The 60,948-nt window shown below is 39.0% G+C and overlaps 3 protein-coding genes across 3 annotated transcripts; all 3 read right to left on the reverse strand.

Annotated features, from left to right (window-relative positions):
* Positions 1 to 768: 768 nt before the first annotated feature.
* Positions 769 to 5,310, reverse strand: cplx4a (complexin 4a; the record flags this gene model as incomplete). The annotated part of the gene is made up of 3 exons (XM_083893868.1): positions 769 to 996; positions 2,897 to 2,984; positions 5,147 to 5,310. The coding sequence occupies 3 exons, from the start codon at positions 5,308 to 5,310 to the stop codon at positions 769 to 771; spliced, it is 480 nt and encodes a 159-aa protein (XP_083749994.1).
* Positions 5,311 to 7,547: 2,237 nt separating this feature from the next.
* Positions 7,548 to 20,535, reverse strand: lman1 (lectin, mannose-binding, 1; the record flags this gene model as incomplete). The annotated part of the gene is made up of 13 exons (XM_083888245.1): positions 7,548 to 7,636; positions 7,723 to 7,847; positions 7,937 to 8,096; positions 11,242 to 11,318; positions 12,776 to 12,963; positions 13,153 to 13,285; positions 13,468 to 13,526; positions 14,592 to 14,715; positions 14,816 to 14,915; positions 15,282 to 15,343; positions 16,068 to 16,175; positions 18,314 to 18,468; positions 20,316 to 20,535. 13 exons carry the CDS (start codon positions 20,533 to 20,535, stop codon positions 7,600 to 7,602), a joined length of 1,548 nt encoding a protein of 515 aa, XP_083744371.1. The 3' UTR covers positions 7,548 to 7,599.
* An 8,339-nt stretch (positions 20,536 to 28,874) lies between these two features.
* ccbe1 (collagen and calcium binding EGF domains 1) lies at positions 28,875 to 60,553 on the reverse strand (the record flags this gene model as incomplete). Its single annotated transcript, XM_083902875.1, has 11 exons — positions 28,875 to 29,141; positions 29,724 to 29,759; positions 32,367 to 32,402; positions 33,765 to 33,904; positions 34,197 to 34,305; positions 35,722 to 35,831; positions 36,709 to 36,846; positions 38,048 to 38,182; positions 38,382 to 38,434; positions 60,246 to 60,326; positions 60,450 to 60,553. The coding sequence occupies 11 exons, from the start codon at positions 60,551 to 60,553 to the stop codon at positions 28,875 to 28,877; spliced, it is 1,209 nt and encodes a 402-aa protein (XP_083759001.1).
* Positions 60,554 to 60,948: the final 395 nt, after the last annotated feature.

Here is a 60,948-nt window from a genome sequence, read left to right on the forward strand (position 1 = left end):
ATGTGTGTGCAGAACTGACAAACCATTACTCTATAGCCTTAGTATACAAGTATGTGGAAATACACAGTTAAGTGTAGAAATATAGCATATTAGTCGTAAGTTCAGTTTGCATCTTTATTTGAACAATACATTTTTTTTGTTTACCATCACATATTTTTTTTTTTTATCCGTGTCTATGTACACTGGAATAAATTGTTTGAGTATTCTGAGATTATGACTTGTGCAAATCTGCAAAATGTGTGTCAAGCTCACTGCGCTGCGGTTGTGAAGAAAGTAACAGTAAATGAATGAATGAATAAATGCCAAGGCTTCTGCTTTGTAGTATAATGCTAACATGAAAAATATCTAAATATCATAATTAATTCAAACACCACATGCAAAACAAAAAAAAAGAAAAAGAACAACGATCTAGAATTCACAACAACCAAAAGGACAGTAGTAATACTCAGAAAGAAGCGTTGAATGATTGTTATTCATCTGACTGACGAGGACGTCTCATTTCACAACAAGCAAAGAGTAAATCAAATTCACTGTGACCAGTATGAAAGAGATGATGAACAGGGACAATTATTTACATATTATTTATCTAGGAAAAGACATGGGAGTGGACGGTATTATTATTATTATTATTATTTTTAATACATTTAAATTAATGAAATGTTATCCTTTTATTGCAAACATGTGGAACATTTCCCATCTTAATTCAGGAACATCATTTGTGTTTTTAGTTTCACTGTGTTCTCATTCCTTCACGCCCTCCGCCCTCATTCACATGACCGAGCACTTCTCTTCCGCTTTGCTCTTCAGCTCTGTGACGGTGGCCGAGGCCTTCTCCTTCAGCTGGTCCATGTCCATGTTCTGCAAGTTTTGAATCTGGCCCAAGATGGAGTCCTTGCCCTCCTCCTCGGTGGCGTCCTCGTCCACCATCTTGAGCAGCTCCTCGGGAACGTCCACGTCGTCGCCGGCGATCTCGATCATGTTCTCATCCTGCTCGCTCTGCAGAAAACAACACCAGCCAGAGACAACGAGACAACAGAGGATGTTACACCAGATCGAAAAACCAATTTATGATCATTTTTCGCCATCACAAAATAGAAATATGTCAGCGACGAGAGACAGGAGGCCAATCTATTTCCTGTCTATATTTAAAAAAAAACAAAAAAAACCTACATGTTTACAAGACTGAGTTGTTACTTGCTGCAGTAAACAACCTAAAGGCTGATGTAAAGCATTTTTACAGGATTAAGTCTCTGTCTGTTTGCTAAAACATTTGATCGGACAAACACTGCAAATCTACCAAATCTAACCCTGGTTTATCGTATCTAAACCTAAAAACATATTGATTTTACAATAAAGCAAAAATAAAGTACATTTGGCCAATTGTGGGCTAACACCTCTCCGTTGTCCTTTTAAACTTTCTCCTTCATACCACATCCACTCACTTTAGAATCGAGAATAGTCTTGCAATAGGACTGCACTGTGTCTGCGATTGCTTAAAATGAAAACATCAGTCTTTCGGATTATCACAGAGCTGCTGTAGCCTTTCATGTCTCAATCCAAAAGAAACCCTTAAGATATGTACTTTAAATCACCAGACAGCACTGGCTCCCTGTTTTTTTGCTCAATACTGTGCCCTTTTGCTATAAAATTCACTATATACATATATAAAAATATAAAATAATAATAATGTATAATATAAAAAAATAATAATAATAATATAAAAATGTAAAAGTAAATTTATATTATATGTGTTTTTCGCCACTCCCCATCTGACAACAACTTTGTGCATCCCCAACCCCGCAATGATTCAAAGTAAATTCATCGACAGAGAACAGAATGTCCTTCGGTGCCTCATTGTTCTCTTTGTGGACGGTGGAAATCCATTTAAATACACATTTCATCTCTAATCATGCGATACGAACATCACTTATGGAAAATAATTAGATTTATACGTATAGCTTCTTGCCATTGTTTTCACCGTGAATGTGTTTTTACGCGAAAAAAGACAAACCGTGAAAAGAAAGGGGGCCCATTGTTTAAAACAGAGAATGGAGAAAAGTGTCAGTGTTAGAAATGCCGGCAGCAGCCAAGGTCACGACTCCATTCATAGCTCAATAGAAACAGATTGTGCCATAGTTTAATACAAGTAAGGCTGCACCAGCCAATTAATTAACAGCATTAGGGGACTTTTTTTTTTTTTAAAACGACTAACGTCAAATCCAAACATACCTTTTTGGCTCCCTCCATTACAACTTTTTGTTTTTTTCTTCAGGAGTCCGTTTTAAATCACACACATGCCCAGTTTAGCTGTCCTCCTTCTGTAAAGCTAGTTCACACTGCCCGTTTCTGCCTAATGAGCCCGGGACACCTGCTTAGCTGCATTTGGCTTGGTTAAGGCTCAAGGCGCAATATGGGACACATGTAAGGCCAACGTCTGCAGGACGCTGGTCGGGTGTCATTGTCGCTAATCTACTGGCACGGCCTCCTGTGCGGTAGCTGCCAAGTGCTCTCGTAAGATAAAAGTCAACGTCAACAACACCGCGAAGGAGCTATTTGTTGTTCACCTTTAGCTCAGTCCCAACTGTCACCACAGGACAAAACCGTTTAGTTAATGAGAGTGAACTAATTACGTTTACCAACCCATAGCATCATAAGGAAATTAAAAAAAACAAAAAAACACAAAATAACTCAGAATATGTGGGCATTTAGACAACAATGTAAAGTTGCAATAATTGTTTAGACCACACTATAATGCAGTTGTATTGAGCACATTTAAGTGTTTGTCAAAGAAGTAAAACACTTGCACATAAAATTAGTTTAGATTTTGAACAAAACTGCACATTAACACCTCATCAAACTAAATGATAGTGTTTTACATGAGTAGTTTGTGGTTTACCTTTGGCAGTCGGTATTTTTCTCTGAGACACACCCTGAGTGTTGCCCTCTCGGCCTTCTTGTGTAAAAAATCTGCATCTCTCTCCATCCTGGAATAGACACATATATATTAGTACATTAAACATTCACAAAAGCTTCCCATGTTCTTCAAAGCAAAAACCTTTTCTCTGTTGGTCTCTTTTTCGAGAATACTTTTGGTTCAAGAGCAACACAATTAAATCTTAATTTCTGAATTACTGTTTTGATCAAATGAAAAAAAACATGTGTTCCAGTCTCTGTTACTTTAAATCTTTTTCTTCTTTTTTTGGAGAGGTTACAATATTAAATTCCATTCTCTTGGATCTCATTAATCACATAATAATAGAAACAAAATAAAAAAGGTCCCCAGTCACTTTATATGACCACAATCCCATCTTTAATTGAACACAAAGCTGTCATTGAGAATGAGAGCCAGCACTCTGTGATGTTTCCACTTTAAAGCTGTAGTTGGTAACTTTTATATATATATAGGTGCAAATGTCCGTCCAAATTTAAACCATTGTCAAGTGAGTTCCTCCAATGCCGATGACGCCTCCATGTGACTCAGTATATGGCTGTTGTGACGTGATGGTGATGCATTTTACATCGCAACTGGTGCAGGGAAGGTGGAAAAACACAACAGCTGTGCTACTAAAGTAAGGATAAGGAATAATCCCCCATCAGTCTCTGATATACGAGTGAGGAAATGAGAAGTGAGACACAAATGTTGAAAGAGAACAGTTGGACACTAATTAAACTTTTTCCACTATACAGATCTACCGGGCACGTTTCCCCTGACTATAGTACGTCCTCGACGTGGGCGGGGTCGTCATAGCACAGCTGCACGAAACTAATGTGACGTTGTTTTATATGCGACACAAACTAGTGACGAGCAAAGCAAATCAGACCCGACAGTCACTGAACTACTGTAAAATACGGCTGAACTGGTTGTGATTCAGCTCACGGTCGGCAGCTTTCAAAAGTGTTGTTACACCAGACTCCTCTGTTGAATATTGAGATTTTACAGATGTCCTTGCTAAATGTTGACCTAACAACTGGTTTGGTGGCATTGTACCATTGTACCAAAGGCCATTGTACACTCTTAGAAATAAGAGAAAAGTGTTCTTCTACAAGGGCTGAGGTGCTTCTGAAAACCCCTTTCCCGAAGAAAGGGTTTTTCAAGGGTTCTTGGTAACGCGAATGGTTCCAGTAAGAACCATATTGATCCAGAGAACCCTTTAAAACCCCTTTTCTGAATAAAGGATTTTAAAAGGGTTCTCCAAAAGGTTCGAAACCTTTACAAGCCGAAGAACCATATATGGTTCAATTTAGCACTTTTATTTCCAAGCATGTAGGTGCATTTTGTGAGACCTGCATTTTATTTACTTTGAATTAAATATGGTATTATAAGGCCAGAATGAGTTGGACAGACTTTGTGGACAGTGTCTAACCATCCAGCCACAAACTTCTGATAAAATGATACTAAGTCCTTTCATTTTCCATCAAAGACATGAAGGATTATCAGTGTATATGTGAATTCACCACAGGAAACCAGCCATCGAGGTGAATGCTGCCATTTTGAAACAATAAATTAATTCCCCAACATGAGAGCAAGGGGGCTGGATTAATGTTATGTAATACAGACGGACGAATTTGATGCTTTAAAAACATGTCACAAAAGTCAAAAGTACAGTGCAGATTTGTCAAATGTACACATTTTCTTCAAAAGGTAATTGATGCCTGTTGATGTGCTTCACTGGAAAGAATTGGAACAAACTAACTGTAGCATTGGAGGACAACAACATGAAGGTTAATATTACACACATGTGCCTTAAACCTGTAACTTATTTAGTGTTTCAGTCCAATTGCTGCAGTATCCATGCTGGGGTCCATCTACGCAATTAACAAAGACTATCTGTAGAAACGGATGACAGATTATGAGAGATTATTGATATAGGTGCAACATGATCTCTAGCCTGAGTGTAGAAAAGACTGAAGAGTCCAGTGTGTACAGCATTATGAACTTCAGCAACACTTGCATGCATCAAAATCGTATTGTCTGCACATTGGTATTTACATAAAGTCAGGTTAGGATGGGAATGCTATCGTTGTTAAATGTGGTTGCAGAAACGGGACATTAAACAGCAGATGGCAGATTGTCATGTTCAGATTATAGGTTCTTTACCATGGACCAATAGCATGATGTGGTAGAAGTGTCTTTGTCGCCACTTACTTCTCCTCCACCAACTGTTTTTGGTACTCCTCATACTCCTCGCGGGTCATCCCTGCAGCTTTGGCCGGATCTGACGGGGTGGCCTCCTCTTCTTTGTCACCTCCACCGCCGAAACCCATCCCTGACAGAGGGTTCCCGATCATGCTCTTGATCATGAAAGCCATCTTTAAAGTATTTGACTGTTTACTCTAGCTTTCTAGATGAAAATGAATGTTGCTGCCCTCTGCTTTGGCTGTCAAAATCCAGTGGTAGCTCAGTTAACCTGCTGCTTGTCTATGGAGCCAAGGACACACTGATGACATGACATGCACCCGCACACGCACACCCACAGCCATAATCTGGATTTAATCCTCCCTGCTCCTCTATACTAAGAGGCAGATGGCCCTGTTTTCTCTCTATTCTTACATCATGCAGATCTTTGTAGATGTTTTTGTCTTGACTGATTTTTTCACTTTGTGGATTGTTTGACTGAGGCAGGAGCAACATTCATCATCTAAACTAGTTTTAAGGATGGGGATCTTCCGTTTGCGTCTTGCATGCTCTCTTCACCCACTGCTGCTAAATCATATTAGTGAATTGTGGGCCGGCCCATGTGCAGATTACACTGCTGAGACCAAGCAGAGTAGAGGAAGAGAGAGGGAGAGAGAGAAGCGGGATTACAGTTTTGTTGATCCGCACTGGGGCCTTCCCTTCATGCCGTGCTATTGTTCCACGGGCAGGCGATTAACGGTGGAGTGAGAGATGGCGAGGAGACAGCTCAGGCATCACCATTTTCACCATTTTAGCTCCAATCTCGGAGAAACACTTTCTGATTCCCTCACTAGTTTTTAAGCCATCCGACATTAGAGAAATGATCCCTTGCAAATGTGTTGTAAAACTGCTCAATGTAAGTTAGTCACTATTTAATACCACTGTGTTCTCAAAATCAACAGGTTTAGGGAAAACATTTGTTTTGCCTCTTAGCTATTCAAGCATTCAAGCATTAATCTAGGAAAGCTCCTCTATTACACACTATAGCACTTTCCATCCATCCATCATCTATACCACTCATCCTGCGAGTGTTGCTGGGACCAATCCCAGCAGACCGTGGGCCAGAGGGCACAACCTGGACAGGTCGACAGACCACAGAGCCAACACACAGGGACAAACCACCATTAATGCTCAAATTCACGCTTATCCACGAGTCTCCTTGATCTGTGTTAGTGGAAGGCTGAAAACTGCATAATCCCTGACAGGATGTTGGGTTTCCTTTAGCTGGAAACGCAGATATTACTGTATTTTATGATACAGACCATTATCATTAATAGAATTCTTATTTCCAAACGCACTGACTAAAGAATATCACTTAACTCATTGGCTGCCAGCCATTTTCAGCACAGAACTGCCAAGTGCTTTACATAATTTTGACAGATTTTCCCACAAAACAGTGTTTTATGACTATGTACACACCAAAATACCAAAAAGAAAGAGTAGACTCTCTTCTTTCATCAGACGCCATTGGCAGTGAACGGTTGTATTTGAATTGATGTCTACAGACGTCATTTGGCAGCCAAGGAGTTAATATTTGATTAATAATGTCAGTTGCTTCATCATTTTTGGAGCCGAAACATTTTTTGGGGGCAAAAACACTGAAAGACTTTTCTCAAACTGGTAAACGTTGTGCTTAGTAACAGACAAGTGGGAAAAGCAAACATGATAAATATCAGCAAATACACATTGAGCAGAAAGAACTATACATGTACATATATAAATATATATACATATATATATATACAAATATACACATATGTACATATACATATATACATATGTATATATATATATATATATATATAAAGGCACAATTTGAAATATTGTTGCTAAAAGGTGGAAACAAGTGGAATTTGCAAAGTGGGTGCATTTGTACAGGGTGAAATTAATTTGACAAAGCAAGAAGCTTTCTTTTTCTTTTTCATTTTCAGTTTATGTAAATTGTTCAGGTAGAGGATATGTCAGATTCTGAACCAAAGCAGATAAACGTAAAAGCTGACACCTAACAACAGTTCAGCCTTATTTCATACAAAAATTGCACATTTCAAAGCACAGGTTATTTGTTTTTTGTTTTGTTTTCAGTTCAGGTTCATGAAAATGAGACTGTGGCAGATTTCAGCTTTGTCAAAAACAAAATGCAAGGTTCAAACCAACCAAAAAAATACTGTAAGGAACTTATGACATCATGTTGGTAATCCAGAATGGTAATTCACACACTAGCATTCATACACATAGAGTTTATGATCAAATTAAAATCTGCAATTAAAACACTTTATCAACACAACAAAAAAAAACAATTTTTTTTCAAAGCATAATAACTTACAATCTGAAAATATCCCCCCCCTCCCGCCCAAAAAAAAAAAAAAAAAAGACCAAAATGGAAAATCTCATTTACACACTTTCATTTCAGGAAATATGTTTCATCAAAAGAACTTCTTTGCTGCGGCTTCCTGCTGACTTCTACAAGATAAAAGAAAGAAAGACCATCAGATGATTAGACCACAGAGGATGCATACTGTACACAGAGCCAAAGAAAAATGTCTTACTTGTACATGATGTAGCAGAAGAACAGGACTGACTGGACGACGATAAAGATTACAAAATGAACAGTGGATAAGCAGGCGGGCGCTGGGGGCAACTCGGGGCACTTCACAGCCTTTTCAGCAGGATTCTGCAAGAGAAACAATGGTTTTTCCATTTATATTCATACTCTGTTTGTTCAATGACGCGATTTCAGTCCGGTGCCACACTCGTCCGCACCTGAACACCGCGCTGTACCAGGTGCTCCACGTCCTTTTTGACCAAGTGCAGATGTTCCTTGATGTCGTTAAAGTGCTGAATGGTCTCATAGGTTCCGATGCCAGCGTTTCCCTGGTGCTGGGCAGAGCCGATCTGTTTCAGCGACTCATGAAAGCTGTTCCTGCAAAGACGCAGAGAAGAAGACACAATGAGTAATACCAGATACTGCCAGTCCATGGCATAACTGTTGTTATAAATGTTTTTAGGGACTTATATTTTGAATTTGAATGCATGTTATAGACTTATGGTCAAACTTTTGGTTCTGACGTTCTCTCATGTCTGTCTGCTGTCTATGATTGTCAAGACAATTTTCTGTGCAAACAGACAATAAAGTATTATCTTGTGACAATTATTGTACCATCAATACTGATATTAAAACTGATCACTGCCTCAACTGGAACAAATCCATCGTCCCACAATTCCAAATAAAAAAAGCGCTGTATCGTTTATTTACCGTAATACAGACTGGCCCGACATTAATCTTTTAATCCCTACTCACAAGAGGCTATATATTGTCAAAGTTTGAACAAAAAAAAAATAGAAAATTACCATCTGATAAAAGAGGTCATGATTGCTAAATTAATCCCTTATAAAAAAATAATAAAAAAGACGTTCTTACAACAGATTACAAGCACAGTAGGTTAACAAACAGACCACAAATCTGGCTCTCTTAATGATGTAAGACACAAACTGAAATTAGTGGCTAAAAAAAATGTATAACTAAAAAATAATTAAAAATCATACATAGAGTGTATGGACTAAAAAACAGTTAGGATTTTTCTTAACTAGGCAAGAAGAAACACCAGCCTAATATTGATGCACTTTAAAAAGTTGGTAAATTGTGTTTTTCTACAAGCCAAATGCCTAAGTGTTTGGATTTTAGACTAGTTTGTTCCTGAAAATCCATTGACAAACAAGAACACAATGCAAAAATGTCACAAATGAATGGAACATCTAGTTTGCTTACTTTTAAAATGAAAAGGAAAAATGGTAGATGTTTATATGCTTTATAAGCTTTCTTGGCTTTAAATTAAATCCTAAGATTTAAAAAAAAAAAAAAAAAGTATTTTGAGCTTAAAGGAGAAGAACTGACAGATGATGTGGTTTAAAAGTTGCTGTCCATACTTGCAAAAGAAATATAAAATATAGAACACAGTCTTGCGTTTATTGTTGTTAGGACAAATCCCGTTTATTCCTTTGTTCGATGTCACTGACGATGTCTGGGTCTGCTTTACGTGTCAGATCCCCTTATTGATTAAAGGTTTGTGTAAATCTTCACTTTCATCACTATATGAGGTTAAAATACAGAAGATAATGAAGATGTCCAAGCCTCGGTCAAGGCTGATTATGCACGGGGAAGGAGCAATAAGTCTCCTTTATCGTCTTAAACAAATCTAAGACGATTACAAATAATAAAAAAGTGACTTGACAATTGATGGGAATTCCAGCAGCGAAAGTCGGGAAAACCAATTGGAGGGAAACCCGTGTTTTGCCTGCTTATGACAGATGTTTTTAAAGATTACAAATCTGATAAAATGGTGCTACAATGTGGCCTTTTCTTCCTTGGCTACAGTCTAAAAGGAGATGACATAAAAACAAAATCTAATTTGTTCATATAAAAAAAAAAAATCTCCCTTGAGAAAGTAAGTGAGCATTTATTAAAGCTTACATCTAATCTTCATTTACGACAACTGACCCATTTATGCGTCTCGGTCTCGGATGAGGTCCGATCACAAACTTGGCGTTTAAAGACACGGGTCGGGATGAACGCTTAATCTACACGGTAATACAGCTCAGTTGCTCATATTAGCACATGAGAGGAAGCAGCTGCCGCCATTTCCCATGGTCTAACAGTCGATCAGTTTACCCTCATGGACCAATTTATCTTTAAATTGCCACTCTGATTATGTGCCTTTTCTGCCATCCATATGATATAATTTATATAAAATCTGAGTGAAATGAACATTGAAAACCACTGAGAGAACATGGGAGTTATGGGTCAGCGACATAATAAGAAAATCATGTATGCAAAATCATTTTGAGGATGAATGTCCTGTTGGATTTAGGACATATAAACAGCTTGGCTCTTTTATGATACACAAGACTAAGAGATTAATGTTACATAAAATATCTTAAGATTCTGATTAATATTTTTTTTTATGCAGATGGTGCATTAAAATTAAGACACAATGCAGTGGCAGCACCAGGAGACTTAATGAATAAATGAACACTCTTATAGTTGATTTTTGAAAGGGTGTAAAACTGAAATTACTTGCTTGGACACTTTCTAACGTATTTATTAGGAAAACGGAGGAAAACAGCAATGCATTAAATCTACAAGACAGGTTTTAAATCTCTTGCGTGCTCACTATGACTAAGCCCACAAGCACCTTAAGGCAAGCAGTACAAAAGCACAAATATGTTATTGACAAAATCAAAGCTCTAAACATCAAAACATTACATTGTGTATACCTAATCAGGCTAACTCACGGTAAGTACCAAATCAAACAGTCACACCATCGCTTAAGCTGTATTATCTTGGTATTAAAGTCTGTGCGGCCTGTTATCCTCCACTGATAAAGAGACACTTTTTTTACAGTAAGAGTGAGAGACGATTACAGCAGGGCATTACTACACCTATAACTGTAACTACTGTACAATCACGGGATTATTTTTATTGCAAAATTATATATTTAAATGAACTTTTGTGTACTATGGGGCAACCAATATTTTCTCGATTGTCAGAAAACATTTAAAAAAAACGACGAGTGTTTGTCAAACCTGGAAATGATGATGTTGTCAAATGTCTTGTTTTGTCCACAAACTAAATTGATTCTGTTTTAATGATTTCTTTGTTATGTGGAGCAAAGAAAGTAAGAAAATATTCCCATTTAAGAAGCTAAAACAATCTTGTTTTAATAATGAAAAAAACCTTCAAACGGATTAATCGATTATCAAAGTACTTGACGGTTAATTTGGTAATCGATTATTCGATTAACTGTTTCATGCGGAACAAACACTGCTAAACACTAGCAAAGACAAATGCACAGAAAGGTCAGGGCAGAGTCAATGAGAAGCCTTTACCACAGCTGAATTATGAGACTAGCAGACACCTGCAGCTCATCCTGAGATTAGATATGTTTTGAGGGACTTTTTTTTTCTCTGGTATTCTCGGGTATCACGTATACGTCTCTCTCTAACGTGGATGCAAAAACAACAGTTCCCTTTTCAAAAGTCATCAGCCAAGTGACGCTGTCCCGACTTACCTCAATTCATTTAGGTTTTTGAGCACCTCCTGCTGTGTGGCTAACACAGAGCCCAACTGTGGACTGGCAGAATCCACCTACAAGACAAACACAGCACACTTCAGTGTTGACATTTGATAAAGCCGTCATAAAATGGTTGAACGTTTTTGATAACCTGCCATAAACACAATTTATTGGCAGGAAAACAGAGAAAGTAAAAGGGTCAGGTGTGTAAAACTTAAATACACAAACCATAAGTTTGCTTGTATAAGTGTTTATTTGCTTTGAAATAAAAACCACGTGGGTTTTCATAGCCTTAGAATAAGCTTTTTATAGGTTGTGGGTGAGCAGCTGCCATCTTGCGTTGCGATGTTTCTACAACTCTTTGTGGTCCACAAATCAAATCCGACAGGCATCCCATATTTGTTGTCCGATGCTGACCCAAATCTGACATGCATTCCGTACTCAGCTGGTGGTTGTTGCCTTTATTTGTGGCGATGGGAAAGTAGGAAGAAGGAGAGAGAGGAGACAAGTGTGGTGTAAATATGTGTGTGTGTTGTAAGGCTGAACGATTTTGAATAAATATCTAATTGCGATTATTGTGACAGAAATTGCGGTATCTGAGGGAATGGTGTTTTTATTTCTTATTTACTCATTTCCATTCAAAAAACGTATTTTAAAAGATTATTGTCTGATATTTGTGCAGATCTGTAAGAAACAAACATGTTCTCTTCAGTCTGTAGCGTACGATGTGTATAGATCAAGACAATAATGAATCTAAAATGATATTTTGACACATTTTGGCTTTAACAAAGTGAGGCCGTGTTGCGATTTCGATATAATTCCGATTAATCACTCAGCCCTAGGGTGTTGGTGAGCTGTTGGCATTAGGTGTGTGTGTTAGTACAGTCAGTGACCGTGTCGCTCAGTCACAAAGGCAAACGACGATACTAATCCTTGAATGATCCAGGGCGAAAGCAATTACTCGATCCACGAACACGCACGCACGCACAGACAAACAAAAGCCACACACACTTATGAGTTATCGCCAGCACTTAGGAGTATAAAAGAACAACACTCTCTCCATTAACAACAACCTGTTGTTCTTAAATAAACTTGTTGAACTGTAACCACTGTTAACCTTGAGTTGTTGTGGAGGGAAAAGAGAACATCCACCATGAATGGCTTCACTGTCCTGTTGTAAATAATAAAAACCCTCAGTTCTAAACAGAAATACTAGGTCAGACACTTATCAGATTCTACTTATTATTGCTTACTTTTACTTGCATCTATTAATTAAATATTTACACCATATTTTTAATAACCCTTTCAATTCACCCTATTTTACCTGATGTTACCTGATGTTGAACTTGTTATTGCCACGCCAACAGATGTATCCATGATCTTTGTAAAACATAATTTTTTCAGTGCTGTCACACTACTACCAGGTCAACACTTCTAGATGATTTATTATTTGGATCACTTCATTTTTGTCAAAAGTCATATGATCGAGTAAATACAAGAAGAAAGAAAACATCAGCAAAGTCGTGCCCACCTGTCCTGACTCAGCATTCGCTCCCTTTTTGGCAACCTCATCAGTGATGACAGAGACGTATCTGCGCTGCTCGTCCAGGATCATTGCAAGCTGCCGGTGGAGCTGCTTGATCTCCAGGTGGATCCGGTTCTGGCCTTCAAACACCTGACGGATCTCCCGATCGTTCACACTCTCATACAAATCCTCGACTGAAGAGGAGAAGAAAAGCCAAAGATTTGAAATAAAATAAGGCAATTCAAATGTAATGTTTGCACATGTTGTGGTCTCATAAGCCGTTTTCAGACATTATTCAGGACATTTCCCACAGAAAGATTACAGCTTGAGAGAGTAAATTTGTTCAGTGTAATTTACGTAATTGTTGGGTACAGAAATCTTACTTGGCTCTCCTTGGATATCTGGGTGCTCTTTCTGAAACTCCTCTTTCTTTTTGTCGAGCTCTTGCTGGAAGTTCTGGAATTCCTCCTGGTACTTGTCCTTCTCTTCTTTAGGAATCTCAGATTCTGGTGGGGGCTTCAATGGGAAAGACAAAAGGGGAAAACTCTGAAAAACACTCTGAACCCTGTGGGGCCCGTGCTTGGGCTATATTGTGCATACACATCTGTGTATGTGCCCACTGAGTCACACTGCTACAGAGAAGTAAATGACATGCAGGACAGAGAGGGTACAGGCAGCTCGAGGAAAAGTGTAGTTACCGGTTGCTGGCCTGGCTCTGTGAGTCTGAATAATAAGAAGGACAACACGTCGTGGTCATCTGATGGAGGAAAGAAAGTCTAAATTAGAAAATGACACAGAAAACAAACATATACTGATATTCACAGTAACATTTAAAAAAAATAACAGCATGGAGTTGAAGTGTTAAGGGATTTAAACAATGTTAAAACAACGTGGTAAAACCACAGTAATAAACTGGTAAAACTAGGGTTATTTTTCGACTGTGGGGTCATAATCTCAACAGGACAGAGAGTGAAAGTAACAACGACAACATCTCCAAGAAATTACAGGTAACTTCAAGTAAATACAATTCAAATTCGTTTTCAAATGAAACTTTACACTAAATAACACAACTGGGACCATCAATAGTTTCTAGGGAATAACTACAACTCAATATGTGGAGGCCAGATTATTTTAACTGTATACGGGGTATATGTAGTAATCCTGAAGTTAATTTCAGTACATTTTTAAGACTTATTAAGACCTCATTTAACTTACAAAAGAGTTTTAGTTTGCAATCAAATCTATAGAGCATAATTTCAGGGCGATTTCGGATATTATTTCGCAACAGGAGAAGCACCTTCACTGTCGCAAGATGCGTAAGGTAACGTGTACCCGCGCGGCCCCGAGCCGATCTGGGAGGGTAATTGTTTAGTTTTTAACAAACGTGGGAAGGAAAATGAATACATTCATGCATACTTTTTGCAGTCAAACTATATGGACACAATTTAATACCTCATGAAATCGCAATTAAGACTTTTTAATCCTTTCTAAGGCCCTTAATTTTCCCAAAATTGATTAATCAACTTTTACTTTTTAAGCCCCGCGGATACCCGGGTATAACTTAATGTTTCAGCTTCAATTCAAATTCAATTGTATTCGTATGGCGTCAAATCATAAGATACATTATCTCAAGGCACTGTACATAGACAACATCATGGAGAGCAGAGAAACCCAACAATTCACACAATGAGCAAACACTAGGCATCAGTCAAGAGAAACATCAAATAAGAATTATGAGCAACTCTGACTTAAATGTGGCGTTGAATTAAGATACGTTGTGTTTCTGGACTTAAAAAAAAAAACATTTTGGATAAAGCTGTACCTGCTAAACCACCAGTGGCAGCTGAAATCCCAAAGAAGCCATCGGTGGGAATGATCATGGTGTCCACTTTTGTGCAGAACTCATAATCCTCCTTGTCTGGAGTGAAACCGTTGTTGATCATCACCTGAGGGGGTTGAAAGAGCAGCACTGCAGTTAATAAGAATACTACCAACTGTGCCCATCATCACTTTTACTTCTACTACTACTGTGTTTGTGTAACCTACCGTCAGCGTCTTCTTGTAGTACTTTATTTTGGCTCTGACGGGATACGGTTTGTTGCGGAAGTCTCGCAAACACGTGCCGAGGGCTTGTGTGGCGCCGTCACTGGATCGAAACAACATTTTCAAAGGAAAGCATGACTTAACATTTATAGGCCAAGGCTCCACACTGAACGAACACGTGTGTGGAGAGAATCACAGCATCATACATTAGTGAGAGTGTTTATTATATTAGCGAATTAAATTGATGCCAAAGTATGTTTTTATAAACATTTATTAAAGAAAACAAACTCCGAGAGAAACTGGAATCGAAAAAGTGATTTAAAGCTTTCACTGGGCCACAGGAGATTAGGAAAGACGGAGGATTATTTACTTTCCAAGCAAATATAATCATATTTCCTAATCTTCTTTAAGTTGTTTAAATGTGCGTTGGCGATGACATCAGAGCTCATCATAAGAAATGTTTACTTACTTTTGATGGTCGTAAACAAGTTTGCCATTGTTGCCCACAGCAACTATAGCGGGGTTATTTTTCTGGAATGGAGATAACAAAAACAGGGAAATGCGTTAAATCCTGTACAAAATATTAATCCCATACCTGAGCATAAGTAGTATTATTCAAATAGTTTTGAATGAAAAATAGAAAGGAAGGTTCGCCCTACAAACATGCTTGTTTTAGAGCTGAAACAATCCATCAATTCTTAATCGATTACTAAATGAATCGTCAACTATTTTAATAATCGATTAATCCGTTTGAAGAACAAGATTTCTGATTGTTTTAGGTTCTTAAATGTGAATATTTTCTTTGTTTCTTTGATCCACATAACAAAGAAATCAATAAAACTGAATTTTTTGTTTGTGGACAAAACAAGACATTCGAGAACATCATCAAACACTGATCAACGTTTTTTAACATTTTCTGACATTTTATGGACCAAACGAATAATCGGGAAAACAATGGACAGATTAATCGCTTACAAAGATAATCGTTAGTTGCAGCTCTAGTTTGTTTATTTAATTCCAGAAGTTGATATCAGGCAAGCAGCTGTCATTTTTGTGTGAATATCCAACTCTGCACTAGATTGGTGCAGAGTTGGACTGGATGCTTGCTCCACCAAACAACAATAACAAAAAAAAGGTTACAGCCTCGTGTCTCCGTGGTTGACTCTCTCTATGAGAGAATCCCTGCTAAATCTGTCATAATACACACAATACAGTCATTTATCATTAAAGTTTGAAGTGTGAAGTCGTTACCGACCTTTCCGTCATTGTCAAAAGAATCAAAGAAAATTCCAACTCCGTTCCATTGGTCCGCAGCTCCGTACACTGGACCGTCAAGGCCTTGTTCAGACGTGAACCACACAGCCTGTCAGGCGAAAAACAAGGTGGTACAAATATTTAATATTTACTTGGTAAACTTAATGAAACATGTGTGCTCAAGGTGGTGGCAAACAGTGTGAAGTAGCAGGAGCAGAGAGTGAGAGAATCAACAATACAGAAATAGCAAGGACAACAAGTTAGACAAGTGGCAGAGTAGAGAACTTCTGTTTCGCTTCTGTACTTGACACACCTTGATAAAACCTACATGGAAGAATGTGAACGACTTGTACAGTGTACTACATGTCCTAAATCACCTGTTATCATCAGCATTTCATGAATTCTGATCATTGCAGTTCAGCTTAAATAGTTCTAACAACTCTCGTAATATGACTGCATAGTAAGGCTGAACGATTTTGAATAAATATCTGATTATTTTGACAGGAATTGTGATATGATTCGCGATATCTGAGGGAATGGTGATTTTTTTTAACTCATTTTCATTTGAAAAACATACTTATAACTATATAACTTATAACTATTACTTATAAGGATTATTGTCAGATATATGTGCAGATCAGAAAGAAAAAAACATGTTGTCATCCGTCTTTAAAAAATATCGTGCCTCCTGCAAAATTGTAATAGGCTGTATTGCGATTACGACATCATTTTGATTATTTGTTCAGCCCTACTGCATTAGACATACACATTCAGGCTATGCAAACAGTTTGTAACACCCAGTAGTCTTGATAAAGCATGTTCAGTAGCTCACTCAATATACACAAACGCTAATCATATCCTGAATATCCACTAATATTTAATAATTTGCCAATACATGCCATGAAAATGTTATGATTTTGTCACCGGCAAAAACTTCTCGTCAGAGTTTATTGGTGTCAGATTGGAGTATTGCTCATTTGTAAGTTGCATGAAAAGCTCAACGCTATTCTGTTGTTTTTTTTCCCCAGTGTGGTGGTTTCCCCTTGGGTGCATGACACACCTCTTCAAACAGGATGTTACCAAAAAACATTTTTGCCTGAAGTAATTGGGTGAGAGGTTGTGAATTTAAAGTCGATTGCGGAGTAGATTGTTCGTGTCAGAGAAATATGAATGAATGAATGATGTGTTTATTTCGGGTATTACTGTTAAATCAACCTCAGCACACATCATCAGTTAAATTCATACACATGACCGAAAGCGGGAGAAGCAAAAGCTTATCTAGTCCCGCCCCCATTACCCCAGAATAAATTTTTTTCATTTTAATTTTTTTTTTTCCTTTTCTTTTAACTTTTGACAGTTTTGACATAACAAGCAGCAGTAGCATCAGGGCTGCAGTTCATCTCAGTGTTCCGTAGTGTCTCAGTTAACAGAACTCAGCTTTATACGTCTAACATGTTGACATAAGCATATTTCAATGTCAGCTAGTGCTATCCTTCTCCATTTTATCTCAACATAGTGTCTACCGATTTCTGACTGGGTCATCCTGTAACGATAAATAATCATGTTTACATACTTTTTTTTTGAATGCACTCTGTGTTGCAGAATTACTGATCTCCTCTTCTAAGTTATTCCACTGTTTGACACCCGTGACCGACATGGTCAAGGATTTTAATGCAGTTCGTACCTTTCTCTGCCAGAAAAACCATGTTTCCTCTCAGATTGTGTCCCTGCTCTCTAGTTGGGAGAAGTATTTGAAGGTTGTGAGGGAGGCTTTTGTTGGCCGCTCTGTACATTATCTGTGCTAGTGTATTAAATCATAAAGTTTGAGTATTCTTGATTTGATAAATAATTGATTTGTATGCTCTCTGTAATTGGCATAATGTATAATTCTCAGAGCCCTTTTCTGGAGTATTAGCAGTGGGTGTGTGTTGCCTTTATAAGTGTGTCCCCAGACTTCCGCACAATATTGAAGATGTGTCACTTAAAAGATCCAATATGCAACATTTACTTTCACACAATGACAAGAAACAAATATTACCTATTTAAACGCAGTATAACAGACTGCTTAAGTCTTGAGTAGAGTGAACTCACACTCCCACTTCTCATATCATAACTGTACACTTTTGTCTGTTAGGATAGGCACTTGTGGAAGGCTATGGCTAACATCTATTACCAACCAAACATAAGCTATGGACTTTTTTTTTCTTTCCCTAAAAATTGAAATCCAGCAGTGTTATCCCTCCTTACCAAACCGTCTGCTCCCATTCTGCCTCTTCCGGATACTCTGAAGGTCACCTCAGCCTCCCAGTGTTCAAAGTTGACTCTGTTCTTCGTCCACACAGATCCCCTCTGGCTCCTGAGAGACGGTGTAATGCGCACCTGGTCTGCACTCGGGATAGCATCTAGAGATGGAGAGGAGACGTTAGTTTTCCACATAATTAATGTCACATGAAAACGCCACTGCATTCATACCTTCAACAGTCTATATGTTTTTGTTTTAGGAAAAGACTAATACATTAAACAACCTCAGGTTCGCTCCTTCTATTGCAGCTCACTGCTGTTTTTTTTATGTCAGCATTATCAGTGCGTTGTGTTTAACCACTCATCTTCTAATGCTGCTTTATCCTCCTGACGAGGGTCGCTGGTGCCAATCCCAGTTGACATAGGGTGAAAGGCGTCCACCATCCACTCTCACACTCACACCTACGGTCAATTTTGAGTGTCCAATTTGCCTAATCCCCAAATCTGCATGTTTTTGGACTGTGTTTATTATGTCCGTTATGTTTTTGGTCACGTTTGTCTGTTTATGAGCAACAGAGGTCAAACATTAGGGGACACATTTTCATCATGTTTCCTTTCCTGAGGGTGGGTGAGTTGTGAAAGTAAAAAAAAAAAAATGATGACACAAGGGAACTGTGATGAAAGTGAGCAGCCTTGGCTGAGGTTTGCACTCTCTAGATCAGGGGTCACCAACCTTTTTGAGATGAGAGCTACCTTAAGGGTAAAAAATAATATGGAGGGCTACCACGTTAACATTTCTTTGTTTGTTTACCATTTAAATGATTAATATTATGCATTCAACTGCATACACATTCATTCCAGTGCTTACTCCTAACGATTACCAGTTTTTATAAACAATATCAAAGATATTTTACTGAGCGATCATACGGATACATGCAAGTGAGGTGAAGTGAAGTGAGCCCGCGGGCAGGGTATTGGCTGCCTGCGGGCTACCAGGTGCCCGCGGGCACCACGTTGGTGACCCCTGCTCTAGATGGACAATAATGAATTATCTGGTCACATTTATGTATTATAAAGAATACATAAATAGAAATGATTCATCAATAACATGATCATTGATTGATTGTTAGTGTCACCATTTAATACGTCCACCTTTCTCCGTTTTACACCCTCATATAGTTTGAATAGGTTTTGTATCTTGGGTGGTTAGGCTCTGTGTTCTGACTGTTATTGCGTTACTCGACAAATAAACAAATTAACATGAAGCATTTCCTGCTTTTCAGTTTCAGATTTGCTGCTCTTGTTTGTCTTGTGTGACAGTTGAACTGGGACAAAACACACATTTCCACATTGTAGCCCAGGGGGGTTTCTACATGCAACTGAATAGATTGAGTTACATACCCTGTCAACACAGGTGTTCAAGTATTTACTGTTTATTAAGAATCTACATGCAAATTATGAGGTTGGCTTTCATCTTCTTCTTCTTTTTTTATTTAATTATATTAGAAATTGGGATCTGTAGATGACTTTATCTTGAAAACAGACAGTCCAAATTATGGTTGAATTGGTGTAAACGTCATGAATTACTCTTTGACCTAATCTAATCTCACGATTGAATGCTCCTGTCAGCAGCTGGACAACCCAATTGTGTGATGCAAGACTCCAGGGCCCATCTTTGAAAGGGGGAAAGTTCAATAGCCCCACTTGCATGCGTTTGATCACATTTGCCACAGTCACAACCTTAAATACAGATATTTTAGGTGATCATGCCCGTTTCTGAGTCACCACGACTCAGGCTAACTTGCTAAGACCTATTCATTCCACGTTGCATTTGTTTTGAATGAACCTCGTCATTACAAGGCGGAAACGCGACACTTGCACACACACTGCACACATGACACACACGTAGCTGTCTAGCATTCACACCGGGTTGTTGCGGTTAAAAACAATGTAAGTGTGGGAGAGCAGCGGCTCTGTGATGTTGGCCGCTGGCTGGACACAAACTTACTTCCAGTGTGGATCCAGAAGGGGATGGAACCGTCCGGCTGCGAAAGATGAGGTCCTTTGAAGCTGTATTTGTACTCGAAACGGCGGTGAGGAGTCTCTTCTGACGACGAGACACCTGTGGTGATATCGGCGACACTGCGGTGAAATATTAACGCTGTGACAAAAGTTAAAAACAACGAAGGAGCACCGGCAACCGATGGCAGCGCTACGGACACCGCCATGTTTGGTATGACTGCTGACGTAGCACTCAGTTCAGTCCACGACGAGCATGACGGGATGACTGTAGGTCCAACAGGGCGTTCTCTCATTGGACCGTTTCCTTTTTTCCTTTTTTCCTTTTTCTATTTTTTTTGGTCTCCCTCTCTCGCCGTCCCCCCCTCCCCTCCCACCGCTCGCTCCTTTCGTCAAGTCGTCATGAGTGGCCGCTAGCATTTGTCATGTTAGCCGTACAGCTACACACGAACAGGGGCGTAACTTAAAGGGTAAAAGAGTGATTGTGGCACCCAGGGCTCCACCACATACTATTTGCACTACAGCCACCACTAGAGGGGACTGTAACGCCAACTCAAATTAATATTATTTTTAGTGGGAGTAAGTCACACATAATTGTATATATTATATTATATTATATTATATTATATTATGCAAGTCTCTCAATTCATTCTTGCAAGAATCAAGCAAGTCATATATGGAGGACCATGAATTACTAAATATATTCGGAAATTAATAAATAATAATAGAACATTAAAGCCATTCAAAAAAAGTTGAGAAATGGATCTATTCAATGTATTTCGTCATTATTTTATTTATTACTGTCGTAATTAATTAATTCATTCATTCATTCTCCTGTTAGGGTCCATGTGCTAAAGGTGTGGAGGACCCTATTGAAACTAAATGAGTTATTATTTTATCAATTATTTTATTTATTCATGCATTTATGTATTATTATTCAAGCAAGTCACAAGTAAGTTGTATGCATATAGAAGATGATTTCCTCGATATTCCACATTTATCATATAATTTAACAGATTTTATCTGTAAAAGAAACACTGTATTACACATACAATGTAAGCTTAATGGTCCCATACAACTCAATTGTTTATTTAAAAAAAAAATAATAATAAAAAAAAAACATCAACATCAAACATCATTTAACATCAACAATATCAAAATAAATAAGACTACAGAGCCTAAAATGTAAAGAATGCTGACATTAGGGCCACATTGTAGCATGGGAATGCATTTTAATATTAGGCTAAAAAACTGCACTTTTTGCGCACAGCTAGGAACCAAATGACTTCCTGTCTCCCATTCCTTTAAAGGATTTGAAGTGTGGAATCAAATTTCATGTAGTGGTGTCGCTCAGTTGCCAGGTTTACCCAAGGCCACTAAAGCCAAGACATTTCAACTCATTTTACTCAAGTCGAGTCTTTTACCATCGTTGGTCAAGCAAGTCTCAAGTCCTCAGATTTGCCTTTAGTCAGACTCGAGGAGTCAAGTCTCCCATCTCTGGTATATTCAACAGTAAGTTATCACTGAGTGCAATTATGAAATTTCACATGTGGGAACATGACCTGTTAAAAGTGATGATGTGATAATTCCACTGCCTGTTACTACACAGTAAACCATTCAGTATGTAACATTAACAATACAAGAGTCATCCTGAAGGTTTGTTTGTTACTTTGACCTTTTGGATTCAACACGCTTGATTTAAATTTAATATTTACAATTTTAGACAAATTGAAAGGTCTCTCACCAATAGAGTCGGCATGCTGTTGATACACTCTAAGATCTTTTTTTGCTTTTGAGCTATTTTACCAGCTGGTCATTGGCAGGAGTGGTGACCCTCAGACCAATTGAATCAACATCTTTATCATGCCCTTCTGCAAAACCTCATTTGGTCAAAATGTCTTTTAATTTCATGGTAGCACTTTATGGAACAGATTACCACTTCCTGTCAGGGAAAGCTCCAGCTTTGCCACCTTCAAGGGCCAAGTGAGGGAGGGCCTCATATGATCTCCAACCTGTGAACATGTTTGATACTAATGAGTAAGGTGCAACAGGGGACTGCAACCTTATCTGACATATTTACTTATACTGTATGTCCAATAATATGTACTGTCCCTATTTTCGAAATGAATTAACCTAAATGAAATCAGTCATTGTAATGGTTGGCAACCTACATCTGATCACATGTGAAGAATCATTAAGGGAGATTAATCATCTTTGTCCTACACTCTTAGAAATAAGGGTTCCAAACGTTGTTCTTCTACACGGGCTGAGGTTCTACCTGGAACCATTTGCTTCCCAAAGAAAGGGTTTTCCAAGGGTTCTTGGTGACACTAATGGTTCCAGTAAGAACCATTTTGATCCAGAGGACTCTTTAAAACCCCTTTCCTGAACAATGGGTTTTAATGGGGTTCTTGGTAACACCAAGGGTTCCAGGTGGAAGCTTTATAAAAAGGTTCTACCTGGAACCAAAAAGGGTTCTTCTATGAGGACAAGCCGAAGAACCGTATATTATGGTTCTACTTAGCACTTTTATTTCTAAGAGTGTATGTACTCGAATAAATTAATAACTATGAATACTGATACTATTTTCAGTGGGATAAATAAGAGCAAAAATACACACATACAGTATAATACCTATGCATACTGTGTAACCTATTGCCAATTAACCCCATTATCTGAAATGCTAATTAGCTGCACAAACAATGAAGGACAGAGCAAACAAGTCAAGTAGGCCAAAATCCACATGGAGATCAGTCCTATGGCTAACTCCTGAAGACTCCTTTCAGTTGTTGCTCTGGATCAGCTTGTGAGCCTGCATGAGGTCATTAAAAGGTGAGTTGATAAAGCCATGCTAACTGCAGAAGCTTTCACTGCTGTCTGAAAGCCTCAGCGGGTGAGGGGAAATGACTCAATGATGCGCCACTCACTTTCTATAAACTTTCACCAGCTTCATCCCGGTGCTTCTGGAGCTGCAGCATCACTTTCTGTGAGCACCTGCCATTACTGGTTTAGGAACCAACCCCAGGACAAAACAGCCTATTGTGGTGACAGTAATCTGGGGATTTCTACTATTCTGCCAAATGACCAAGGATTCCTCCCCACTGGTTTAGTGTAATGAGGTTTTATATTGCCTTCTGTCTTGGGCATTATGTTGTATTTTGACCAGATTTTCAATTGCCCACTATATAATAGTAATCCAAACAATTCCCCCCACCAAGTATATAGTACTAGAAAGCCACTCAATGCAAATGAACTAGGTTTGGTTTTTTCTTCTCCCACTAACATCCTCAAGCAACATTAAGGATCCATCCAAAGCTGCCATGTTTGAACTTGTACCTTCAGGCACATGTTTGAAGGCCAAACATGTGCAGCTCACACTGAAAGCACACAGTCAATAAACCGAAATGTGTGCATTTCGTCTGTGTGATGCTATTTATCTTTGTATTATTTAAACATTCCTTTACTAAGCTCCGTTTTAACCATTGCACTGTGACAATAAGGCCATGTTGAATCTTCAGTAAGTATAGTTCCATCAGAGGTGCTTTAAAAAGATTACTCTTAAAGGTGCACTATGTAATAAATCTAAAACTGGCCGTAAAAATCCTCCTATGTCACAGAGACTCAGGAATAATGTTCATATAACAAACTGAACTCACCAACAACAACAGTACAGACAAAATATTTGAATTAAAAACAATATTTTGCAGACTGCAAATCATGTTTATGTTTTGAAATCATGTTTTGGCATGTGGCGCCACCTACCGCCGTCTACCAATCATTGCAGTCAGTAGAGTCTCAGCTGCCGCGCAACCACAGGTTGCCACATTCTTACATATGGCACCTTTAACTGTACCTTTGGTAAAATTAGGATGATTCATCAGCACACCAATATAGTAAATAATGATAGGCTATCATGATAGAAAGATTGGGCACACAAGTAAAAAATATCTACAATATATGACATTACAAATTAAATTAACTTACTCTTGGCATTGCATGTGAAACTCAATAAATTCAACACATTTCCAGTGGATGGAGGCAGCAGAGAAATTAGAGGCCTCTGTCCTTTGTCTGGGGAGGTCCCATTAGAAAGTTAAACCACATTTTGTGTTAGGAAACAGAGGATTTGAATAACAATAGTGATGCTAATGAGTCCATTTATAGGTGGACAATAGGATCCTGTAGGATGTTAATGGGTCATTGAGACTGTGAGTAGTTTATCATGAGCCAGCACAAATATTTGGCCAGTAAGTGTCAGGAAGGAAGTGACAAAAAATTGACACTGATGAATTTTTAAACTTAAATAATAGTGCAGCTTAAACTATTTGACCAATATATATATATATATATCGGTGCAGTTCAGTTGATTCTCTAATGAACCTCACATTTGAACATTTTCGACCACACCTGTTTGAGGTGAGTCAAGGTCTTGAGGCTCTAAACCGACTCGATGAGCTAAAACAAATAACTTTTGTGCTGGATGCATGTGGCTACACGCACCCAGCTGTTTGTTACTTTGCCTGTAAAGATGTTTGTATTAGCTGTGTCACATTAAGCGGAAAAGCGAGAGTAGCCTGTCGCCTCCTGGTGTGATACCGCAGCTTAGTTAAATGAAGCCTGTAACCTCATGGTGTTTGACAGCACAAAGCAAACCATTACCACGTGAAGAAAATGTCCGCTGAGACGACAGCAGGCTAAGGAAACGTCCTGTGGTTGGACCTGGTTTGCTTTTTAAGTTTTCCACCATGATGCAAATCTCTAACAGAGACTAAGACTAAACTGCACTGTTTTTTTTTTCGTTTTTTTTTTTAAATAAGGCTGCGATGTGCAGCCAATTAGTGAAACACACTTCCCATTAATTATAATTAAAACCAGATTTAAGACTACTTAAATCTACTGCATTATTAGTGGGCTCAAATCTGCACACATCAACCCTCAATGATGCATACAGACGAAACCTTTATTCCAGATTGCTTCAACACAGTCCAGTGTGGTCCAGGGTAGAGAGGGCACTTTTTTGTCCACTAAGGACTGTGCCACATTCATCTGAGGAGCAGCCTTTTCTCATTATTAATAGACACACTAAACTGTGGGCCCCCAAACAATACACAACAGATTTCTTTATGCGCACAAGTGCTCAGCGTTTCAGCAACCACTGTGAGTCCTTAACCACTCCCTCTTCTTTTCAGATACCTGCACATAAGTGAAAGATGGTTGGGAAACAAAAGATATCCTCAACTTTCCTTTTCTCCCATTCTGTGAAACGGGCCCATACTAAATCTTTTATTTGTGCAGAGCCTCTCATTAACTCCACTCATGCTGCCTCCCCCAGCTTGCCATTGCTTAAGTGCTGGGTGTTGTAAAAAAGCTACCAATTAGTCCCTCATCAGCTCCAATTAGAGGAGACAAAGCCTGTGTAAAGATAACGCGATGAGAAGGAGAGGTGGAAGGGTGAGGGCCGCCTCTCCGTGTGTGTGTGCGTGTGTGTGTGCCTGCACACAGATGTGTTAGACTGCCTGCATGTTCTTGTGTTTGTGTGCATGTGTGGAGCCCAGGTACAACATAGTGTGTAATCATTGAAGAACTTTGCCATTCAGTTTGACCCACTGCTGCACAGATCCATTCATTCTGAAGGCTCCTCAGCAGAACCCTTTCTCAGAGCCAAGTGTTGTTGTGCTGGGAAGACAGGCCCCCCAGGAGTCCCAGAAAGAGAGCTATTCAATCCTCTTTACCTGTTTGCAGCATATAAAGCACTTAGGGCCAGGCCAATCTCTCATTATTGTCTCCTTCACTCTCAGGACTTCCTTAAACTTAAGAGTAAGCCCTTTAAGAGAGGGAAATAGGGGATGCATGTTAAGGGGGTGCCTTTTACCTCATTAGAATTGAATTTGTACCGTCTTGCAATTACGATGGTGGGCAACAATGTATTTTCTTTGCAAACCATGATCTTCAGTGAATGGGGATTTTTTGGGGCAGTTAATTTGGTGCCCACACTAACGCATTAATGAATGAATTGGGTTACACTAATTTTCTCTATGCTGCCTCTGCCTGTTTGTTTCCATCTGTGTCCAACAGTTCCCAGCAGCCAATACTAACTAATAAATTACCTCATTAAGGCTTTAATCAGAGCACAGTAACTCACTCGTTCATTTGCTATGTAACATTTTCTTTGGAAGGGGGCAGGGTGTGCGGCAGTTCCCATTTAGTGTTGCATTCTTTTGTAGGTAGTTCTAAATAATGAGGGGGACGAGCAGGGAGATATAATTAGGGAGGAGGAGTACTTCAGCAAATATCTGAAATCTTTTAAGTTTGGCCCTCCTAGTGATTAATTACTTCCAGAGGGGATTTTGAGAAAAAAAAAAATATGGTGCCAAGTTTTTCATCGCTCTATCAACATGTAATGAGCTTGCTCTAAAAATGTGCACAGGATTTTAATTTAGCTCCCTCAGTAGTTAAATTGAGGACACGCAACTTGTAAACAATGATGGAGTGTTACTGAAGGACCTCAATTGTTGTTTTTGTTTTCATTAACCTAAATGATGATGGTCGAGACGGTGGTAATTAAATTAGTAGTTATTTTGATAACCCGGTTAGTTTCATAACAGACATTGTTTTGTTGTTCGTCATTGTCATTTAATGTGTAAAATAAAAAAAGGTTAATGGTTAGAAACCAAAATGGAAAATGTGACATTGTTACGAGAGTGAAAACTTGAGTAGACTTGATGTCCACAAAAGTTTAATCATGGTTTTGTTTTTATTATTTGAACTATTACAGCTCCATTAGTTTATTGAACATTGCTGTCCAGTATATAGCTGAGAAATGACACCTAGTGGACATAGGTGGGTACTACTCAGTGACTTACTACTTTCCGCACACACTAAAGTTTGCCCTTAGTGAGGACCCTCATTGACAAAATGCATGCATTCCCTCACCGCTTATTTTAACCTTAACCTTAACCATCACACAGAGGTGGATAGTAATAAGTTACATTTACAAGTTGAAGCATTTGTGATCTTTGACCCATTTTGACTGATACATTATGCATTTCCATATTTTATTTTGTCAGCACTTTAATTTTTGTAGGTTTGCCTTCAATTAAAAACAATTAATGTGAGTTTTGTGTCTCTTAACTTTAACTCTGTAACTTTAACTCTGAGTACATTTTAAACAAATTACTTTTTTTACTTTAACTTAAGTACATCACACTCAGTGTGTACAGGTAAAGTTTTGCCTGTAAATTTTCACCACCGCACCAATTCAGTTTTGGAAACATGACCTAGTTAATTGTAGAAAAGAAAAGACCGTACTTTCACCTTGTCTTGGTCATGCAACCAAAATGGAAATGTGAGAGAAATACAAGCTATGAAAGCAGAGGAAAATGGAGACAAAAAGAAGATAAACATTTTAAATCTAATGAAAAGACTGAGGTCAAACAACATTTTCCCAGCTAGAACTTTTGAGACAGCAAAGTGTTGTAGGGAAGAGAAACATTTCAGTATTCAGTAGATGACAGTGCTTTGTATTTTTTTTTTGGCTTTGAGAAGACTGCCCTCTGGTGGAGAACACAGTCAAACCCAGACAACTATAGTGTTACCTACCAAGGCAAATAGAGTTATCCTCTTATCTTCATTTGTCATTCCCCTTCAGACTATGAGATTCAAAATTATTAGCCGCGTAATCAGATAGTTGACACTGCACTTGATTGTTTGAGTCATTTTTCTGGTTAAATGAAGGGAAGCTGCACATATAGGGCCACCATTTGACATTGTAACCACTACTCCACCGTGTGGCCCATATTAAATGACATGCAAACTGTAATGACTTTTGGACAGCCACGACTTCAAATTAAATTCCCTTTGATTTCATAGCACATAGCAGTTTTAATGCTCCAGTTCAACATTTAATCTTTCAATTGACTTCATTCTATTCAAATTAATTAAGTAATGTATATGTTTGTGGCTCACTTGGTTTGTGTGAAACATAATGATACAGATCTATATACATACAGTATAAAGCAATGAGGAGCAAGTGTTCACATGAGGGACATGTTTAATGTGCTGTGAAGCAACCATACGTTTCTCATGGACAGGTAAAATTCCAGCTGCAGACGGCTTTGAACTGGCCTCGACATCCTTGCACATATCAGGGGTCCCAGCTATTGGTGTTTCAGCAACACACAGGTGTGTGTAGGGTTTCTGCTGCAGCACCTTTAGCATGGCTGGAAACGGGGCCATCCTCATGGGAGATGACACCATCAGATTCCAGTGAAAAGGATGCTACGCTATGACCCTCAGAAAATCCATTTACCCTACAGAACAATAAATCTTCAAAAACAATGGGTTTGCAGCACATTCAGAGCCACAGCTGTTTTAGGCCACGGTGACTTTGGTGCTTGGGCGCTAAAACAAACAAAAAACATCATCCTGTATATCATACAAAAATAAACATCTATGATAAAAAAGAAAACATACAGGGCAATTAAATAAAAATACAAGCCATAGTATTTACATCTGAATACAGTATTTAAATCCACCCTCTTTAAATATTTCAGTCAATGTCAGTTCTTTCTCGTGCTTGTTTCCTGGTCTTGGTCCTCTTGGAGCCTCCGCTTGGTCGAGGTGGAGCCTCTTCGTCGCCCTCACCAGACCCTGTATCTAAACTCTCCTGGTTGTCCCGCCAGCTGTCAGGAACTGCAGCAAAGTCGTCCACCGGGGAGGGCACTGGTCGGCCGTAGACCTTGCTCTGCAGGTCAGCGATGTCATGACGGATGTCTGCCATCAGCAGGAGCAGGAAGTCAAAAGAGCCTGGTGGGCCCTAGCAGTGAAGTAAAAGAGATTTTAAATCGTAATATTAATAAAGTTTTTAATTAAAAAAGAAAAAAAAAAAAGACATAACATATTACACAGTGGTGTGTTTTCTACTCAGGCTTTAGTTCAACTTTTGTTCTAGAAAGTATTAAAATGTGAAGATTCCCAGGGGGCAATTGTTCACGTCAAGGCAAAAGTTACACACTAATGCACTGTTTTCTAATAATTTTATTGTCACCATTGTAATTTTAAAGTGCTAAATTGAAGTCACGCAGGCGTGAACAAATGAAAAAAATCTGCCTTTCTTTCACATCTGGAGTCCGATAACGTAATAGGACATTAACGCATGTACAGTATCTGTCTGGCTGTCACAGCTGGGTTCCAAACCTGGGACACTGGTGTCAAAGAGCAACTGGTTACCTGCTGAGCTAACATGTGACTGATTTTCTGTCCCAGTCTGTCCCTGGCTCAAATAATGCCTGATAAAACTGAAGCTGCGGGCTGTACGAAATCTGTCCGAGGGCCGTGATTGGCCCGTGGGTTGGTTGGACTTTGGACATGGCCTGGTTTAGATAGAGTAAAGTCTTACCGGTGGTCCGACAGGCCCAGGAGCTCCTCTCTCGCCCTTGGGGATTCAAACAAAAATAGTTTAGGTGAAGGACATTATGAAAAAAAACAAGAAAGGAATTGATCATTATTCTAATTTAAGAGACAGAAGCAGGAAGAGAAAGCTGAGATCTGACTGAGAGTAACTACAAATGCCTCAATTAAAAAGAATTCAATAAAAAATATTTTTTGTGACTTCGCCAAGAGAGGAAATCTATGCATTTCAAAAAATAATTCCTTTCTGTGTCCTGTAAAAAAAAAAACTGAGACTGAGACGAGTGTTGCTTGACTGAAGAGCCATGGCTGCCTGTTGACTCACGGTAGCAAGTACACACACATTGACCCGACTACTGAGGTTATTAGTCTGCCTCAGGGTCACACTGGGGCTGTGGGTGTTTTGGCAGATGGTTTGGATTTGTTACTTGGAGAGACAGATTACCATCCTCCTCCAATCTATCCACACAAACATCCCAGTTGAGCTGAAAGAATATACACAGGTGCTGCGACAAGAAGGCAGACAAAGCATCTGAACTGTTCCATACACGATACAGAAGCTAAGCAAACAGGAAGCCTGCTAGATTTAGAAAACTATTGACAATTCTTGACGACAAGAAACACAATCTCTAATCAAAAATATAGACAACTATCAAAAAAAAATTAAACACTTATCAATTAATATGTTATCAAAACTGAAACAAGTAAACTGCCACAACTCAACTTGCCATGGACTGCAAATCATACGCTCCAAGCATGGTTGTACACTCTTAGAAATAAACGTGCTAAGTAGAACCATAAAAGGTTCTTCAGCTTGTCCTCATAGGAGAACCCTTTTTGGCTCCAGGTAGAACCTTTTTATAAAGGTTCCACCTGGAACCTTTTTGGAGGGTTCCACCAAGAACCCTTTTAAAACCCTTTATTCAGGAAATAGGTTTTAAAGGGTTCTCTGGATCAAAATGGTTCTTACTGAAACCATTAGTGTTACCAAGAACCCTTGAAAAACCCTTTCTTCAGGATATTGTTTTTCAGAAGCAAATGGTTCCAGGTAGAACCTCAGCCCTTGTAGAAGGACCCTTTTGGAACCCTTATTTCTAAGAATGTATATTTTCCATCTGCACTACGTCAGTTAGCCACTTTGAGTCTAAACTTACCCTTCTTATCGGTAACAAAGTACAAATGCTTTGTTACTGTACTTTAGTACAACATTTATGTATCTGTACTTTGTTATATATAATTCTTGCAACTTTTACTTTTACTCCACTACAATTCCTCCAACTATCTTTGATACTCGTTACTACCAAATAAAACCAGACGAAGAAGAGTTGGTAATGGTCTCCATTATATAGAGCTTTTCTCGTCTTGATTAACACGAGGGATTTGGATAATTAAAATTTTATATCAGAACAATACTTTTGATACTTAAGTACAGCAAATAAAGTTTTACAGTCATATACTGTAAGACTTTTACTTAAAGGTGCCATATGTAAGAATGTGGCCAAAAATGGTTACTACATTCAAATTCAAAATACCGAGGTCTTTTAGGTTTCGTTTTTTGACGTAACTGGCAACCCGTGGTTGCTCGGCAGCTGAGACTCTACTGACTGCAATGATTGGTAGACTGCAGTAGGTGGCGATTTCAAAACATAAACATGATTTGCAGTCTGCAAAATATTTTTTTTAATGCAAATATTTTGTCTGTACTGTTGTTGTTTGTGAGTTCAGTTTGTTATATGAACATTATTCCTAAGTCTCTATGACATATGAGGAGGATTTTATGGCCAGCTTTAGATTTATTACATAATGCACCTTTAAGTAATGTTATAAAAAAAGTGTAAAGTAATTTTCTGGTTGTACTTTTACTCAAGAATCCCTTTTAGGTACTTTATACAAGACCTCTTCTTATCACCATGAGAAGTGACCTCCCCATTCAAACCACAGTGGGGTAACATCAAACTGAGCTGCAGTCCAAGGCCCACTGCAAGTATCTGGAGATCACATCATCTGCTCACCGTGAAGATACCATTGAATTTGTCTCATATCAACAGCTCTCTGATTTGTGACTCCTATGAATAACACAAACATGGGAAAAACGCCAACACAAATCTCAATCTTACCACGATTGTGCATTGTGCCTCCATTATCGGAGGCTCATCTCTGACAGCCTTGTTTTTTTTTTTTACTTTTCCTTAGACCTCCCAGGAAAGAAACATAGCATTTGAAAAGTTTGCTAACTAATTCAAAATCATAGGCATAACACAGAGGTAACACAGTCTTCACATTGACACTGAATTAGGTCAATTTTGATCACAACCAAACAATGACCCGTCACTCAACTGGCAACCCTTAACTCTTGTGTCAGATACCTGCAATATTTATCTACACATATATTCATTCAAAATGCTCTGCTCTTGTATTTATATATTTATAACTACCATCTCTCTCCTCTTGTAGCAATGTAGGTAAGTGATCCTCTCATTTTCAGGAACTTTCTGTCTATGCAGCAGCATCAAACTGAGGATTTGCGAGCATCCTATAATCTGTCCTGCGCTTTTTTTTACCCTTTAAAATCTGAAGAAGGCAAGAAACTTTAAAAGAAAACAGGTATGACAATATTAGGATTTGAGCTCACCTTTAGGCTGTCCTTTCCTGGTGCTCCTGGAGCGCCCTGTGAAATAATAACATGTTGTATGTGTGTTTGGTACCGTGATGACACATGCAACTTGTTCACAGAGGGGGAAAAAATGGATTCATGTTCAATTCAGTACAATTTTAATGGGAGAGATTTGCTTTAAATTATTTTAAAAACACCACTGAGATCCTCACTGCAGAAGAGATCATACAAGTTTAAGTCTGTGCCCGCCTGCAGGCCATTTCTGAGTTGACGTCAGCTTGACGCTTAAGACCGTTTTGATCTCTTCCGTGGACTAATCACAACTTCAGAAGAGTGATGCCATTGCGTAAGAGGGAAGGGCAGTTTTCTGATCGATGTGAAGGCTTCATCTCAAAGCCTGCCAAACCGCAAAACAGTGCTTACAAACTAATGTGGGTTTTGTGTGAAGAGAGGACAACTCCCTCTAAATCACCAGTATACACTTATTAAATGTATTAACGGGTCATGAAAGAAAGGAAGAAAGAGCTGGGAATTAAAATACAAATGTTGCTTGTGGAAAGGAATATATCACTTTTCCTGTTGTTTCACCTCATACAGACTGCAGGAGTTGTTCGCCTGATTTATCAGGGTTACAACACTGATTTATCACGCCAACAACACCTGTATTTATGCAATAAATGTAGAATTCATTGCAAAAATACAAGCGTTAAAAAAAACCCGGAAAAGTATGACTTCCTGGCCACCTCCTGCATTATTTTGATTTGTGAGTGAGTGTTCACGCTCGCAGGCAAGACAAAAATGCACTGAGCCAAAGAAAACAACCACAGCTGTAAATGGATTCAGTCCTCTGTTGTTTTTGCCATTACTATGTGTCATCCCCTTTTCACCTGGAAAAAAAACGAGTGCATTTTTAAGCATGTGTGCGTGTGTTTTTTTTTTTTCCCAGTGTGTCAAATGAAACACAAGAAATTTGTCCAGTTCACACAAATACTCTCCTGGGCCCTGTCTCACAATGCAGGATTACTAAATTATCGGAATTACTCTGGCAAGGAAAAACCCAGAACCCCATAAAATCTCCAACTGACATCTAAAGAGCTTTTCCAGGTTTAACTGCATTCTGGATTAGAGGAAATTCCAGATTAATTAGGTGATTCTGCCTTATAACACAAATCAGAGCTGTGGACCAACAGAAGACGAGGTGGGCAAAAGTGTGGTTTACAGCGTCCTACAATGACTCAGGTCATGAGCAGGTCACAGTCAGGATACAAGCACATTTACACTTGCTTGCTAGTAAGTATTTGCTTATTCAGACACCTGTGGCATCAAATATAATAAAAATGGCAAATTAAATGCAATATTTTCTGAGTAAAGTGTTCTCTTAAACTGTCAAGGAAAAACGTCAACATATAAACCTACCACAGGTCCTCGAGGGCCACGTTTGATGTGGTACAGGTCTGGCGTGAGTCCAGGGGGCCCCATTAAGCCCCTAGGACCAGGAGGGCCAGGTGGCCCCGATGGACCTTTAAGTCCCGGAGGGCCTTCTGGTCCTGGATCTCCTAAAATAACCCAGACAGATAGGAGTATGCAGTGTGCAGTGGTAAATGCATTTTTTATGGCAGTGTTGTTTATATTAAGTTATAATTTATTCTGTGAAAAATGATCTACAGGATTGATGGTGCACACATTCATATATCCCAAAATGGAAAAAATCCTAATGAATGTGTTGACCTACTATTGGTATTGAATTAAATGCATTAATACAACAAAGCTACGATGAAAACAGTAAATACTATCAGCTAAACATCAACAACCAAGCAGAGTGGGACACTGTTGTTGTGCAAGTCTTACCTAGAGGGCCAGGGAGTCCTGGAGGACCTGGTAAAAACATGGCGGGCGATAGAATTTTCTCATTGGTCATCTGCTCAGGGACGTCCGCACTATTTGACAGCATGGCCATCTTAAGAAAGCATGCAGAAACGTCAGCATTAGCAAATGTTATATGACCGACTTCATGACATATATTTTGTCTCATCAAAGGAAGGTTTTATTTAGAAACAATATTAATTATCCAAATCCCTCATGTGTTCTTCATTCTTCAAATGGCTGTCAAACAGAACGGGAAAATTACACACCGAAGGGCCCAGTTTCACGGGAAAATATGTTGAAATATGTTCTGTGGCGAAGATGAAAGGTGATCTTCCATCTGCAACATTGATACAAGCTGTAACCCGGACAGATGGAGGGCCATGGTGACCCCTTTACATTATTCAGCATGACCAGGAGAACCCATGCTCTATATGCTACATGGCAACCTTAGGGAAAATGTATCTTTGATCTCCATCTAACATCATGTGGATCTGGCAGTTCCACAGGGAAACAGGCTAAAGGCCTTGCCTCTATACCGCACACACACATGCACACACACACACACATTCCAAATTCAGACAATAAACTTGCCGGGGTATGAAAAATAAGTCATTTACAGTAATGTAGTCTTATTATACTGACATTTTGGGGGGAAAAAAGAATATATAATACAGCTACAGGAGCATCTAGACCACACAGCTGGAAAAGCAGGACATACAGTACATCATGTGTAAGAGTTGGGGTGTTGAGTGACGATTACACAGAGTTAAACGTGATATACCAGCCTATTCATACAATATATCAACTAACTACTAAATTACCTACTGTAAACAATGTATTTAGCATTTTTTTCTTAAATTGTATAAATGAATCGTTATGCAAATATACACCATTTTCGAGCAAAAAAATTGAATTTCAACCATAGATGGATTCAACAGATTCAACACCTAAAAAGAGAAACTTGAGTAAGTATCTTACCAGAAAAAGGCACTTTTTAAAAAATCCTATTACTTAAGTAAAAGTCTTAAAGTAAATGACACGTACAGTACTTAAGGATCAAAAGCAATTTTCTGATATAAAATGTATTTACTTTAGAAGTAAAAGTATTAAAAAAAAAGAAAAAAAAAGTGAAAGACCCATTGTCTTTCAACTGGAAGGTTGTGAGTTAAATTCCTGACCCTGCTACTCTATATGTGTCCTTGAGCAAGACACTTAACCCCATGTTGAATGGGTGAAAACTGTGTAAAGCAGTTCATCAAGACGAGAAAAGCTCTATATAAATACAGACCATTACCAATTCTTCTTCCTCTGATTTTATTTGGTAGTAAAGTGTAACAAAGATAGTTAGAGGAAATGTAGTAGAGTAAAAGTATAAATAACAAAGTAAAGTACAGATACCTAAATACTTTGTTATATTACAACACTGTAATCCAAGATATAAAACGTATAAACACTAAATTACATGAATGAAAGTGTGTATTTTAAGAGAGTAATGTGTTTGCTTCACCTTTTGCTTAAGCTGCAGAACAGACACCTTGATCTGGTGGAAATCGTCACAGGTGGCTGAGCAAGTTCCAGCATTCATCACATTGTCGGATTTCTCAAAGAGATGCACTGCTGGGAAATCGAGGAAGACAATTTTTAAAATATTTGTGTGTGTGTGTTTGTTATAGAAGACACAGAGAGACGTTGCTTTTAAAAGCCGTCTCGTTTCACTGCTGTTGCCTCCGTCTGTCTCGACATAAAACCAACCAACAGTGCTGCATTGTTACAGGGAGACGCAAGATCAAAACACAGCTCACAGACATGTTTATGTTTAAAAGTTACATACTGCAGGGTTAAAAGAAATGGCATTATGATCACAATAATAAATCATTTAAGAATATTAATAGTCTCCTTCATCCCCTTTGTTCTCTTGCCAAGAGAAGCAACACACAGCAATATATTTAAGCACAAAGCTGAATACAGTTCTCCAGTATATGTCTTTGGCCTGTGAGTGGACCCTACTCTGAGCATGCATATGTTAAATGGATGAGTGACGCTATTTTCCCCACTTCCAAAGCAGCACATGAAGCAAGGGCATGACAACATGAACCATCATTTCTCGCTCTCCTACTTTTCAGGTAATGGAAGAAGAACTCAGGGGAGGAAGTAGCAAATCCGGCAACTGAACGTGGGGCAAAATATAGACTTTGACTTTATGTCGGGGACCATTTGTGATGTTTTTTTTCTCAAATGGCATCCAGTAAATCAGACGAGATCAGGAGTCACCGGGGCAGCGGCGTGTTTGGGAGACAGAACTGTTCTAATATGCAGGATGTGTAATGACTGCCATGTGTCGCACACACACACACACACACACACACACACACACACACACACACACACACACACACACACACACACACACACACACACACACACACACACACACACACACACACACACACACACACACACACCAAATAACAATGTGGATAAAGTCTCTTCTTACCTCTCTCCCCGTTGGTGCACGTTTTACCATCTTCTTCGAGGAAGTAGCCTTTCTCACACTCACACCTGTAGCTCCCCACGGAGTTGATGCAGATCTGAGAACACACTGTGGCGTTTTTATCTGCGCATTCGTCGATGTCTACGGGGAAAGAGGCAAATTTAAAGGTGCATTATGTAATAAATCTAAAGCAACTGGCCATACAATCCTCCTAATATGTCACAGAGACTCAGGAATAATATTCATATAACAAACTGAACTCACCAACAACAACAGTACAGACAAAATATTTGCATTAAAAAATTTTTTTTGCAGACTTCAAATCATGTTTATGTTTTGAAATAATGTTTTGGCATGTGGCGCCACCTACTGCCGTCTACCAATCATTGCAGTCAGTAGAGTCTCCGCTGCCGAGCAACCACGGGTTGCCAGTTACATCAGAAAACGAAACCTAAAAGGTATTATGAATTTGAATGTAGTAACCGTTTTTGACCACATTCTTACATATGGCACCTTTTAAAAAAAATTAGAATGAGTTAATTGTGAATTAACCATTGAATAAGCAATTTTAAAATCCATAGAACCGTTTACATTAGCTGAAATACAGTGTCATCCCAAGACAGGTCATGGAAAATAATAAATAAATAAATGCATAACAAATTTAAAAAAAAAGGTTAAAGCACAGCTGACATGAACATGAAGAAACAACAAAGTTCCAATGAAATTTAATGTAAAACAGGTTTAAAACAAATTCACTGAATGCAAACTACTTAAAGGTGCCATATGTAAGAATGTGGCCAAAAGCGGTTACTACATTAAAATTCAAAATACCGAGGTCTTTTAGGTTTCGTTTTCTGACATAACTGGCAACCAGTGGTTGCTCTGCAGCTGAGACTCTACCGACTGCAATGATTGGTAGACGGCGGTAGGTGGCGCCACATGCCAAAACATGATTTCAAAACATAAACATGATTTGCAGTCTGAAAAATATATTTTTTAATGCAAATATTTTGTCTGTACTGTTGTTGTTGGTGAGTTCAGTTTGTTATATGAACATTATTCCTGAGTCTCTGTGACATATTAGGAGGATTTTATGGCCAGTTGCTTTAGATTTATTACATAATGCACCTTTAATACTGCATGAAAATTACAAATTAAGAAAATCAGTCAATTCAAATGTTACACTCTTCTCAATCTTATTTTACCTTACAAAGGTAAAATGTCTAATATCTATAATATTTGTACGTCTTCTCTAAATAGACAGGCGTCTCCTGTTGAAGCATTTCCTAATCTATAGAAGACAACTTGTATCGAGGAGGTTTTGTTTTGTACAAGGTCTCACCGAGACAGTAGGGCTTTTCCCGCTTCCTGTGTCGCTCCCGGTCGTAGCGATAGCCAGGGTAACAGGTGCACACAACTCGACCAAAATGATCCGTACACTGCTGCTCACAGGGGGCGCCAGCGCACACGTCATAATCTACAGTAAAGAAATAAGTTCAGTCAAGGGGACCCAAGAGAAAACAAAGCATTACTCGCCATCTACAGTATCTCTCAGATTCATTTCTTCATGTTTCATGCTTGTCACAGTCAATTAAATATTATGTGAGTTTAAAGCAAGTAGGAAGGGAAAATAATCACATATACACAAGATGGACATCCATTTTTTTCCCCCCTACCTTCAGGAATGCACTGGCCCAACACAAACTTGAAGCCCTTGCAACATTTCTTCCTGTAAAAATAATCAAATAGATTTGCATGTTAGAAGAAGAAGAAAAAAAAACAAAAAACAAAACTTGAACATCCACGTAATAGATACCATATTTTCAAGATAATGTGTTGACATGTAACATCAATACAGATGTGATGCAGTGATTCCAGCTGTTATTACCATTGCGTTCATGTGGAGCATACACAGATAAATCTGTTCAGTGAGGACACTTGTTGGAATAAATGATTACTCGTTTCCTCAGCCTTAACAGCCAAACCTAACCCCCGCAAACCTTACTCGAACCTAAACCTTATTCTAACCCTGAATCCAAAAGAGTGGATCTGACAAATAGCCTGTTGAGACAGATGTGGCTCAGGAGGTAAAACCGATTTTGACAGCTGTGCCACCAGCTGTGCACGATTAGGAGCGACAAGCAAAGCCTTAAAGTTACGCGTGTGCTCACAATGGTCCTCACAAATATGTAAAAACACTGCTACCTGAAAGTGTCTGCTTTGCTACCTTATTGCTTCTTTTCATTCCTACTCACTTGCACAAGTTTATTTCTTTTATCCTCTTCCCTACAGTACAGTACATGACTCCAGTTGTGTACAGTGCTTGTTTGACGGCTTAGCTGATATGAAATATTAGAGCTTGGACGGCCATGAACATTTTTCAGCTTCAATGAAGACAAGACAGAGCTCATATTGTTTGGACCAAGCTGTTTCCCCGATGTCCCGGTGGCTCTGGATTCTGTTCTGTGTACAAAACCTCTGCTTTTCCAATGCAACTTTTAATGAAGGTGAAGCCTTTCCTTTCTTTTATTGATTTTGAGAGAGTCGCACATGGCTTTATTTCCACCAGACTCGATTATTTTAATGCCTTCTATGCTGGTGCCCCCCTTCGCGTTGCTCCACATCCGCTGACTGGAACACACAAAGCGAGAGCATATCGCTCCTGTGTTGGTGTCTCTGCACTGGCTCATCAATTTATTTTAGAATTCATTTTAAAATTATGCTTTTTTTTTTTTACTTACAAAGCCTGAAATGGTCTTGCCCCCATTTTACCTCAGTGATCTTTTACGCACATATTCACCGTCACGATCACTGCAGAAAAAATCACTTCTTGTGGGACCTAGGTCAAGATGAAAAGCTTAGTCCCACACTGCCTGTTTTTAAATCTCCACTACTTCTACTCAGTGTTCCCTGACCATGAATAAAGTTGCCAGTTTTTAGTGTTTTATATATTTTTTTCATATATATATTGTATATACAGAGTACACAGCTTCATTACTTGAGTAAAAGTACAGATACTCCTTGTTAAATTTTACTCAAGTACAAGTTAAAACACTACAGTCAGATGTCTACTTAAGTAAAAGTACTGAAGTACTTGTTTTTAAAAGTACTTGAGCATCAAGAGTACAAGAGTACATTTTCTAAATATTGCATTACTACTGCCACAGAGCTTACATTTAGATAGAAATGTAGTGGAGTAAAGAGAACAATATTTGCCTCTCAAATGAGTAAAGTCATGATTACTCCCCAAAAATGACACTCGAGTTAAGTACAGATCCCTCAAAATTGTACTGTACTCAAGTAAATGTACTCCGTTACTCTCCGGCTCTGATTTTTACGGCTCTTGTATTGCATGTTTTATTGTTTTTTTTTTTATCGCTTTTTAGTTTAGCATTGTTTCATAGCTTGTCTACTTTATGTATTTATGCGATGTACAACACTTTGGTCAACTTCGCTGATTTTAAATGTATCTACAGATATACATTTGGATTGGATTGGATGAAAACCTATCGATGCAAGATTTTCTCATCATGCACTATTAATAATCCCACACTCACTCTTTCAAAGAGAAAGTGATAGAAATAAATATGTTTGAAATATGAAAGTATTGAACTGCAGTTCACTCTGAGTGAAATTCTCACTGTGCAATAATTCAGGAGCGGTTCTGGTGACAGAGGGGCCTATGGATCCTTTGGTGATTTTTCATCTAATGTAAACTCTCCCTCCTTTTTCTCAACAGCATTCAAACACAAACGATGTGATGCAGACTGTTCATTTATCACACGCAACATGACTCAACTGCACTCAACCAAGTAGGAAAACAAGACCGTGCAGCGTGTTAGTCGTGTGCCACTAAACGCCAAAGCAAGCATGTTAAACTTCCCTGCAAACGACCCCGAAAAAAAACACACCACAAAGATTGATAGGAATGACATTAGTGGTGCAAGTATTTGGGGATAAAGCAAAGTTTATGACCTGGTGGTGGAGGTGCTGGTAGAAAAATGTAAGGTCATGTCAAAGATACTGATTCTGATTCATACTGAGGGGAACATGCAGACATTAGGAGAAATAAAGAGACGACATGAGGTACTTGTTTAAATGAATGTTTGAGAAAAGTAAGAAAAACATGTTCTCTGGCTGCTTTATGAGTTCTCTGATTATTAAAACGCACCATTAGAGACTTGGAACATACACTATAAGACATGGATCCCTGAGATTAACTTTATTCACTGATACTTGTAATTATTAAATATGATCTATAGAAAGGATGTGACACCTGCTGCATGTCTGTCCGTCCTGTGAGAGGGAACCCACCTCTGAATCTCCTCCTGAGGTTTCCCTTATTTTTTTCCCCAATAGGGCTGAAGTCGCAATATTTAACTCATTCTTATGAGGAGGATAAAGTGGTAGAAGATGGTTGGCTGGATCGATCACAGTCATTTAAGAAACCTTTAATAAAGCCTTAATAATCGCATCTGCCGCTATGCAATACAATGCTTTAAAGTCATTGTGAAGGGTACACAACAGAGCTTATTTACTTCCACAAATGAATGTTTATTATCCAAAGAGAGGAAATAATGACTTCCCTCCCTGCACTTGAAGTTACCATTGAAGAATTTTAACCTGCCGCAATCTCATTTCTCTTAAATGGCACTCAACGCCACAGCATAGCTGACGGAGGGACACAATTATCCCTTCTTTTCCCCTCTCTCTCTCTATCTGTGTCCTCATCTTGCAGGTTGCAGGATCCAGATGCAGCTTCATGGCCACTACTATTATTATTATTATCATATATGAAGTCACCATTAATATGCTATAATTAAAAGTCGATATCAGTAAAAAAAAAATCCCCCAAATATCAACAAATTCTGCTGCTGCTTATCTAAATGGCATCATAGTTCCATAAACATGTCATGTATAAACTTATAACTTGATACAGTTGTCATATTTCTGCTCCTGGTCTCCTTCTTCTGACTCTATACCTCATCTCCCTCTTGTCCCCCACCTCTCCTCTGTCCCCCCTTTTTCCTTTCACCCCAACCGGCCGAGGCAGCTGGCTGCACATTTTTGAGTCTGGCTCTGTCAGAGATTTCTCCTTCTGTTAAAAAAGGGAGTTGTTTTACCTCCACTGATGCCTAGTGCTTGCTCACTGTGTGAATTGTTGGGGTCTATGTACAGTGCCTTGAGATGATGTATGTTGGGATTTGGTGCTATACTATTAAAATTGAATTGAATTATGCACATTAAATACACCTAGATGCATTTCCAGTATATCCATTAAAAAAACAACAAACAAAAAAACACTGCAATTTAAGAACTAAAATAAGACATAAATTCACACACTTCATCATAAATGCCACAATTGACCACACATATTCCACTGGGTCAAGGGCACATAGACTATTCTGTGATTCAGCACACAGTGTGTTGTGGTGTCCGAGGGTGGGAGAAATGATATCTTGGACACCCTGAGAAAGTTGATCTGAGGACGGTTTCCTGTGTGAGCCAGTATTTCAATGTCACAATAACATCTCCGCGGCAACAGACGGCACTTATAGCAAATAAACAGCTTAGCAAAATAACCACGTTGGTTTGAACAATCGTGAGAAAACAAACATCTATGTCCATCGCAGGGAGATCATGAAAGAGGCAAACGCGTCCCAAGGAAACTGAAGCCACGTCTGTGCTCTGGGTTCATTTTTACTCAGCATCATCTTTATTAAATTATAATTTAGGAAAATAATTCTTATTCTTATTGTATCATTAAATTATCACATGCAAAGAGTGACTATTTCAATCAAAACTACAAAATGATGACATACATCCATGTGGATAAATTCAATGCTCGATTTCTTAACCTGTCCCTTTCTCGACCTTTTATATTTTGACACATGTGGACATGACAACAGGCAGAGTGAGAGGCAATTGAAATGGTAATGATGTGACCTTTAACTACAGGTTAAAACAACACGTCAAGACGCGCGGGTGAAGGTCAGGCTACAAAAAAAGCTACGAAATAACCTCAAAACAACTACGTGATTTATATTAGGGGAGTGAAATATCTGGCCAGAATTAGAAAAGAAGGGTCTCAGAGATAAAACGGAAACATTAGAGCTCATTCGTAGCATACAGCAGATGTTAAGTCATAAAACTTTAACATGTGTGTTTTTACTGTCCTGTGTGAAGTCTGTGTGGCCATAATGTGCATCAATCTTTGTCTAAGGACGTTATACAATGATTAAAGCTGCAATTAGTGCATGAACACGAGACACACAATTCTGAAATGGCACAATACATAAATGCTAGGTGCATCCTACAGGGTGCAATAATCCTTAAAACAAAAATAATATTATGCTTTCCAGTTTTGTGAGGATTTACGCAAGTGTCTGAGACAATGTCTGACTTTTATTTAACAGCCAAGTGAACAACTGCAAACCAAACAATGAAACAGTGTCTTCTATTATTGATGAGTCCTTTTCTAAAAATTCCCGGCACAAAAACACAAAGTGTGTATAACAACAACAGCTAACACTGCAGTCCTGTGTGCTGTGCACGCTCGTGAGTTTTATGCAAATCAGCCAGCAAACTCAAAACACATGTATCGCATTTATATTCATGAATGAGAGAACAAGGGGCGGCAAAATATGCCTCCCAAACGGCTTCATGACAATTTCCAACAAGAATCTGAATGAGGCATATGCACACACACACACACACACACTTGCTATCCCGCAACTCGTGCACTTGTGCTGAATGATCGAGACATCACAAACAATCCATGTTTTGCCACCTGTGCCTTTTTTCACCCCCAGAGGCAATTTCGTTTTGCCAGTGATCCATATCGTTTTACACGGTCACCTCCAAACCCCCCCCCCCCCCCCCAAAAAAAGAGAAAATCCCACCTACCCCTCGACATCTAGACATAGATTAGTCTGACCTCAGTAACCCAGAGTGAGCCATAAGCACTCTAATTACCTTATAAACAGAGGACTTCTCCTTAAAAAACACGGTGGGCCGGTCTGCCTTTGTCTCGTAAAAAAAAGAAAACACTGAACTCCACACACACACACACACATGTTTAAGTGGAAACGACGACGGAATCATTTAAACCAGACTCACACACTTTCATTCATTCAAAGTGTTACAAGTAGAAATAATTAAACCTAAAATATTTCAAATTGTTCAATCCCAGTATACCTCAAAGACTCCTAGACTTTAGACAACTCAAGCAGACGTTACACTGATTCACAATCTGGTCTGATCTGGTTTTGATATTCATCCTGGAGAGACAGCGCATTACGTCAGTCAGAAAAAAAAAAGACGTCCAACATGTCAAAAATCTGTCCAACTTCTGTAAACACACTCTCGACCAACAGCAGGTAAAGTTAAGCAAAGTTTTATTATGGGGGACGTTTACTTCTGCCAGTGCTGTGTCCAGAATTGTGTCTCCCTGAGGTAAATGCATTTATAGGAACATGTTTATATATATATATGTAAAAAAAATCTGCTAAATCTGCTTAAATCTTCAGACTGGAAAAAACAAAACACTATAAACACAGTGTCCCTTTTCAAATGCACTGCTATTTCAGCTATATTAGGTCACAATAGTGTGACTGATTATAATCTAATGAAAGATTGTTTGGGGGATGCCTTTAAAGGTAAACAGTAATGGAGAATTGTGTTTTTTCTGCACGCTGACATCTGCCTGTTGGAGGCAAGCCAGTTGTTACTGGCACAATCCCTCTGCTATGCAAGTAAAATGTTTTTGAAAAAGTCTTAATGATGTCTGGTGTTGTGCTAAGATGGGACCAGATTGAGTATTTGAAGGGCCGATACATGTGCAAAAGCAGTTAGCAAGAGCAACACAGATTATGCAACGTTGAGTTTCCCCACCTGTTGCTATTTAAGGATTTCCAGTTGTGGAAAAAAAAAATCAAAAAAATACAAGAAACACAGATATTTTCAAGCTGCAGGAACAGTTTTCAGGCCAATAAGGAAGAGGAGAGCTTTAGGACACTGTGCCAGACGCGCAGCTTTGTTCAATTATCACCTTTTTAAACATAGTTCAAAAACAACATGCCGATATCTTCATCCATCAGGCATATCAAACCATTCAACCAAAACTGTGAGGTTGATGAGGCTAAAAGGCTCAGTAGAGCTGCACGTGAGATAACTCCTTGTGGGTTCCTCACGGCAAATATCCCTGTCAGATTATATGCAGTCAATAGACTGGATATTCATATGCCAAACAACTTAATGGAGCTCCAAGAGAGTATTAACCGCACGATGACCCTGTCACAATTCTTGTATTTACTGCATTTTTTAAAAAAAACTTTGTTTATGTCTTAAATAAAAGAGTCAGTCAAACAGGGCAACTGGAAAATAAAAGTACGGAACCATTAAAAAGGGGAAGAAAGGCCAGAGTGGGTCACAAGACTTTTTCCACAAAACAATCTTCAAAACACTTCATTAGAGCTTTCATCTGAACTGCTCTCTGCACCGTTGTTTCCATTTGCATGCTGGGTGATGAAGTCTGTATAGCGCATATCTTCAAAATATAGAATTAACTGCGCTTCTTTCATCGCTAACAGAGCACATTAATAACGTGACCTGTTGGTGAATGACTATATGAACTCTGAGGTCACAGCGCCTCCATGTAAAGGCCCCTCATGTAAAACAACATGCAGCACGGTTTGAAAACTGTGCAAATGCACGCTCAATTGCACTTCACCAATTCAAAACTATACGCTTTTAATTCTTGCCCCTTTTGTTTTCATTTTGTCCCACGCGACACAACGGTAACACGACACACAGATAAACGTGAACCAAGTAGGAAAATATGCTGCCGTGAATGTAACGCAGACACAAAGGAAACATTTGCTGCTTGTAAAACATGTACTTGACTGAATACTTTAAAGTATGAATAGTATAGTTCTTTGGTTCCTTGCACAATGCTTACTGAAGAAACTATTGACTATTGACTGACTTTAGTTGGGAAAGTAAATGTATACAAATATCCTAAGGCCCAAGAACTAAAATGTACAGACATAATGTTATTTGTTTTATCTTTTTGCCTTTAGATAGGAGCTGAAAAATTTACCTTTTCCTAATTGAAATCGAAATTAGAAACATGAGCAATTAGCAAATTATTTAAATTTGGTATTTCCAATCATCAAGTTCTCATCCAAGCATTTAAATATAGTGATGTATTTTGTGATGAGGTAATGTTCCATCGGTTTTGAAATATATGATGCAGTGAATTTTAGTGAATATTAATGAGTACAACAGTAGGCGAAAAAAAGTCCCTACCTTCTTGCGCCCTCTAAAACTATTGGTTTTTTTTGCTCAATGAAGAAAATGTATATCTAAATCTGAGACATGAGTATGAAATAGTTTTATTACTAAGATAATTTGACTACAAAAGAGACAAAAATTACCGTTGGGACTGGGGAAAAGCATATACATCTTTATTCATATTGTTAAGTCCAATATCGTGCATCCCTAATGAGTGTTTCGCTGGAGTTTGACTCTAAAAATGATTGTAAATCAAATCAAAATTGCAATAACTGTAAAGGAAAAACAAAATGCATTTATAATCCAACTTTAGACTAAGCCTGGCTATAAAGGTTTAAAGTCATATGCGTGCTGTAATGATCCGTGCAGAATCCTATGCAAACGTCTACATGCAGCTCAACAATTGAGACCTATGCACACATTAGGCATCAGATGCTCATGCTCCCGGTAGTATATAACATTTGGAATGGGCGGAATGTGAGTAAATGGAAAACTGACATCCAAGAAAAATACCTTGCAAAGTGTACAGTCTTCACTTATTACTACAATCATAGCCATAAATCGGCAAAAGAACAAACTACAAGAAAGCAGAATGTTTCTTTACTTTAAAGGGGACATATTATACCCTTATACGCCCGGTATAGTAAAAAAAAAAAAAAAAAACGTCATATGCCGTCATATATAACATGTATCCACTGGACAGATAAATCCTCTGAGGCTGGAAGTTTGTGTAGAACTCTGTGCTGCACTGTGGAGACAAGAACATAACTATTTGCGGACTTTGTGGACTTCTGGTTTTTGGATACCATTGCCCTCACCAGCACTCTCGCGTGTTTTACGGACAAAGCGGATCTCCGCGAGACAACAATTCCAAGTATTTAGGGCTAGAACTATGCTCCTTCTGAAAATTTTTATTCAGTGCAAATTAAAAAATTCATGTAACAAATAAATAAAGCTGCATCATATCAAGTAAATGCATAGTTGAATATCTAGGAATGCCCTAGATAGAAGAGGTACGGATAGAGGTACAGATAGATTTTATCGACACCGCTTTCAGAGCATTGGAAATTATGCTGCGTTCCAGTGCAACTCAAAAAAGGAGGACACAATTGAGACAAGGTATTTCAAATTTGGAAAGCACTTTGGTCAACAAAGTTGTTTTTAAATGTGGTTTAAAAATACACTGGATTGGAATTATATTTATAGGCAATTCTCAGCAATAACAAATGTGTCCAGACATGGACAACTATCGTTTTTTAAGAAAAAACACATGCCTGTTCCTGGATCATTCATGAAAACAATCTGTTTTCCTGCTCAGAATCCATGACTACATAAAGCGGTAAGGATTAAGTGTGAAGTTTACATCACTAAGCCAACATAAAAGGTCAGGCCTCCAAAAAGCTTGAGTTGTGCATGTCTCATCAAATCCCCAGCCAAATAAGAGTTTAAAGAGTGTTACAATTCATGGCAGATGATCAATATGTGGCTGAAATGGATCAAGTGAAAACGGACCTCTCTCCTAATAGCAAACTGCTGCTCGCAGATTTGTTGGCCATTAACAACACTTCTCTTCTCGCCAGCATCAACATAATCCTAGAAAAATGTCAGGATTTCAATGGAACTGACAAAAGCAAGGCACTGCAGATGCAGCCAAAGTACTTGTCATCTATAACAGAGGCAGTTCAAGCTTCTGCCTCTCTAAGTTGCTTTTCGTCAGTGGTGTAGCCACCTCACACAAAAGAAATGTGACTCTGGCCACATGCTCTCAAATCAAAATCTAACTGTACTTGTGTCACATTTTCGCTGAAGGGGAACTCAAATATTTATTCGGATTCATATACATGTGAAAAGCTGAGGGTAAGTGTATAAGTGTGTGTGTGCGTGTGTGATGTTTCAGATACTGACACCTCAGGAAATTATACAGAGCACTGATGTCTGTGTCTTGTTACTGTAAACCATCGTCAGCACTTCCATGTGTTTCACTCTGTTGGACAGAATCCAGATATTTCCAGTCACTGTCAAACTCTGAGGTTACCGTGGAAGTGTGCGACTTCCACTTCAGGGGAATTGAATATTCGAAATATTGAAGAAAAATGTGTTATTTAATTCCTATGTTTTTATTCACAACCTTCCCATGCATAATATGGAAAGAAAAGAAAGCGGAAAACTGGATTTAATGAAAACTGGCCCCCTGAGAACTGGCCTCCTGGAAGGTGAACTAAAATTTACAGTAGTTAATGACAGATTATCTGCCTTTATAAGAATTATATTTCACCCCAGAGCAGAAATATAAGTTGGAAACTAATTTTTTTATTCATAAACGATCTAAATTTCATCTAAAAAGCAGATGTAGAGACAAAGTTAGTCGACCATGACACTACCTTCTCCTGAGGGTTTGAAAAGAGACATAAAACAAGAAAAGTGCTGTAAATTCAACAAGAGGCTTCAAGGTAAAAATCCATTCACGTTACATGAAAACCGGACCTCGAGTGGGTTCATGAGAGCGATCGATGCACTTCATTCAACGCAGCAATAGAAATGGCATAGCGGCAAACGCACTCAGGAGGAGCACATTAAATGAAATGTTACAAAGAAATATGGAGTTATCCCACTTTGTGTTCAGAACATGGGATGTGTATAATTGATATTTGTTTGATTGAATTAAAGTCGTTTCACAGCTATGGAGAATTTGGGACATGGACATCCGTCATCGGCCTAGAGGCAGCCTATTCAAATGGCGGCCAACTTCTTATGACACCACAGATTCTTTTTATAAGGACAATGGCAGAAAGGACAAAGCCTGGTTTTTAATTGCAGGAGTTTTCGGAGTGGATGGAGAGTATAAAGTACTCGCGTCCGTTCAGGATTATCGCGTTATCTTCCGTGAATACCGCTGGCTCCCAAGGCACCACACCATACGTGACGTCGCCAGACTGCTGACCACTGATTGGTCAGAGCGCCGTCACAGGAAGAAACATCCAACACAAGCCGAACAATGCTGAAATAGATCGGTTGAAAAGACTTAAAATCTGGATTCATCGATCTAAAATCTCAATACTTAACATAGGAGTCTGGTGTATTTAGCGACAGCACTGCTGATCGCGAGCGGCGAACGGTATCACAAACCCGACCGCTGTATTTCAGTCCAGTGACTTCAGATGATTCTAATGACTCAGTTACACTGAAAACAACTGATTTACAAGTCACTAGTCCGTCACTGGTGTGTGTGTGTGTGCGTCGCGTGTAAAACAAAGTCACAGCAGTTTCATGCAGCCGTGCAGTGATGACTCCGCCCACGTTGAGTATACACTCTTAGATATAAAAGTGCTAAGTAGAACCATATAAGGCTCTTTGGCTTGTCCTCATAGGAGAACCCTTTTTGACTCCAGGTAGAAAATGTTTTATAAAGGTTCCACCTGGAACCCTTTTGGAGGGTTCCACCAAGAACCCTTTTAAAACCATTTATTCAGGAAAGGGGTTTTAAAGGGTTGAGAATCAAAATGGTTCTTACTGGAACCAGTAGTGTTACCAAGAACCCTTGAAAAACCCTTTCCCGAAAAAAGGGTTTTTCAGAAGCAAATGGTAGAACCTCAGCCCTTGTAGAAGAACCCTTTGGAAACCTTATTTCTAAGTGTTATTTTTGCAGTGGAACACCCACCAAAACCGTGTCGAGGCAAGGCGAGGCCAGTAAAGCCATTTTATTGCTAGTTCTTTTATTATATTTTTAATGCACTTTTTGTGTGACCTCACCTGCTGTTTACTGGCTGCAGGAAATGACTGGCCCAACTAAATTGATTGGTTTGAAAATGTGGCCCAACTGAGTTTGTAATTGAATAGTCCTGGCCTAGAGTTAGTCTGCCCGATATTGTTGATGAGCTGACTTTTTATGTAGTGTCAGGAAGTTTGTAATAATAATAATGTAATCATTTTAATCATATTTGTCCAGTAGATTGGTTTACATGCAAAACCTGCCTCAAAGCATCTCAACGTATGGTTCTTGACCATACAAGGCTTATCCTTGAGTCGGTAAATGTGATTCACTTACTGTATTTCTTCAAAAAAATGTTCACTTCTTTTTTTTTTTTCTTTCTTTTATGCGTTGCATATGTTCTCATGACACAGCGTGTATAAGGTAAGTGAAATGTGGGGTATGTGACATATGTTAGCCCATTTGAGGCTCTCTGTGGTTTTCATGTTATTTTAATACTTGCGTGTAGTGAAATGTAATATTCCGTCCTGGGACTGCACATAAATAATTAGCCCACAATGGCCACCTCAAAATACAATTTTAAAATTACACGTTTGTAAAAAAAAGAAGTGCGCATATTCTTACAAATAAAACCCTTCTGACATTCTTAAATGGAAAGATGGAGCCCGGTGGTCGTAGTGAAGGTGAAAAAGGCAACATATATACGCTGCCGAAAAACCACCAAATCTGAAGCCTCTTTTGAAATAAGTGATATAATCAGTGATTGCTGCAGCTGTTTACAATTTAAAATAAGATTTTACTTTGTGTTGAACGCCACAGCCAAACATTTCCTCTGGCTCGTCGCCCTCCGTCAGGGCCGATAAATTAGCAGCTCATGCCTTTTACTAATGAGACAAGAAATGAAGGCTTGAAGTTGCTGAGCACTGGAAAAAACAATCAATCAGTATTAACAAACATTAAATAAAACATACATTGAGTAAAAAGACACACCTAATTGCTTTAAAATCACAGATGGACTTGTCAAGCAGGTCCCATTCTACAGTAATGGATGATCTATAGTTTGAAATATCACGCTGGAGCACAGTCACAGCCTGTGGTTTACATATCACCACAGCTCTTAACCACGGTAAAACCCCAGGATGACCAAATACGTGACCACACTTCACTTCTCCATGGAAAAAAAAAAGAAAACACAGAGGGGTAAGTGAGCACCAGCCAAAAGAAACAAGAACAAAAAAGATTGATGATTTAGAGTAAGTAAAAATGCTTGTGATCTACACAAACCCCACAAGGTTACAATCATCACCAGGCACCAAGTCAGTTTTACAATTCAATGTATGTAGGATTTAACACAGAAGTCCAGGTATTTAAAATGGAAATTTAAGGTCAGAATATTGTTGAATATCAAAATAAATACATGTATTAATCGTTATGAAATGAGGCGTAGGTGCAGAAGAACCCTGGTACCCGGAAATACTGGGGTTAGTATCATCATGTACTTATATTTTCAACTTATTCACGCTGTTTGCATATAATTAAAAAAGTCAATAACATCAAAGTGAGAGGTGTCAAAGTACCGCCCGGGTTTTAAAACACATTAGGTATCTGAAGTCTTTCTGGTTAAGGCCTGTTATTGCTCCAGTGTTTCAAGTAGAAACAGATGGCCAAATGCATTTGTGTGGAACCACGTGTGATTACACTCTGTTCCTGCAAAAGTTCCCCTGTAAATCTGATCTAGAACCTCAACAATTTATGTCTGTGTTTACTCGACGAAAGCACGGGTGATGGGTGTGAAAAAGGCAAAAAAAGGGAAGGAATCATTTTATATCTTGTGTGTAAATGAGAATGAACCTTATTTGAAAGAAAAAAAATAAACTCCTTGCGATGAGTGCAATGCACCACGGGCAGAAGAGAGAAGCGAGACAAAGGACGTACGCTGCTGTTTGTGCTCTACATCTGTCACTAAGGAATGCTCCTGAGCACTAACATGTCCTCCCCTGCTCTCATTACGATAACTTAGGAGTCCACTGTGTCAACCTCAGTGCTTTTAAGGGGCAAGAATGCCGATTCATCCATTAGATACACAGATAAACAGCTACTTCACGTCTCATCTAAGATAAAGCGGTTATAAACTGTCACCCCCTACTGGAGGAAAGACGGATGACGAATGTGAATTGAACACATTAGCCACACAGCGGAGTTGTGGTTAGCACTGTTGCCTTGCAGCAAAAAGACAGAGGTTCGTGAGCCGGTATTTGTGCATGGAGTTTTCACGTGTGTGTGTGTAGGTTTTCCTCGGTACTGCTTCTATAGTCCAAAAAACATAGAGGTTAATTGGACACTCTAAATTGCCTGTAGTGTAAATATGAGAGTGAATGGTTCATCAGTTTGTTGGTCCTGTGAAGAACTGGTGAGGAGGATGAAGCAGTAGACAATGAATGAATGAATGGATGGAAGTGTTTCCGCCTCCCACTCACGCCACAGCTCAACACTGACTATGAGAACCTCCAATTTCTGGCTCTTAAGCATAATGTGATATTGAATGATAATATTAACATCAATAATAGTGCTATGAGGCAGCAAATGGACAAAAGTGATTGTTATTATTAGGGCTGTCAACAATAAAAAACAACAACTAATTAATGTCACATGTTGAAATTAATGAATCTAGATTAATCGCAGTTAAAAGTTGTGCCTTAATCATTGACAATTCTAATTTATAATGAAGTAATCTAAAAAAGAGCATATCTACACTGCTCTGGGCTTTATTTACCAGGGTCTTCCAGCTAAATATATCACAGGAGGCTTTGACCAAATGCTCCTACTGGATGTTCTACTACAGTTAATATCCACACAGGATAAATGTAGGGGTTTGAACACTTCTCATTCATTCTTAATGAATGGGAAGTGAATGGTAAGGCTTTAATCCGTGAGTATTTTTTAACCCATTAAAGATTAACTATTTAAGATCACATGACACCAACTCCTGAAGTCATAGATATTTGAAGCATCACCTTTGTCTTTCCATGTATTCCATGGAATATGGCAAATATTTCATCAAAAATGTCAATTACTAAAAAATAACCAAACAACTCTACAATACACACACAATAGCCTGGTACAATCCCCCCCTATAATGGGAAGAAGGTGATTTTTTTGGGGGACAAATTATAGTATTTATGTTTTACACAGACACAGAGTACAGACAATGTACTGCTGTCAATCTGGGAAGCCCACAGCTAAAAAGCGATGCATGACATCTGAAGCAAAACACTGTTCACACATTTTCAGGTGGAAAATGAGCACAGTGGGCTTACAGGTGACACATCACAGGGATTTTAAGCCTGTTATAATATAACGCTGAATTGAGAGCACACAGATATCACATGCAATATTCATCCATTCATTATTTCCCAGCAAGCAGGCAGTGGCGGATGTTTACACGGTATCAGAAAATATATATATGTGTCGGATTCAGTCGGACCTGGGTGCTCACAAGCAGAAAAATAAAACAACAGCATTAAAACTCAGACAGATCAATTGTTTTCGGACTGATAAGGAGACCACGGTTATATTCTCCATCAACCTAAGAATTTAATATTTTAAAGGAAGACTTGAAAAAGCAAATGGCATCAAGCTAAACCAGAAAGAAACTGAACGCCTATAAATTCCCAACTATCACTCTTAAAGAATAAGGGTTCCAAAAGGGTCCTTCTACAAGGGCTGAGGTTCTACTTGGAACCATTTGCATCTGAAAAACCCTTTCCTAGAGAAATGGTTTTTCAAGGGTTCTTGGTGACACTAATGGTTCCAGTAAGAACCATTTTGATCCAGTAAAACCCCTTTCCTGAATAAAGGGTTCTAAAAGGGTTCTTGGTGGAACCTTTATAAAAAAGATTCCACCTGGAGCCAAAAAGGGTTCTCCTATGAGGACAAGCCGAAGAACCGTATATGCTTATATGGTTCTATTGAGCACTTTTATTTCTAAGAGTGTAGTGCTACTGGGACAAGGACAGTAGTAAAGTTGAACGGACACTGAATGTTGCGGCAGGTTGTTGCTTATGTTAAAGTTAATGACATGCTTAGGCATCAATCAAAAGGTTAAAAAAATCTAATAAAACATAATAACAACATAAGAACCTCATCTGTCAGCCTTCAGATTATACTCAGGAACATCCATGACAGCTGACCTCCCCTCCTAAGACCTCACATCCTTTTACTTTCAATGATGTGGGAGCTGTCGTTTCAGAGCAATTCAAATACCAAGCATTCATGTTAACTCCTTGAATCCACAGTACAGTAATTCAGCAGTCGACTTCAGCTAACGGCCTTCATATCCTCTTTCTGAATATCGATAGAAAACAGATGTTGACATCTTGTGCTTGACAGGACATTTGGTTCATGATGAATTATGCGAGGTATCCGACTACAGGCTCACGGCTGTATTAGTCCGCTTCGCACATTTTTGAGTAGCTCGCAAAATCAAAACTTGATTGCATGTCATCAATAGAGCGGCTTGTGTGCGGTTATTGTGTGCATTAGGCGCCGCCAGGAGCTCTCACCCCTTCTTTGACTTTCATACTCTACAGTACATTACAGAGAGATTATGCCATTTCAGGTATTTTTGATTGGAGCGATTTCCAGCAGCGTTATCCGTTTCTGCATCTACTGCGGTTAATTCTGGTGAACTCCGTTTTCCCTCAAGGGGCTGTTGAGAAACAACTTGGATGAGTTCCATGCTCCTTCCTCAGACAATTTATTGTACTTTTACTTATTTACTTTTACTTCCCCCCCCCCCCCCATTAAAATCTGCAACACTGATATGTCATTTGTAAAAAAGTCATCTGCGGTTTAAATCTAAAAATTGTTCCTGTACAAATATAAATGTGGGTCTAATAAATCCAAACTGTGCCTGTGTTGGCACCTATCCGGTGTTTCTGGAAACCTTTCAAAGGAAACCATTAGAAAAGAGTCATTACAGCTACAGCAAGTGAGTTTCAGTCTCTCTCTCTCTCTCTCTCTCTCTCGCTCTCTTTCCAAATACTGTAATAGACAAGACTTGACAAGTAAATAAAGCCTACTTACTGATTCTCTGCTTTATATCAAGTAATATACACCATGGGGCTGATAACTGCGCTTGTAAGTAATAAAAGGTATTTAAGTAGAATATGGGAGGCAAAGAATAATATTCCATGTGGATTTTTTTTTTTTAATTCTTTGATCCTGGAATAACCACTCTGCATTTATCAAATAATTATAGTAATTATATACAAGTTAGGCATCTGTTTAAAAGGGACTAATCACTTAAACATGTCCTTTAAAAGAGCGAACGTGTGCTCCCTAGTCATATCCTGACTTTGGCGTATTAAGAAATTCCACATATTTTTACACGTATGCATCACAAAAAGAAGTAGGACAAACAGTAACTGAGGTCTGCTGGACTGTGTCATGCTGCGTCATCGAGCGACAACCACTGGAGGCACGACAAAGAACACGACAAAGAGTATTTCTTAAGCTGAAAGCTGTCTGAATCAGGAGAGGGGACATAAATCCAGCTGAGAGGATTATTCCAAGGTAATGAAGACATTCAAATGTGATGTGAAAAACAGGTTCGGGAAGTAAGGGAACAAGAGAGTCTTCAGGCTTCACAGAAAAGTAGAATAACCAGACTTATGTGATCATTTCACTGGAACAGAGTCGCTCCCCCGCTGCGTTTTGAACCGAGCTGGAAGTTGGAAAATAAATCAATTATTGATATACGGTCAAAGGAAATTCAATTCCAGTCTAATATATTTTTAGATTTCCTGATCCAAGAGGAAAAAAAAACGACACGAGTAAATAAAAACGAGAGATAAAGTGAGGGTCCATTCCAATACAGTTCACGATGGGACACGAGTGCTGCTGCATGTGTGAGCCAAGTGCATGTGAAGTATCATGGCTATCCCATCTCACCGGGGGGCAAAAGCAATGTTATCCTCTGCTTCCTAACGGCCTAAATCGGAGTTTTCCCTAAATTCCACAGTTGACGAGAAGAGGACTGAGCGGAATGCGGTAAATAACACAACAAAATGCTTGGCGGCACCAGGATTATTTGGAGAAATAACAATGCAACAATAACACACGCCACACGTCAATTATGTATGACTGTTACGGCTGTAGAATAGAAAGAGTCACTCTGTGCTCTGCTTCTTTTCCAGAGAAGCATTTGCCTTAGAGGGTATAGGTAAGCCTGTCATCATATACACTATCAATCAAACTAGTGTAATCACTGTTTCATGTTTCAACTTATAAACATCAAGTTATTAATGTGTCTCGATCCACTAATGGGTAACAAACTAAGACCTGGTTCTCGTCTTTGATTTTGAGAGATTTTGAGTTTGAAGAAAGTTCATCTCAGTGGCAAGAAAAACGATCTATATTGTGTGTTAACTGTGTGAAATGTTAAAACAAATTCAGCAGTGACTTTAAGCAGTTTATAGCGCAATGACTTGCTCTTTCCTGACAATTGCGTGTCAGGTATACTTTCCCTGCAAGCGGTCTGTGTCACAAGGCAGGAGAATGGAGGGTAACTGGGGGTAAACTGCTGAGTAAAACCTCAAACTGCAGCTGGAGCATGGACAACAAAAAGCAGAGACTCAAACGAAATCCTTTCACAATTACACTCGTGCAGCTAGTTCACTAATTTCTCAGTGATGCAAGCCACAGATTGAAAAGTCCCTAGGCAAAAAAAGTGATGGATTAGTACTTTCTGAGGCAGTTACAGCGGTTTGGATAAAGCACAATATATGGACGATAAACATAGTGAGCATGGCCAACAGTGACTACCGAGGCCAAAACAGCAAAGAAACAATAACCACCAACAAAACCTTTGAAAGGCAAAAACCGTACTTGCAATACTGATTTAAAAGCTGAACTCTGGGTACATTGCAGAAATTCAATAGCACAGACCAAGGCACACGGGCTGATGTTGCCAAATTTGAGCAAACAGTGCGCACCTTATCATTTCAATCAAACCCTCCTTTGGAAATTAGCAAAGCGTTTCTGTTGCAATCGCAGATTTTCAACTTCTTTAAAAAGAGCCCTTACACAACCTCTCATGTCTTATTGTAAGGCGAGCACTTTTAACACCGCAGCCTGCAAACCAAACGGGTAAATAAATATGTAGTGTGAGGCCTGAAAGTGCCACTTTGCTACACCGTTTAAGTAAAAACAACATGTGATGTGAACTGAGTGAGCGTGAGAGAGTCAGCTGAAGCCCTGGTACTTCTCTTCTTCTGTGACATTATGCTCTCTGGGTCTCTCTGGTGTGGCCTCTGGTGCAGTTTCACAATATGATAAATGCTCCGAGGACGAGTGTTTCACTGCGTACACAGAAGCATGCCGTTACAGATGGGGGTGCACTTTCAAAATCGAATCATCTGGTCCTGTGGTCACCTCATATACACTCGGTCTCAGGAAGGACTTTTGTAACACCTTTAAACATACATATGTTTATGTGTGTTTGTCAAATATCTATCTTTAAATCAAGTTGCGTCTGTGTGTCTGTGACAGGCATATCTCGCTGACCGTTAGTCAGATCACCCTAAGATTTTGGATATGGGTTGAGCCTGGCCCGATGGTGTGCATCCTTGATTTTCAAATTTTTCGCTGATTTATCACGCTACACCAGGCAGGCAGAGGCTCATCAGCAGCACCTGCGCTGTCTGGAGCGGGGAGGTGGGAGTGAAGAGGCTGTCATTTTCACAAGGTTCACCGCAGAACATGGTGTTATTCTGAAACGACGAAGTCGCTGTCCATTCACCAATATGCAAACACATGCATAGCATGCTACTACTTTGCGGCTAACTTGGTGAACCTGTTTGCAAAGGTAAGCTAGCGAGGCTACGATTAGCATTAGCGAAGGGCTAACATAATACAAACACTGTGCAACCTCATTAGGCACAATGCAAATGTTTTCATTTTTGCTAATCGAAAAATGAAAGCATTTGTGTTGTGCCTAATAAGGTTGCATAGTGTTTGTATTATGTTAGCCTTTACATTCCTTATCATGCATTACCATAACTGAAAAATCTTCCCACTATAGGAATACATACTTCCTACGGGCACTGCACTAGTAAAGCTAAAGCAGGAGACAGGCAATCTGGCCCTGCCATCACCTCTAAAATCCACTCATTCACATGTTGCAACTCGCTGAATCAATCAGTGTAAAACTGATGTGTGGGAAGTGGGAAGTTCTGCACTTTGGCCAAGAGTTAGCTACCAGAGGTTAGCAGAGCAGTGTCTCTCATCATGGTTATAACAGGAGTTATTGATGTGAGAGTGACGGGGATGCGAAGTCTGCCATGTCCACTGTTGTTGTGTGCACTTTGTCTGCCAAGAAAACATCACTGCAACAGGAGGGAGAGCAAACCTTGTCCAAGAGTGCCGTGCGGTGTTAAAGTTAATAAACGTGATTTGACTGGCTCGTGCAACGCAACGTTGGAATGTCATGTTGAACGTTTCTCAACTTCGGATGCACCCAAGAAAGCGGAGCAACGGGGGCCGCGATGCAAGTCGGCAACGCTTGATGTCTCACCTTTCAAAGTGAATGAGAAGCATTTCGGTTGATGCCTCCAACCACATACAGCACGTGTGAGACAGCCATTGTACTAATTGATGAGGACCATGTGATAGTCCTGATTATTGTCCAACAATACACTTGAATTAAGGAAAATAAAAAAAATGAGGCTCTAGGATGTCAAAGCATCAAACTCTGAGAGCCTGTCTGTCCAAGCAGTGTTTACAAAAACAGTTTGACAGTGTTTACAGCAGATTTTTAGCAGCAACAAAACGTTCCGAGATGTGAAGACACAGTGATATTCTACACAGTGCCTAATGAATGCCATACTGTGAGCGTACATTTTTCTTTGGCAACTGAATCGCGTCAACTTAAATCACGCTTGATTGCTTTTGAACTACTTAAGTCGTGCCAAAAAAAGAAACAAAAAGTGAAATGCAAATGCTATAATCATCTTATAGAGGCAGTCGGGGGCCAAAAGGTCGTCAAACCTCAAAATCCATGTCTCAAGTATCCTTGAGGAAGGCTGTCGTGACGTCTGTCAAATCTATTGTTTTTCCGAAAATAAAATTACGACACAAAACACTTTCATTTTCTTCTCATGAAATTCAGATTATTTATAAAAAAGAATTTTAACAATAAAACCCTCTCTTACCACCCACTACAAGGCTGGTGGACAGTCATCATCCCACACTGCGCAGGTAAACTGAAATGTGACCCAGGACGCGTTATCTTGGCTCCCGGCTAAAAACCATCTTTCTCATTTAAATAAACACTGAGGGACACAACCATGGCCACAGCCAATAACCATAAACCAACACAATTATGCTAAGAGCGTGTTTGAGATTTGGAGATCAAACAGGACGTCACTGTGCGCTTGACCCACAAGCAGCAGTTATGCAGAGATGAAACCTCAGAAGCTATTTCACAAGAGATATTCAACAATTTGACATAATCTTGAGTTCCAGGAAAGGCACATGCAGAAAAAAATAGATCCTGTACGTGTAAATCAAGAGCATTGCCAAAATGTTCAAATTAAGTTCCCTGTAAAAGTCGCAAGAACTCTTTAAAGTTACATGACATCTCATCATCCTTAATTGCAGTTTGTGGTGTTTGATCTGAACATGGTTTCATTAAATCATCCCCAAGAGCAGATCTTCAAGCAGCAGGGTTGGAAGAGACTTTCTCTCATCATAAAGACCGGCAAACACAATTCTGATGCGCTAACCATGCATTTATTATCTCAATGTTTTTTCCCCCTGTAAGCCACTTAAAACGAAGACAGATTGGGTTCTAACGCCGTGATCTGCAGGGGTTAAACATGATTGCTGTGATCTCTTTATTTTCGCAGAAGGAGTGAAACTAAGAAGACGTGCATCTCCAGAAATCTACGCACGATTAAAAAGAACAGCATGTTGTTTTGCAATTGGATGATTAATGATTAATGCTGGGGGCAAGAACATTTTGCAACTCTGACCAACAGCTGAGTCACTGAAAATAATTTAATCACATGCATGGTAATAGTAAAAGAAAGGGGGGGAAAAAAGCACTGGGGGTGTTTAACAGCTTTTGGCAAGTTGGCAATGTTAGATCCTTTCAAAGTCTGTTGATGCTTTAACCACATACATGACATGTACATTGTAAACTTAGGTGTTAAACTAATACGATGATGACCATGTGATAGTCCAAAAAAAAACGGTGAATTAAGAAAATAAAGGAATACAAATTGGTGTTCTTGGATTGGAGGCCCATGTATGTCCAAGTAAGGTTTCCAAATAACAGTTTGACAGTGTTTACAGCAGATTATATTAACAGCAACTACATATTCTGACCAGTGTGTCCAGTGTTAGACAAAGCAAATAATATGTTCCACGTCACACTACAATAGCATTAATATATTAGAGTCACACTTTCACAGACAGAGGACTGCACTTTGATCATTTCACACTATACTGATCCAGAATCCAAGAGTCTCACTACCTGAAACACGTCGTGACTTCTCCAGTCGACTTCACGCAGGGGTATTTACTTGTAGAAATGTTATTTTCGGCGCACTCTTCACTGTGGGGGGGAAAAAAGAAACAAAAACAAAAAAAAAGGGAAACATTTTTGAATCAAAGCTAAGCACTTTACTTTGATTTGGTGGTCCCCTTGCTGTTTGGTGCTGCCATGTCCTAAAATTACCCGTCACTGACATCCTCTTCTTGGTAGGACCAGAGCAGACCTCCTGAGAAGTACATGCAGGTGACGGTGAGCAGAAGAGGACTCCTGCTGTGTTTTAGTATCATCTCATCGGTCCAGTCACCTGCGCGCTGTCTGTAATCCACACTGGCACTCACGAGCTCTGCGCTGCTTTGGTGCGTAAAGTGGTCCCGCGGACACTCCCACTTACACGCGCTTCACACAGGAGCTGCATCTGCTCAATGAACTCAAACACTTTTCTTGTAGTTCTGGTTCGTGCAAGGCACCAAAACGCTGTTTTTCCCTCTTTTCTTTTTTAAAAAATAATTCCATCGTGTCTACATGGTTAACTTTCAGAAACGCACGCAGGTTTGCGCAGCTATTCTTCTTCTCCATTCGTTTGGACAGCCCAGACAATCACCTTAATCATCCATAGCCCCAACGTTAACCTAACCACAATTAAAATAGTAACCCTAAACGTAACCAGTTATTAGTTCTGCCT

Source organism: Microchirus variegatus (genome assembly GCF_963457635.1).
Source record: "Microchirus variegatus genome assembly, chromosome: 1".
NCBI lineage: Eukaryota > Metazoa > Chordata > Actinopteri > Pleuronectiformes > Soleidae > Microchirus > Microchirus variegatus.